The sequence below is a fragment of the Lytechinus pictus genome, chromosome 14 (genome assembly GCF_037042905.1).
Source record: "Lytechinus pictus isolate F3 Inbred chromosome 14, Lp3.0, whole genome shotgun sequence".
NCBI lineage: Eukaryota > Metazoa > Echinodermata > Echinoidea > Temnopleuroida > Toxopneustidae > Lytechinus > Lytechinus pictus.
Window position 1 is genome coordinate 5965788 of NC_087258.1, and position 68498 is coordinate 6034285.

The window sequence follows — 68498 nt, forward strand, 5'->3', positions numbered from 1 at the left end:
TTCGCAGGCATACGTAGATCCACAGCGGGTATTTTGAAAATCTCACAATTTAGTTGAGGATGAAATCTACGTGAGCATCCGCAAAAGATACGTTATCCATTCGTAAAATACGTAACTCATATGTAAGATACGTAACTGATCCGCACATTTAATCATCATCTATAAATATTGAAATTTTAATATGTTCAAATGGGCCTCATAACATTTATTTTTTTTTTACAAATCTGTGGCCTTTCGACACTTTCTTGGGGGCGAAGCCTTGTATTCATTTAAACCATCTGAAACCAACCTTTTTATATCCAATATTAAAATGAAAATAACGATAGGTTTTTTTGGTTTGTTTTGTTTTTCCCATAATTGTAAGGCGATTTAATACGGAAATATCACCATGGCACTGTATCACATATAGACATACATGTATTTACATATTTCACATTTCTGAAATATTTTATACTAAACACTTTCTTTGAAAAAAATGTTTCACATTAATGAAACTACCGAAACAGATATTCATTGCATTTTTCTTGGCTATATCTGTCATATCTGCTACACCTGTCGAATGGAATTTTTTTGCAAAGAAAAATGTTAAAAAATATCAATTACCAAGACGAAACTAGCATGAACAAGATAACAAAAGAATGTAAATCTATTTATAAAATATGTGTTGAAAAAATCTTGTTAAACTCCTATTTCACAAAACAAATGGAGGAATATTGTTTCAAAAGCACTTGGGACAAAATTAATATGATTCCTTTTGAATACTTACAGAATATAACTCTTCATAATAACCTTGGTATTGACAAGCATCTGAAAACTGTTAGTATATTAAATTCTGTTTTATGTTCTTTTTGTTCAAAACACTCTGAAAGCATTTCCCATTTATTTCGGGAATGCCACTTCACTCGTCGATGTATGGATGATTTTGATAAATACACTCAATAGTGAAATAATGTTATTTTAATGAAATATGGCATACCAGGTAGAAATTATACTTCATTTAATTTTGATATTTCATATTCTGTATTTTCTACTAGGTGTTTATCTATCAAAATATCAGCATGAGATAGAACGTGCTATGAACACGCAACAAAAAAGGTTTATTGTATATTTTGATGGGTCGAGGCACATGAAGCTTATTTAAATCTTGTTTTTCTACTTTGTGTTGTCTATACATGTATAATATTGTTTGCAATATATGATATGCATTTTGCATAAGATTACATGATTTGTGGAGAAAATTTAATAAAGACTTTCTTTGAAGAAAAAAAAACAACCTCTATATCTGCAAACGGGCTGTAAATATATCAAAGCACATTATGGTATACATTAATAAAAACAAAGTATTCTAGCTCTCAGACTTGATGAAATGCGACTGAAGTAAGTTCAGATCCGCGTGGGTTAATATGCGGATGGTGCGTTTCCCTGAGGACGCCGACGCTAAGCGCAGACACGAGCGTAACTTATCTGTGTCGTCTGTAACTCATCCGTATCGTCCGTAAATCAGCTATAAAATCCTTTAGTCATCCGTAAGTCTTCCGTAGGTCATCTGTGACATGTGTCAGCGGGTTGGCAGGTTTTCCCCGCAACTAATCCGTATAGTCCACAGATAATGGGTAACTCTTGCTCAAATTTCCGTTATTGGTGGTATAAATTACGCGGGTTTTTTTTTCATTATCCAAATATACACAGGGATCTGCAGGTCCGTAACATGGCCGTGTGACCTAAGCACTACACACAACTGGTGATCCTTTCTTGTGGTGAATGATGTATCCCAAATTTTAATTGGTGTTGAATTAGCTAAAAATAAATGGTCACCAGTCGCGCGTAACCGTTCGTAATGGGATAACTTACTATGCTTAGGAAGAGCTTTATGAAACATCCCCTGGAAGGTGTTTCATATTGACTTTACGAAGGACTGGTGATTCTTTCTTAGGTGCTAAATCAACATCAATGAAAATTTGATATATAAGATTTATGATAAGAGAGGGTCACAAGCCATTCTTAAAGTCGCTTGTAACAACTTTTTAAAAACAAGATGTAATCATTTTCAAGTTACGAGACACCTTGGATGGAATGTAAATTTCCTAACGATTTAAACGGTATCTCCTTATTTCAGTATCTCTATGGAAAGAAAACAGCTGTTGATGCTTAGGCAAATTCAAGAGTATTCCCTTTAAAGAAAATTATGAAATAAAATAGAAGAGGACATATACCGTGTTTACACAGTGACTCGGCTCGGGGGTTCGACACGCGAGCCGTCCTCAACAGGACAATGTGATCGCGTTTATACTGAAACCAAAAAAAAAAAGACGAGTTCGACACGGCCCGCGGGTTGACATCTACGATTTTGGCGGATCAAAAAGCCGTGTTCGCGGATCCCACTGATCGCGTTTACACAACATAAAATTGCCGTGTTGAGCACGACTCGCGTGTCGAACCCCGAGCCGAGTCACTGTGTAAACACGGTGAAATAGACCTACGAGGCATCAAACATGTCAAAAGCACGATATAAATCAACGATACACATGAGAATTATGGATGAAATACAACCACTCCCAGAGGTGCGTTGACACTTAAATTTTCTTTAACTTAGTGATGGGAGTAGGAGCCATACATAATGCCAGACACCATCTGCCAATTATTAACATGAACGAAACACTTTGCTCAATTGAGCTCAAGGTGCAGTCATTAAATAATACATCGTCATTGATCTGGGGTTCCTGAAGAACTGTGACATAACTAAAGAGTACTGTGCATTTTAATTGCCCTTTTTGTGAGTTAGAATAACTCAACCATATAGTGTTTAAATGTCACATAAATAGTTTAGGTATCGCAACATTCAGGTAATTGTAACTTAACTTGCATGCTTCAAAGCATTACATTTTTTTAAATAGCTTTGAGTCTATCGATATTTAAGAGTATAACAATCTGAGACAGACATAAGGGACTTTGCTCAGACATGACATACAATATACATTTTAAAGTGAATCAAGAGGTATATATTCGAACCCTAGAATTTATAGAGGTCTTCATGGATGGTGATGTACGATTCAAGGAAGACATTGTAACACTTAAAAACCAGCAGCGCCATAAATAGAGACATTATTTTGATTACACATTCTCTGGTGGACTTTTACAGAAGGATGTCATGATTTGTGTTAAAGGGGGGAAGATGGCGGAGTGAAATTAGAGCATGCGAAAAAGAACACGCTGACTACCTATTATTCCTTTTGAAAGTCGTTATTTGGGAGGGTGGAATCTACATCCTGTCAACAGCGATTAAGTTTTTGAAAGCACTACATAGACGCCTTCTGGAACGCTGAAAATCTATTGTCAAAAGCCCGTCATGAGAAATCTTTGTCAAAGATCGGTGAATCAAAACAGCAGTGTTGTCTTGGACTATGGACAGACGATTTTTTTTTTTAATTTAGAATTTAACGACGATCAGCTGTCCCGGTACACCAATTTTCGACAAAGACATCTCAGATGCTCATTATGATTTGAATGGCATTTTCAATAGATTTACTTTGTCGCTAATGATTTCCTAGCAAATGCAGAACAAAAAAACCCACATTCGTACGGGGTATATACAGCTGCAGGGGTACCGCTTTGTTCGATAACTATTGAATAGTTGAAATCCGGGCGCTGCTGTAGAATGAATTTGATCATAGGGTCTATTTGACTTTTCAATCGAAATAATTGGAAAATTTGAAATAAAAAATGTATCGCAGTTTCCAAGCGAAGTAGAATTACACAAACCCAACGATATGGCACAACTTAAAATATTTCCATTTATATAGCGCAGTTACAATGTGCATATACTCAACTGCGCTTTGGTATCACTTATTACCCCGGCTGTAGCTGAGCCGCCATATTAATAGGCGCTAAAGCGTTCAAGGAATAAATCTTACCGGGTAACCATTCACCCCACCTCGGTCGAGTGTGGCACAATGTGGATAAATTTCTTGCCGAAGAAATTTACGCCATGGCTGGGATTCGAACCCACGACCCTCTGTTTCAAAGTCCGGAGACTAATCCACTGGGTCACAATGCTCCATACATTCTACGTGTATGATAACCCTCTAAATCAATATCTGTTCTCCGTTTTTCTTCTTTTCTCTTTAGATAACCACAGTAATGTTGTCGATTGAATTGAAGGACGTTTGCTATCACAAACCAATCTACTGTGGACATAAATGATTTACATGTATATACATTAGCTTTACTTTAAACAAACAAAAAGAAACGTTTAAACACTAAACAATGCAGTTCGTCACATAAGTTATGATCTTTAGCATTTTGAATATTAAGAGGGTTCGTCCCGGTATTTAATTGCACTCCTATAAAAACAAAAGTAGAGAAGAGGTTCAATTTCGGCAGAAAGGCATCCTTCAATAATGATTGCATGACAATATGGCAACGTTTCGTCTGTCCCCACTACTAAAACATTTCTCTTTTAGACAGAGGCGTCGATCCTGGGGGGCAGGGGGGGGGGGCGATCGCCCCACCAATGAAAATATTGGGGGGCAAACATATCGTTTTGCCCCCCCCCCCCAATAATTCCGGATGTGCAAAAATAAAATAAAATTGTAATGTTCAGCAGTCGAGATTGAGATACACAAATCGTTCTTTATTTCAAATCGTGCTCAAAATGTCCGCTTTTCATATTGGAATATAAAAATGTTCAGCTCGCGCTTCGCGCTCGCATCATTTCTGTAGCAAAAACCCATACTTTTCAAGATTAAATAGCTGAATAGAATGTCCCGTTTTCAGTTATAAACCTCAAAAGAACTCCTGCTTCGATTTGCAATAATCTTTTGTTGCATATATATCTTGTGTTTTTTTTTATAAAAAAATGTCCATTAAACTGTCATTTTTTTTCAGATCGAAAATATCAAAATTTTCAGCTCGCGCTTCGCGCTCGCATCTATTGTCATTTTAGATGCCAATCTTAATCAATGGTACCAAAAATGCTTAGAATATCAAGCTTTCAGGTCAGAATATAAAGAAATTTCAGCTCGCTCTCGGCACTCGCATTATCTGTTTAGTGAGATATGTATCCTCCTCATGAGTTATTACAAACAGGTACGCTTTTCCTGTTCTAAGGTCAGTATACTAAAAAATTAATTTGTTGGTGAGATACGTGTCTGTATATCATGAGTCATATATATATAATAATAATAATAATATAGGGTATTTATATTGCGCACATATCCACCTTGTTAGGTGCTCAAGGCGCTCCTATATTACCCGGCTAAGCTAGGCGTTCATAGCGCACACATCTTTTTAAGGAATTACTTCCTACCGGTACCCATTTACCTCACCTGGGTTGAGTGCATATACATATATATATATATATATATACATATATATATATATATATATATATATATGTGTGTGTGGGTTGGTGTGTGTGCGGGTGCTTTGTACGATCGAGCACCTTTGGAACGTTGATTCATGATTTGCCCCCCCCCCCCAATCTGAAAAATGGATCGACGCCCCTGCTTTTAGATCAAGCAAACAATCAATGGTTATGACAACAAGTGGAGCGCCTCTGGCAATTTCGCCTGCATTACGCGATTCAATACAGCAGCAGTGCTGAGTTTGAAAACGACTATAGAATAATCATTCACAAAAAACACCATTCATACGATGATAAAATAATATGTTCACTGATCCTAAATGACATTTGACCTTGATCTTGTGATCAAAGGCCTGTGCAAAACGATCAGTGATACTTGATTACCCTTATTTCCACAGTTCATGAACTAGATCCATAACATTTCAAAGTTATGATGGCAGTTCAACAAACACCCCCCACACACACCCCAAAGTTCATTGACCTTGGTCATGTGACCTGAAAAGCAGGATTTTTGCTGATGCTTGAATACTCTTATGTCCAAGTTTCAGGAACCTGGGCCCGTATTCCATAAACGAGATACGGGCCCAGATCCATAAACTTTCAAAGTTATGATATTAAAAAAAAAACTTGACCTTGGTTAAGATTTTGTTTTGATTCCCCCAAAATAATCTAAGTTCATTGACCCTAAATGACCTTTGACCTTGGTTATGTGACCTGAAACTCAGGTAGAGTATTTAGTAATAATTGATTACTCCTATGTCCAAGTTTCAGGAACCAGATTCATAAACATTCAAAGTTATGATTTTATAAAAAAAAACTTAACCTTGGTTAAGTTTTTTTTGTTTTGATTCCCCAACATAATGTAAGTTCATTGACCCTAAATGACCTTTGACCTTGATTATGTGACCTGAAACTCAGGTAGAGTATTTAGTAATAATTGATTACTCCTATGTCCAAGTTTCAGGAACCAGATTCATAAACATTCAAAGTTATGATTTTATAAAAAAAAACTTAACCTTGGTTAAGCTTTCGTTTTGATTCCCCCTCAATAATCTAAGTTCATTGACCTTAAATGACCTTTGCCATGTGCCCTGAAACTCAGGCAGGGTGTTCAGTAATACTTGTTGACTTGGTTACCCTTATGTCCAAGTTTTATGAACTAGGCCCATATAATTTCTAAGTTATGATGACATTTCAAAAACTTAACCTTCGGTTAAGATTATGATATTGATTCCTCCAACATGATCTAAGTTCATTGTCCCTAAACATTCTAAATGGCCTTTAACCTTGGTCGTGTTATACCCAAATCTGGCAAAATTTTAGTAATATTGATAACCATTATGTTAAAGTTTTATGAACTAGACCCATATACGTGTAGGCATACTTTTTAAGTATGATGACATTTCAAAAACTTAACCTTCGGTTAAGATTTTATGTTGACGACGCCGCCGTCGTAACCGCCGCTGTCAGAAAAGCGGCGCCTATCATAATAGACCTGCTATCATGGCTATGCAGGCGAGACAAAAATGTGTGTTTATTTGTGGGCGTGTAAATGATGAGCGTCGTTATATGAAAATATACCGGGTTTATTGCAATCACAATACCACTGAATAGATTGTACAGTTATAATATTGATTTAATAATATCGAAATTCATATCATGATACATATCGATTACATTCCTGACATTTTGAAACCTTCCCCAACTGTTGTCTGCCGTTGTCGTGAATATTGAATTTCTTTCTTTTTTCAAGGGGCTGAATTTCACTTAACATTTATAATCATGGAACTGATATCTTAGCATTTCAAAATTACTAAATAAAAAAAATATATATATATTTGCCAATATTATAATAAAATAATATATCATAATACAAAGCCAATTTCTAACATGACTAGTTTTTTTTTTTCTCCCACTGGTGCCTGTACGGAAAATAAGCTATTTAAAATTGGCTCTCTCTCTCTCTCTCTCTCTCTCTCTATCTCTCACACTGAAGTTAAAAGCAAGTCTGGTTTTAACAAATTTTTTTAATAAAACCAGTAAACTGTTTGAAAAAAAAATCCCTTTTCATTATACATGAATTTGAATTAAAAGACAAGATGCTATAGAAATACTATAATATTGGTAATAGAAATAAACAAAGGGAATCCGCAAGAAATTTATCCACATTGTGCTGCACTCAACCCAGGTTGGGTGAATGGGTACCAGGTAGGAAGAAATTATTTGAATGCTTGACCGCCTAGGTAGCCCAGCTAAAGCCGGGGTGATAATTATAGCAGGGCTCAATGGGAAAACAGTTTTCAGAACTGAAGTTGCTTCCCTGGGTAAATATACCTATATTATCATCATTATTATTAATATGTAAATTTTATTCATGGTACAATTATTTTCAAATGATAGAATTAATTCACATTCAAATCATGACATTTATAATCTAACATCATACTCGGGTTGTTTACAATACACATCCACAATTTAAAGTATGTGTTAGCATTTACGACAGATACAAATAAAGTTCGTGATGACTACAAATTTAAATTTCGATCGGAAGTTAACAATTTTCTTTTTGTTTTAATCAACAGTAATATTGACGGAAAATTGACCTGTTTCTCTTCAAGTAAAGTAAAGTTCAGCATTTCATAAACCGTTATTTTCAGTGATTTCCATTGACAAGTCTGCTGGTCTCAGCGACTCAGCCAATCAGATGCAATGATTGTGGTATTAAGAATCACTGACAATGTACCTCGTGAAAAGCCCACAAGGGTGGAATTCCCCCAAGACACAAACAAGAATAAGACCGCGATAAAGTCTCTTCAAAAGAAATGTCAACATCGACTGGTCCGTTGTCTTAAGGTATAATGATGTTAATCACTGATACTGGGAAACTCTAAAGACGTATCACAATTACCTCCTCGATAAAATCGATCAATCAATCTTGATTTATTTACCAACCAACTTTGCCCCCTTTCCCGAAATCAGATTATAATTTGTCAGCGAAGCCACATAATTATGAACATTCCCTGGAATTTTTTTTTGAACATGTTGAATAGTATCGTTCATGTAACATATGTGAGGGGTCAAAAGTGTTAAGGGGATCAAAGCAAGTTGCTGAAAATAATTTGTTGTCGACCTGTACAATTTAATTGCATATATTTGTGTGCTAAACAGTTGGTACATGTGCCTCTACATTATATACCTCCTGAAACACAGGGGCACTATTAAAGGGGAAGTTCACTTGAATGATAAAGGTGTTCTGATAAAAAGTAGAAAATATACAGAAAAAATTGGGAAAGTTTTGACAACCACCAATCAAGGAATAAGAAAGTTGAGATTTTGTGACGCGTTGTGCGAGCAGGGATCCAATGTCATTCGCTTGTACTATGTTTTCAAGTAATGTCAAACTCAGTTCTTACATACAGTTATTCTGTGAGGAGCTCGTGTTCATATATATCACTAAATCTATAAAGCCCAATATATTTTATATTTCAAACTAAAAAAAAAAAAAAAAAATTGTTTGTGTATCACATTATCGGTTCCCACATTTCAATCATGCCCAGGTTGTTTTCCATAACGTCGATGACGTGTATTGAACATGTTCAATATAATTGTCTGTGAAAATTTTCAAATGCCATAACTTCCTTTATTTTACATCAAATTTTGAGGAAATTGTCTGCTAAATCTAAATTCGTGTACTATTGCACCACACAAAAAAATGTCCAAATCTATTCAAACCATGATGGTTTGAGAACACCAAATTGCAAGGCAAGTGCCGCTTTAGAAATGCCCATGATATACGGGAAGGGGGGCGAACGTAAACTTGGTCAATATCTCATGCAATTACTCATTTGGTGATGAAAGAAATAGATGTGTTTGGGGGAACGCTCTGCGATTTACCCAACGTGCCCTCACATAATTGTCATCCGTAGCGGCGCGCCGCGGCGGCAGAAGACCCCAGAATTTTTTTAAACTGACATATTTTTACTGAAAATTTTCACAATATTTACCAATAATGTGCACAAAATCATTAAAAAGTATGCCAATCTAATGTGAATAATGTGTTTATTGATGATTTTAAAAAAATATAGATAAATATATATATATATTTTAAATCACTTTGGGAAATGTAAAAGCGCCCCAATGACAAGCTCGGTCGCTTCGATCCCTCGCTTTTTCTTCGAAAGTCTGAACGTGTCCTTCCCACCGGAAATATTCTGCATACGACCATGCCTTTCAAATTTAATATAATGTTGATATTCCGGGTGCTCCTGAACTCTGAAAATCTCGGACCATGCAGTCGATCGCGATCATCCCTGGGGCAAGTTGCAAAAAGAGTTGCAAAAACGCAATTCAATGAATCAAGTGCAAGTCCCTAATGCGCGCATTTCATTGGTTGAAAGTCAAGTTCCATTCGAATTTTGGAGTTGCCTTTAATCATGTTAATCGCAATTCTGCAAAGGGATCCTGAACTCCTTGAATCTGATTGACATTCATGATGGTATGTTCTCTGTGATACAGTCACACCAACGAAATAGTATCCAGACCGATCAAAGCTATTACGTTATATTGAATGGCATATCATCGGTCGGTTTGGCGATTGCTCTGTTCGTGTGACTAGAATAGGCATTATCATAATATGATAACTTATTAGATTCATATAGGCCAACATTAACTGCTGATTGATTTTTTTATTTGTTCTTTGCACTAATCAAACCATCACTATCAGTCCTTCAGTCGTGAGTAATTAAGATAATTTCGATATACTAATTGAATCCGGCATTGAATCATGAGAGTGAGAGCACATTTGAATACAATAACTATAAAAGTCTATAATACAAATATCGAATGTATTAATCTAATTAAAGACCGAAATTCACAACTGGGCGTTGTGGCGTGCGCCTGTAATCCAAGCTGTGGGGAGGTAACAAATTGATACAGAGGTTTGAGGTTCGAGCCCTGGTCACGTCTTTTGGGTGGTAACGTTAAAGGTCGGTCCCAGACGTAAATATTCATATCTGATTGACACACGTCTGACAAAACTCAAATACACACACACACATTTGGATGTTACTACGTGTATAGGGTTTAATACATCTGGAAACTTCGGGTAAAAGTACATGTAACGTGTATCTGTAAATATTGTGATTATGTTGGTGATTGTAAAGCAACAGTCTACTATATGGACACATGCAAAATAAACAAATACTCGTAATCATTATTGTCTGTCTCTTCATTGTAGGCCTACGATAAAAACCAAAGCCATTTGCGGCTTTAGTATCGAGCTAAAGAACGCCTGATACCCAGAGAATAAGGAAATCCCATGTATCTTTGGGAATACTAAAGATGAAACATTATTATAGTATAACCCTGGCTTGCTCCTCAACCGGTTTTCACATTACAAGAAAAAAAAATCTTGCTCATTTTGCCTCATTGCAAACACCCCAACCACCATATTCTCCATTTCATTCTTACAAATGTGAAGGCTGAATGAGCTTCCGATGGAAGCCGAGATAGTACTACATGTACGTGTACTTCATGCCAATTGGAGATATTATCTTATATCATACCATTCTACTCAACCTTCCAACATTGTTTAAAGAGCAAATGTTTGTTGGATACGTTGACAATTTTCGATCAATAAAACATGAACCAAAATCCTGTTTGAAAAGGGCGCCTTACAAGATGGGGAGAAATACTTTTGCGGAGAGGAATCTCAAATACACCTTTGTAGAATATAAATAGATATTACAACGAAATAATTTATCATATTAACATTGATTTTCTGTCGGGTCGTGTACAATACAAAGGGAATATTCTAGGTGCAATATTTCTCCCCAGCCGTCGCATGTGGGTTTAAATGCGTCATCTGCCCCACCCCCCTTCCCCCTCTTGTTCCCTTCCCACTCATACTCCCTGGTCCCCCGATAAGTTTATGATTTATAGGGTTCAGCTCTCGGCATCCTTTTTTTGTATAAATCATAATTTATTCGGCAAGGCATCCCCGTTTTCCTCCAAATAAACTCAAAGCAAGTAATTTACCCAGCTTGTAGCAGTATTTACTTACAATAAGCAGTGTTTGCCCCTCCAATTTTGCTCATGCGTATGCAGTTTTATATTTCACACGCTTCAATCACCTCCCCTCCCCCCCCCCCCCCCCATCACCGTTGTTTTCGTATAGTTGACTTTATAGCTATTATATATATCCCATATTGCATTTTCCACCTTTTTTCTTTAAAATGAAAGTAGAAAACCAAAATGAACATGTGATTTGGCAAGAGATTCATCCAAAAATAACTGAGTTAGAGAATTTGGAAAGGTTTATTTCTGACGTCAGATGCGAGCAGCTTCCCCATAATATGTCGTGAATTCTTAAAAGAATGCCATTGACTTCACACATTCCCACATTTGATAATTCACAACTCTCTTATTCCTCCATGGATATACATTAAACCTATTTTTTTGTATGCTTTATTGAAACTAACTTCCCCTCAGGCTAATTTATTATTCACCAGTTGAAGAAAAAACAAGATATACCTTTAATTTCTGTTCATTTCATGTGAGGCTTATCATCGTTTTTTTTTTATTACATCAATCTGTATTGTAGTAAACACAGTTGGAAAATGGAAAATCAAAGTAATTAAGCGGCAACCAGGCACGTAGCCAAGGGGAGGTGGGGATGGTCGCCCCCCCCCCCCCAAAAAAAAAAAAAAAAAAAAAAAAAAACGCCCCAAAAAAGAAAAAAGACGGGGAAAGGGAGGGAGAAAAGCGAAGGGAAAAAGGGAAAGAAGGGTATAGCTTTATTGTTTTTTTTTTGTCAAACATATCAAAAGAATAAAAACCTAAATGAGATGTTCTTTTCTCTCTTCATACAAATTTTGTTTCCGCACTCCGCGCGGGAAAAAATAGCAGAATTGCCTTTCCCCTTTGTTTCCCACACCTTTTTTCCTACTCCGTTCTTTCCGCTTTCGGGTCATGAGAATCGCATTCTTGCCAGAAATTATAAAGTATACATGGGTGGTATGAAAAGTATTTTTTTTCATTGCACTGACACAAAATTTCGGCTCTTCTGTTCAGAGCGGGTAAACTTTTATACCGTCACTCCCACGAGTCCTCAAAATGCTATTTCTTCCGCTTTTCAGCAAGCAATTTGTTGGCAAAGTATCTGCTCAAAGGGAGAAGCATTAAATTCGTGCCGTGCTATATGCAAAAGCAGAGTACGATGAAACTTAATTCTATATCGCTGCACATCCATCTCCGGTCCTGTTTTGGTTTTGCGCCATTGATTCAAAATTTTGAATATCACTGAAGTTTCTTAATCCTACATAAGGAAGCGCTTACTATTGTGAGCAATATTACACAATTTTTTTTCGTCCAGAATAAGTCACAGAAGATTCCGTGCTTCGCGTGCATGGGAAAGGAAAAGTCCCTCTTCTAGCTTTCATCATCCATTTCACATTTTGAGCTATATTTTTCTTCGTATTATATACGAAATATCAAAATTAGAGCAGGTTAAAGTTACAGAAAATTTATAAAATTCAGAGCTTGCCATTCGCGGGAAGAAATATTTCCTCCCTGCATATACCAGCTTTCTACTCTGTTTTGCGAGTTAAAGAAATTTAATGTGGCTAAAGTTTTTACAATCAAATCTGATGTGGCTAAGGTAGGCATTTTATATCACTTCTGTTCTCATTTTTTTTAACATAAAACGTCTTAGCTTTCGCGCTTCGCGCGGTAAGAGGAATTATTTTGAATTCCTCAATCTTTTTCCCAATTTTGATAAGGGTATTACAGACGCAAGAGACGTCTTCTTTTGATTGAAATTTTATGAGCTTTGTAACTGGCTCTTTTTACCTTCTTTCTCTATGTAATTGTTATATTTGTAATTTCACTCATTTCTACATATATTTATATTGTTCCATGACTTTCTACTAGTTTTCATTAGGGGAAATGTGACATTTCAGCAGAGACCGGCTGAATGTCACTTTCTCTTTCTAGATTAGAATTTTTTTTTCTTCGCCAAGGATACACCACTTATTTCTCGCATCCCTCAAATTCTCGTATTCATCTAAATGTATCTAACCAATTAACTTCAACCTGTTGATTGCTTCAATAGGAGCACAAAAAAGTCTTCTTAGCACTCTGCTTCGTTTCTTACTGCTCTAGACATGCTAGAGCAAACATTCAGAAAATGCCTAATGCTGCCTTTCATTTTGCTTTTATCATGAACGTGCTCTTCTGTTTGAAATAAAAATCATTGATACTATTTACACGTATATTAACATATATAAGCTGACGTAAAGATATATGACAAACTAGTTTCTTATGATAAGAATGCCTCTTATTATCCCCTTCCCTCTCTCTCCCCCTCCCTCTTTCTTTCGCCCCCCCCCCCCTCTCTATCTCTCTCTCTCTCTCTCACTCTGTGAATCTGGGTGCAACTCAGATGAAATTGGGCTGAGAAAAGCTGTATTATTAGTAATAAATCATTCATCGTGATTATCACCATCATTACTACATTATCATAATCAATTTTAAAGAAATATACCACCATTATTATACCATCGTTATTTTTACTACTTTTATCATCATCATTATTACAATCACCACCATCAACATTATTAAGGAATACAGTTATTTTAGATATTTAAGATGATTGTAGTGTTACAGTGAGTTCAGAATTCCAGCATTTAACTTTAACCACTATTTCGTTTTCTAAAATAAATATTTATTTGGGATCTCCTCTTGTTTTAATGGTCATCTCAAAGATGGGCTGGAGAGTTCCATGACATTTGCTATATATTTAGCACTATTCTGCTTAAAGAAAGCGGACAGTTTTCACGAGCACGAACTTCAAATACATACTTCATCATTCGGATGTATTTGTTGTAATAAGCATCCACTACTTTCCACCGCTTATCTTATATTCTACGACGCAAATTGGAGGGGGTGCGACACCCATACATGGAATATTCATATTTTTTACTGTAAGCAATATTGATCTTTATAGCAACGGCGTATAAAGTATTTGAATATCCGATGGAAAAATATGACTTTCATCTTGTCGATTTCGACAATTATGATCCACCGTGAAAGTGTGAAACAACCAAATAATTTCTTCAACGAAACGATGAACCTCTTCCACATCATCAAGAGAGAGAGGTGTATACACACACACACATAATACGTATATATATATATATATATATATATATATATATATATATATATATATACATACACATGTATATTTGCGCTTGTAGCAAGTAAATATCATGGCCTATTGGGTTCGTCGATGCAATTATCGAAATGTGATTTTTGCCAAATTCTGGAAGGTTAACTGAATTGATTATAACATAAACTAATTATATTTCATAGAACCTGTTTCCTGAATACTTAACAAAATTGTTTTTCCCTTCCCACTTTGACCATTAACATAAATTGGTCCTGTTCACATTGCATTTTTTGTGTGATTTCCTTCTCTCCATTTTTCTTCTACCTTTCTCCTTTTTCTTGGTCATGGAACTCATGAAGTTGCCATTACCCCAGTCCACCCCTCCTAACCACATCTATAAACCAGCGAGTTGTAGATAATGTAACCGAGATTTCTGCCAAAGTTAATTCTAAGAGAACTCCAAACTTAACTTTAAGTCAAAATATCTCACTCAATGCATTAATATCGGCATGGCTCATGAGATTCGCATTTCATGGATGAAACTCGATATACATGGGGGAGAGAGAGAGGTCGGGATTGATTAAAGTAACTGTCATTTATACCACTTGGGAATAAAGCTAATACATGTATAGATTAATTGAATTTCATATGCCTTGATGATGACTTTCATTTTCGTTCTACCCGTTTATTCATGTTAATATGTCAATATCGCATCTCCCTCTTCCAGTCATTCAGTCATTGCCATTCAAACATACACCAACACGCCCACCCTCACGTAAGGCACGCGCATGCGCATTCTACCAAAAGAAACAGTTTGATTTCTATTCTTGGCACATATTTTATTTATGAAAACAGATACTTGGGTGCTCATTTTATTGGGTCCTATACAAACTCATTTGAAATCGCTACCATAATTATATAGCATTTATCTTCAAACTATTCATAACTTTTTGGGAATAATATCTAATTAGTTTTCTTCTATAGTACAGAGTATACAAAGGAAACATAATCATAACGTATTTTTTTTATTCGGCTTCCCGTTATTTTAGCAGAGAGATTGACTATGGTCCAAGCTAGACTGGACGTCAGAATACAGGCCATTTGGTCCACTGTCAACGATGGTCTAATTAACGTTTGGTCTACACTAATACCAACTAAGTTTGATACACATTTAAAATGAAATACATCCCACCTCAAGTGTTCTCAAATGGTGTTAGTCGAAGTAAATAATAGACGAAATTGGTTTAGCTTAACTAAAAATTACATAAATTGCAAATGGGCAACATGAAAAATTAGACCAAATGTAAATTAGACAAAGGAGATGTAGACCAAGTGGCAATTCAGATGAAATTGTTAGTCAAAGGGGGATATTGTTAGCGACCTGGTTAGAAGAAGCAAATTACATTATAATTGTTTCCTTTGTTTACTCTGTACTGTTGAAGAAAACTATTTTAGTTATCTTTATAGATGGCAGTATGACAATCCATTAGAATTATTTACAATGCCAACTCAATCTCACCTTGGTTTATTTTTTTTTTTCGTCCTTTTCTCTTTTTTAGGGAGGGGGGTCATGCTTTATTGAATAAGTCGACTGAAATGAAGTTTGCAGGCACAGACATTTGGTTTTGGTTTAGTGTATAATGCAGAGTCTGAAGAAGTGAGACTAGATTAACTCATAAAATGTCGCTGCTGGTTCCATTTGACACACACACACACAGAAAGGGTTAGGGGTCTAGTCTACACGATAGGCATGTTATTTGTGTAAGTGTTAAAATTTCAGTCTGTGCTTGTAGACTAATTAAACCCCTTCATGAGTTTATTTCATCAAAGGCACCACCCTCTGATCTGATACATCGAAATATCCAAATGTGAAGGAAGCAAATGTCTCTATAACGAAGCTACAGTGTGCATTAATCTTTATTATTTACAGCTAAGAAAAAAAAATAGTTTTCGCTTCAAATATAAAATTCTAATTTGTATTCTTAGTATATTCTTAGACATGTGAAGCGAAAGCTCAGTCGGTAGAGGAGGGTTTCGGATTCCAGTGGCCCAGGTTCCATTCCCACTTGGTGCCCTTTGGTAAGGCATTTGTTCTAATACCAGGTCCCTCGGAGAAGACTTTAAGCCGTCACACAGTGGGCCAGGAGAGAGCAAAAGTGCGCCAAAACTGGTTTTTGGTCATGAAACAAATTTCGTTTTTTTCATGTTCTAAGCAAAGATTGTAGAATGCCTCCATACAATATTTCTCCATTAAATTGATTATTAGTTGCACATTTGTATTCAATATTACCGGGAAATGACTCTTTACGGCTACCGCATGTGTAAATGACACGTTTTAGATATTTCACTGTTTTAACAAAACGGAATGCTTAATCTATTTCTTATTCACGGTGCTCTTTGATGAATGATTGTTTTAAGTGATCAAAGATTTTCAAGATAAAATAATAATCCCTTCAGAGGCAATTTTGGACGAAACCATTTGACAATGGGGGGTTTTAGCAAAAAAAAAATTCATGAGCATTTCTTTTACAAATTGCTGTCGATTGCTGCGCTGTAAATACCATGACAGTCTTTGTTATAGTTTATGCTTTACATTGATACCAAATTTAGCTGCATATACGTGCATTTTCTGGAGATATGACCAATTTTCCAGCCACATGTTCGCCGTATTTATCACAAAAATCGTTCCAAGTTAGTGTCCCATTATGCGCGTGCCGAACGTTGCGGGTGACATTAAACAAACTCCCCGTCGCGTGCTGGGAGAGAGAGAGGGGGGGGGGATGTCTGGCTCAAGTGTCTGGCTCTTGTGACTGGTGTCTGCCTTTAAAATATTTTCGTTAAACATACGTAAAGGCAAGCTTTCATTTCCAATTCCACTAACTATATAATAATACATGTAACACAACTTCATTTTGATGCCAAACTGTTCCATCCCGTGTTCCATATCTGATATGCTGTCATCCTGAGAAGATTAATTCTTAAGGTAAGATTTCCGGGTAAGATTATATATTTGTTTTGTTGTTCATAAACCAAGTAGGGGCTACTGTATATCGCTATACACACATGACTAGGGATGTTTTCTGACAAAATATGAAAATGTGTATAGGACAGAGATGGGATATACGTGGGCTCTATTACATGTATAAGTTGCGTTATCATTATTGGTATTTATCCCCCCAAAAAGGGTTTGTAACTTCACATACACGTATGAATTCGTTTATCTCTTGGCTCATTCTAAATTTGCTTTTTTTTTTTTTAAAGGATGTTTTATTGTATTCTCTCAAATCAAAATAAACATTCACATTCCATAAGCAGGTTGTACAAACTATTTGAAACATGATTATAAATTATACAATAAATCCATAACAAATATAATTATACAAACTATACATCAAACTTCAAAGATACTAGAAATTAATACTAATGCGTTTCAGCAATTACAAAATGAAATATTAACAAGATGTATGAATGATAAGAGAGAAAAAAAAAGATAAAAAGTGTTGTTCTACCTCCCAACCCCCCCCCCCCCCCCCGTCCCTAGGTTAGGAGCACCCTCCCCTTTTTATGCCTATACTCTACATGGAAGGGACTACAATTCTCCGTATTTATTTATTTTTGTATTTTTTGTGTGGTTTTGTCTCTCGTTGTATATATACCTTTGCCTCACTCTCTCTATATATTCTTTTAATTCAGATTTTCCCATTTCCTTAAATGTAGAGACATCTTACCTCTACCTAGCGCCAGCCTTCTTTTTTCTCATTCTTCTTCTTTAAATTTCCTTTTAATTTCATCCATGGTTATAAGTGCACCCTTTTCCCTCCCTTTGAAAATTAAAAATTTAACAAAGATTAGAAAATGATTGACTAAACGTTCCTTTCCTTCGTCCTTTAATTCTACACCTACAAGAATTTCCTCCCAGCTTAAATTGCCCGTCGAAATAAAACCAAATATCTTCTTACAATTATCCCAAACCAGACAAGCATATTCACATTCCAAAAATAGATGGCGATATGTTTCTTCCTCTTTTTTACAATAACAACAAAGATTATTCTGTGAGATTTTAAAACGGAACAAGTGATGATTTGTATAAGCAATGCCGTGTAACATTTTAAACTGAAACTCTCTTAATCTACTGTTCAGAGTACATTGTCTTGGTCTCATAAAAATGTGTTCAATCTTTTCATAAGAAAAACTATATTTGTTTTTTAACCTTTCGAAAACATCAGGTATTGTGAAGTTACATTTCATAAAATTTGCATAAACGTTTTTAGATACTAACTCCTCTATTGACAAAATTCTTTTTCCAGATATAAATGATATTTCTTCCCTAAGAGAAGCCTCTTTGCTATCTATTTTCATATTTCGTTTCCAGCTGACTGGAAAAGTTTTATAAATTGACTCTATCAAATGAAAATCATTTATGTTTAAACCCTGTCTTTGGAAGTACGAAAATGACCTTAAGTTTTCATCACAATCCATAATATGTTTCAGTCTGTAAATATTTTTTTCATATAATTTTTGGTTAAATATGCATTTCCCTTCAATTCGTACAAATTTATTGTTAAAAAATATCTCATTTCCTTTATATGTTTCAGATTTTAATCGAAAATCCTTCGTCTCTATCCATACTTCTAGCAAATCTATATAAAATTGCGGCAATACTATCTCCAACACTCCAAGCAAATAATCGCATGAAAATATAAAATTTCCTCCTAGATGTTTTGTGGCATAATTGAAATATTGTTTCCATTTCATTGCATTATTTTCTTTTAGTCGTTTAATCCACATAACTCTCTGTGCCTTTATTAACCATTGAAAATTCATCATTTTCAAGCCGCCTTGATGGTAATCTAAATATATCGTTCTTTTGTTGATCTTATTTCTGCCAACCCACAAAAAAGTAAAAGCCAACTGATCAAGTTCAACATAAACCCATCCTGGGATTGGTGTGAGAGATGCCACATATATGAATTTTGAAAAGATAAATTGCTTTAATAATTGTATTTTGCCCATCAAAGTTAAATCTCTTTGCTTCCACCAGTTTAACAGCTTCTTTATTTTACTTAATATTTCTTTATAATTCAATCTTTCTTTTACTTCTACATTTAAAGAAAAAAATACACCGAGAATCTTTATAAAATCCACCTTTTGGCCAAAAGATAAATCATATGATTTTCCTTGAGAGGAACCTAGTAATAAAACCTTCGTCTTATCGCTATTAACTCTAAGTCCTGATACTTTTCTGAATTTTTCTAAAATTTCTATTACTTTTTTGACTGAATCTAGATCTCGGACAAAAATAGACATATCATCTGCATACAAAATCTGTTTTACTTCTTCCTTTCCAAAGGAAATTCCTTTAACATCATTATTATATCTTATATTATGCGCTAATACTTCTATGCATAAAATGAAAAGATATGGTGAAAGCGGATCTCCCTGCCTTACCCCTCTTTCCACATGAAAATAGCTTGTAGAATCTCCTCCATTAAAAATACAACTTTGGCTATTTGTATACAATACTTTGACCCATTTGCGAAATTGCTGGCCAAAACCGAATGAACCTAATGTGTGATGTAAACATTTGTGGGATATCGAATCAAAGGCTTTTTCTAATTCAATTGCTATCATATACCCAGGGATATTATTATATAACGTATGAAAAAGCATATCATCAATTAATCTGATAGCTTCTCCTATATTCCTGTTTTTAATAAATCCTATTTGATCTGCTAATACAACGCTTTGCAAAACCTCTTTAATTCGTTTTGCTAAAACTTTGGATATGATCTTATAATCTGTATTCAATAACGAAATGGGTCTATAATTCTTTACGTAATGTGGGTCTTTCCCTTCTTTAGCTAATAAAATAATAATTGCTTGTTTTTGTGATGCAGAAAGTTCTCCAAGAGCAAAAGCTTCATTGAATGCCCCAATCAATACATCCTTTATTTCAGCCCAAAATGTACAATAAAATTCAACTGTTAACCCATCGTTTCCAGGGGATTTATTTTGCTTCATTTCTTTCAGTACCGAAATACACTCCTCTTCTAATATATCCCCTTCACAGCTTTCGGAATCTTCAGATGTTAACGTTGGTACATTTTTAAAGAAATCCCTAAAATCTTCCGTGTATTCCCTAGCATAAAGATGGGTATAAAATGATTTAATTTCATTTAAAACTTCTTTCTCGTTTTCAGTAATTTCTTCGTTAACCTTAACTAATTTTGTAATAATACTTTTCTTCTTGTTAGATTGTAATAGTTGACTAAAGTACCTTGTATCCCTTTCTCCACTTTCGTACCATGTTTCACGAGACCGAATTTTAATACCTTCATTAATATACTCGTAACTGTCTGCAAGTTCTTTCCTTTTCTTTTCTATCTTTTTAATCAATTCTGCATCTACTGAATTTACGCAACTACCTTCTAAACATTCCAATTCCTTTTCGAGAGATTCTTTTTTATTTTTTTTTCCTTAGCCAGTTTTTTCGAAAAAGTTATTGTGAAAGACATTATTTTCATTTTCAAATAATCCCATACAACTCTTCTATCTTTAACTTCTGTCTTTATTTTCTCCTTCAATGTAAGTATTTCTATTTTCATCTTTTTCACATATTCTACATTACCACAAAGGCTATTATTAAATTTCCAATAAGAACCATTCTTTTTACGCATTTCCTTATCAGTTTTATCATACAAGAACAAAAATATAGCTGAATGGTCAGGAGCTATAGATGGTAAAATTTTGCACCTAATAACAACATTTACCAATTCATCTGATATTAGCCAATGATCTAATCTGCTTTGCATAAACGGATTATTTTTAGTGAAGGTAAATTGTCTTTTCAATGGATTTCTCTCCCTCCATATGTCTATCAATTGTAGTTCCTCCATAAAATTTTCTATTTCTTTACTAACCTTGTCATGTAATTTTTGTTTCACTGTTCCATTATAATCTAATTCAGAATTCATAATAATATTAAAATCTCCTCCCATTAAAACAGGTTTGTTACAACTATTTATTTTGTTTAATTTTATAAGCATATCCTTTAAAAATTTTATTTGATGATTTTCTTTATCCCTCGTAGGTAAGTATACATTACAAAGGACCATTCTATGTCCTTGGATTTCATAATCAATGAGTATTTATCGCCCTTCGTTATCGTGTTTTATATTTATAAGTTTAAAGTCTAGCGAGGTTTTGATAAGAATGAGTACTCCTCTGCTGTGATTTGATCCATGACTATAGTAACATGACCCATGCCACCCAGAACTCCATCTATCCTCTACATCTTTTGTACTATACGTCTCCTGTAAAACAATTACATCCCCTTTTTCTTTGCACCATGAAAATATTCGTCCCCTTTTCGCGCATTCTCTTATTCCTCTAACATTTAAGGAAACAAAATTTAAACATCTATTCATAAAGAAAATCTAAAAAGATCATTCCAACATTTTTTTTGTATAAAAACTTTAAGATTTTCACTACGTTATTTATAGGGAGAGTGAGGATTAGACATACCAACATATTTCCTAGTGTAACTGCAGTACATAATCCAATGATAAACTCTAATTTATTGCGCCATTGTTCAAAACCAAAATGAATGTCGATCAATTCAAATATTGCTATCCCTTCCATGTAGAACATTATCTCTAAGAATCCTGAATAAGGTGCTCGTAAATCCTGCAGGTAAAAAAAGAAGGGAAAGAATCCCATCTATACGACCCTCTCCAAAGCAGCACTCCCTCACAGCTCACCCTTCTTTACAGGTTGCTGTAGTATTTCCAATAATAATAATCTACCCCTAATTCTTGTCTTTTTTCTTTGTTTGAACCTTATTGAATTTAAACGAAATAGCTGTAAATAAAATTAATAATGAAAAAAGAAGAAGAAAAGCTGACATTCAATTAGCATATTCCGCATTAATAAGTTAAATTTTAAACTTACACATATTAAGCAAGTATATATGTTTTTCTGTTAATAAGAACCTATCCCCAACAAAACAATACAAGTAAAATAATGGTACATGTTTGAAACACAGCCAATCAAAGTCCCAAAGCATTCCTAATCCCCTTGTTTCTATAATTAAAAAAAAAAAAAAACTTTCAAACAGTCCTGAGATTCACCTTTTGGTAACAAAACACCTAATCCCTATATAACAATATACCAAAGTCATGATATTGGATTCCATATAAGCATATTAAAGGTGCTACACTTTAAAGAAAAAAAAAATCACACTATTTCCATCATTAAAGGAGAATGAAACTCTTGGAGCAAGTTAGCTTTTGTGAAAGCAGAAAAATCTAAGAATAAGATCAACAAAACTTTGAGTAAAATAGGACTAGCAATAAAAGAGTTATGAGCATTTGAATGTCGAGATCACTAATGCTATGGAGATCCTCCCATTGACAATGCGACCAAGATCTGTGATGTCACACACGTACAACTCTCCCATTTGGACACTGAAAATATACCCCAAAACATCTCTTTTTGCTCATTCTAATCATATGACAAACGATTCATCAATGATATAATGTTGTGAAACCTCTGTACTTGTCATCTCATAAAGAGAACACCTCACCTTGTGATAGACTCTATAAAAGTGAGAATATAAGTGAAATAAGTACTAAAGTAATGAGGGAGTTGTACGTGTGTGATATCACAGATCTTGGTCGCATTGCCGTTGGGAGGATCTACATGGCACTAGTGATCTCAATATTCGAATGCTCATAACTTTCTTATTATTCATTCAATCTTCCTCAAACTTTCAACAATATGTTTCTTTGATTTTTCTCTTTGATATGGATTCAGCTGGTTTCAAGGGTTTCATTCTCCTTTAATGCCAGGAATACAGAACGAAATACTTATGTGACAATAAATTCCACTGCAGGTAATGCATACCTAATCATTGGTTCAAAACAACAAAACTTGCATTTTTGGGACATTGTATTGAGGATAACTTCCTTTTGAATATTTAGTTCTATCTTGCACAAAAGGAACACCTGGAATTCTTTTTTTTTCTTAAAATCTAAGCAAACAAACACTTGGAGCATACATGCGCCAAAAAATATATAAAAAAAGCCAAAGTGTGACTTGTTTGTTTGAATTCACATTGGTTTCCCCAATCAATGCAAGAATGAACAAGAGATGCGATCATGCGCAACTCACTAACGCAAGTCACCATATACCCCAATCGATGCCTCATGTTCCAAAATAATAATAAACAAAAAACTTCATCGTGTCTCTCCTTTGGTATTTGTGCAACATTCCTCAAGCCTGTGGGCATACTGATGGTCTTGTTCTTTTCTCTAATTCTATAGGCCTAATTTGCGTAATGAATAAAGAAAAAAAAAAAAAATAAAATAAAATGCTTGCATAGCAAGCAGTGCAATACTTTGTGTTCCTAATCAATGCTTCAAGACAATAAACTTGTATTTCTTAATACATTTCAGGCTACCCTTTTATTTCAAATTCATCCTTGCATTAATTGGGAAAGAAGAAAAGGAAACACTTTGTTATTTCTTTTTTATATCCAAACAAATAGACACTTAAGCATACGCACTTCTGCTATTCAAGTATCTAACACATTACAACAGGAAAGTTTCCCATCTTAAGGATTTGCACTCCTTTTCAAAATTATCCCTTTTTTTAATTCCACTGTACCATAGTACAAGAATGACCAGATTGCATTATTCTGGCTTTGTGTTCCTAATCAATGCTTCAAGACAATAAACTTGCATTTCTTAATACATTTCAGGCTACCCTTTTATTTCAAATTCATCCTTGCATTAATTGGGAAAGAAGAAAAGGAAACACTTTGTTATTTCTTTTTGATATCCAAACAAATAGACACTTAAGCATACATACTCCTGCTATTCAAGTATCTAACACATTACAACAGGAAAGTTTCCCATCTTAAGGATTTGCACTCCTTTTCAAAATTATCCCCTTTTTTTAATTCCACTGTACCATAGTACAAGAATGACCAGATTGCATTATTCTGGCTTTGCTTCTTTTTTGTAAGATACTCTCAAGAGTTATTTCTTTTCATCTACTGAATGTAATAAAGCAGTGAAAATTCAAGGTGTTATTTGTTTATATAGATTCACTTTAGTTAACTTAATTCATAGAGGATGAAAACGAGAAGCGATCATGCGCAACTCACCATAACGTTAATGCTACGTTTTGTACACCAATCAATGCCTCGAACACTCCGAATTCCATCTTATGATTCTAATTATAAACAAAAACTTCATATTATCCCTCCTTGAATATGAGCCACATTCCCCGAGCCGAGCAAGCAATATTAATAATGTTGCACCTGTATAAATAGGCACTCCAATTCTATAGGCCTTAATTAAGTAATGTATGAAGAAAGAAATGCTTGTCTAACATTAAATACTTGTAACAATCAATACGATGTTTTACGTTCCTAATAATCAGTTCTTTAAACAATAAACTTTGCACTTCTTGGGTAAGATATTTCGGGGTGTCCCCCATTCAAATGTTCCAGATTCATCCTTGCATTGATTGGGGAAAAAAGAAAAGGATACACTTGTTATTCCTTTTGATTTTGTAATCTAACCAAATAGGCACTTGCAACTATTTTAACAAACATAATAGGTTTACATTTACAACAAGGAAATTTGCCCTTCTTAAGGATTAGCAACATTTTTCAAACTTCTCTCTCCTCTCTCTTATTTTCACTACCACTGTATGCCTGATACAAAATGGCCGAATTGTGTAATTTCTATTTACCAATACTCTCAAGAAATATGTCCTTCTATTCTACTGGCTTTGAAAATAAGCATAAAAAAGTCAAAAGAGTTGCTCATTTGTATAAATTTACTATACTCTACTCAATCAATGCAAGGATGAAAAAGATGTGCAATCATGAGCCACTCCCCTTCGCAAGTCACTCTAATGCATGCGATGTTTAATCAATACCTATAATTGTTAGTATCGATCAAGAAGGAAGTGTATTATTATCATTTCAAGGATTGTTTGGTTTATGACTCTCATTGACTTTATATGTATTCCACAGACTAATGGTAACAGGTGACATTGTGATTAGTAGTAAGTTTTTAAGAGTACAACAATCACAGCCTCTTCCCCCTGATGTTCAAAGTATGCTAACAGATCCTCTCACCAAAGACATAATAGTTGGTGAGATAGTAGAGAGAGACTCTGATTCGGAATAACTTTGTATACGCCGTTCTTGGTGAAATAGGTATATAGGCCTTGTAGGACCTTGTACTGATTAACCTGCAGAGGACCCGGCCTCTATTATTTATCACTGGAATCATTATTTTAAAGATTTCACTGTCCACTTCTGGTATCAATCCATTTTAATTCATGTAGGTTTGGTTAATCATTGTACCCAGGGAATAAAAATACTCCTTTTCATTTTTTTTTTTACAATTTCACTTTGAATTTTACAATTCCAGATTCATGGTAGGGCGCCCTCTTTAAGCGATACTCAAGTCACCAATTGAATTATTTGTACCCCGAGCACAGACTTTTTTTGTTTGTTTGTGTGTTTGCTGTTTGCTAATATGCTTAATTATTGCTGAAATTTCTCTAAAAGTAGTTTCTGAAAATTTGAAACTTATTGTAGAATTAGGAACATGTAATTTCTTCTCAAATGTTAACAGCCAATCAGAAAACAGTATTTTAACGACGTCATCAATATTTGAAAATACTTTTATTGAATTCTACGGGTGAAATTACCCCTATCTCCCAAATTTAATCGTACAAATGTGTGAATAATGGGTTTTGGCGCACTTTGGGTTCATTCTGGCCCACTGTGCGTCGGTCCTCGGGTTGCTTGCTTGCGAGCATTCATGCTTTCTTAGCAATCAGGTAAAAAAAATCACCACCATAAAGCATTTTGATAAAAGTAGTGATAGTCTATACACAATGTAAATACAGAAGATTATACACTATACAACACAAAGTAATTATATATATTTTTCCAACACATCATGGCCAATGAATGCATCATAAGCATGATTAAAAGAAGAATAATTATAATAAGAGCAAATAGTTTTTAAAAACTTAGAACTCATTGGGATCTAACAGCAGAGGTATGTAAACAAACTTCGCGAACCCACACTCACCCCCCCCCCCCAAAAAAAAACGCACACACTGCTCATATCCCTAACGGAGTATCTATTACTATCTTGCCGATTTTACTTTTTAGACAACAAATCAACCACAAATTAATTCAGGCTAGCTTGCTTAAATGTATATATATATATTTTTAATAGTGAACTGTACCCAAATCTAAGGCCCCTGAAAATATTGCTTCATTCCGCCTCTTTTTGGCATTAAACTGGATAAACATGATAAAAGTTGTCAGATAGCATGCTGATAATATTGGCTTGTTGCAGCCGGCAGGTGGCAGCAGTATTTAATTCATATCCAGAGAGAATGATTGCACCGCATAATAATATGAATGTGTCCCTTTCACTGGCGTAAATCCCGGGGGGGGGCGGGATGGCCTGTACAAACACCCCCCCCCCCCCCACTTTTTACGAAATAAATGAAAAAAAAAATCACAAGAGATAATTGTTTTATTGGTGAAAATTCTTCCTAAAATACCGCTTAACAAATGAAACAATATTATTGAATCATAAAATGCAAATAAAGAGCCAGTTCACCATTTCCAAACGAAATACTTATGTCCTTATTATAACATTAAAGAGAAACCCCCGTTTCTCTCATTCATCAATGTTGGGGTCTTTGGGAAGGGAATAAGATGGAATGTCAAAAAAATGTGAATGTAATCTCTAATAAAACCATTAAACCATCGTGGGGTAAAAAAAAAAATAATATTGGAGGGGTATTTGCCATATGGACATACAGTGGCGTAATTACGGGGGGCATGGGGGGCACATCCCCCCCCCCCCCCCATTGGCTGACCAAAAAAAAAACGGGGAAAGGGGCAAAAGGAGAAAAGAGGGAGAAAGGAAGAGAAACGTAGTGGGAAAGAAGAAAATATTATTCATTATAATGTTATATTATAATTATGTTATGTTACATTACATAAGAAACATTTTTATCATATCTTTATGAAACATAATTTGCCCAGGGCCTACGTCTTCATTGTTCCTGGTGCTCGCATTGTCTACTTAACGAGATATATAATCATGTTGTACTAAAACATCCCGTTTTCAATTCAATACAAACCAAATATATTTCCTAGCACTTGAGTTATCATTATTTTATGTAGTGACATATGCTTCTTTTTCATGACTCAAAAAGTGATTGCCCCATGTTAAGGTCTTCGTATATATGAAAAATTTCCTGTCCGTGATTACGTTCGCATTAGTGGATTGGTGAGATATGTCTGCTCTTCATGAATTCCTCAAATCAGTCCTTAAAATGTCCCCTCCTCTGATCTGAATATTAAAAATGTTCAGCTCGCGCTTCGCGCTCACATTGTTTAGCGAGACAGGTACCTATCATGATTACACAAATTTGATTATAAATAATGTCACTTTTTAGGTGTGAATATTAAAAAAATTCAGCTCGCGCTTCGCACTCGCATTATTTGATCAGTGAGATACATATCCGTTTAATGACATTGTCCTTAAAATGTCTCTATTAGGTCAGTATAACTGGCAACTGAGCGCTCTTCGCGCGCTCACTAGAGCACTCACTCAGTGATTCAAAATTTTGCTGGTGCCCCCCCCCCCCCAATACCGTGACCCACGGTACGCCACTATGGACATATCAATGACAATTCCTTGCATATCTAAAAACATGATTGCCAAAAAAATGCCATAATATTTCAGTCATCCCCCCACCCATCAACACGGATTTACGCCAGTGGTCCCTTTTGATTTCACTTCTGAAGATTTCGTTGATCTAAAATGCTTGAAATGAGACGTTACATAATGAGAGCAGACAAGGAAGAAAAAAATTATTCCATTATATGTATGAAAAAATGGCATTGCAGAGAATACTGACTTGTGATCATCATACTATTCATGTGCATACTGGAAGGGTGTAATTGAATATTGGCATGATTTTTTTTTCAGTTTTGTCTTGATTAGTATTTTAGACAAAAAATATCCAAATACAACCTATCCTCCCCGTCCGAAAAATAAAAATTACATAAATAAACAAATGATACAAACGCAGATAACATAATGAAGAAAAAGAGTGAGGAAAAGAAAGATTTCAAAAACGAAAAATAATGTAAAAAGCAAATTTTACCAAATCTGAAGTATACATTGCCATGTTTGCAAATTGCAAAGGTAAAACTTGCTTTTGCTTTTTCATACAGACAAGTGTGAGTTGAAAATTGAAATATTTACTATTTTGAGGAATGGATTCATATGATCTAGACCCTTAATAAAAGCACGCTTCTCTTCTGTTATACCATATTAAAAATATGTACATATTAATTTTATTATGATTATTTCATTATTATGTATTTGTTTGGCGTAACCTGTGACTGGAAGACGAAAAGCGAACTGAATCCCCATGACCAGCAGGTCTCTCCTCCCACTTATTGGGGGAGTGCAGGTGGATCACTTTAGTCATCCGCCAGGGGTGGACTCGGACCCACAACCTTTGGTTCGACAGGCAAACGCCTTATTACCAACTAAGCCAACTTCGCTCTTTTACTAAGTGAGTTGTCACTAAATGAAAAATAAATGTTTTGGCTATGAAAGTATGAAAGTGAATAGTCAAAAGCATAAAAACGCATTCAGTAGACTTTTTCAACACAGAATTGGGAATGACATAAACCCATGCTTGATTTAATATGCCAAGATATCTCTCGAGTACGCTACCTGATAGATTTCTAAGAATATGCGATCGTGACGGTGCCCTGGGAATGATTTTTTAACAGGTGGTGCTGGTTGGTAAAAAAAATAATAAAAAGATTGACAAGCAAAAAAACACACAAAAGAATTAGCACACCAACCTGATTTCAAGGGGTGCTGCTTATGGTGTATAGCACATGTCAGAACCCTTGCTTCCCAGAGCCATGGATCGACATAGATTTTGACATTATATACAGAAAATGATTTCACATTTCGCCCATTTACCTTTTTTTCTCCTTTTTTTCTTCTTTGTCATGTAAATTAATGGGTCCATGCTCCCCTATTGTATTCACAATCGCGCTATGTGATTAGTCAAAAAATGGAATGATAAGCTCCTTTTATTTTTCCTATCAGTTACTTTCCTTTTTTCCCCCTTTTTCTTTTTTTTTCTTGGTCATTGCATTGTTGGGATTCATTCACACCCTCCCATTTTATTCGTCATTGCTCAAGTTCAAGTTTGTTCAATTTTTCAAACAGGAAATGCCTTACAAAGTTTGTCAAAAAGAAATTTAACATAGTTATGACCTAGTTTTGGGACCCCATAATAGCAGAGCATGTGAAAGGGGGTGCCTAAAAGGAACGAAACAAAACGAAGTAAGTAATATGGAATATTGTTACAAGAATGTTATTGATGAACAAATACATACATGTATTTACAATGATAAACTAGAGAGTAAATATGGAAGGAAATAAAAACAATCCGTTCACAATCTCATAAACGCACACACCCTTCCTCACACCCAAACGCACCCTCACTCACACAAGCATACACACACCGTCTCTATAACACGCCCTCCTACCAACAAACTTTTTAAACAACACTCCATACGCTCCACACACACCCACACACACACAGCCAGGCCCTGCTTACTCTAACATGCACTGCTCATGAGCACAAGTTGCATACACTGAAAAAAACTATGTCAATGTACGGAGCCCCTGCGATGATACGACTTTTGATATAAGTCGAGGGGACGAGTGATAAGACGTGAAAACAAGTTAGGTTTAAAAAAAAACATGTCATGTTACCTTTAAATTCTGGATAGATAAATAGATGGTAAATTGCTAATTCGTCCACTCACCACATGGTCTACCTTCATTTAGTCTAATGCCATTCCGTCCATTAACATTTTGTCTAACAACCATTTAGTCCAATCATCACTTCGTCTAATTGCCAGTTCGTCTATTACCATTTCGTCTAATAACCAGTAGGTCTAATACCCACTTTCTTTTAATTCATTTTGCACAATTAACACTTTAGTCTGATAAGACCAAATGGTATATGGACTAAATGGCTATTGGGCCGATTGGTTATTAAACGGAATGGCATTAGACTAAATGAAAGTAGACCATGTGGTGAGTGGACGAACTGATGGTAGACCAAATGATAGTAGAGGTTCACTTTCAAGTGAGAACCCATAATATGGTATACCGCAAGGGTCAATTATCGGGCCTCAGTTGTTTACGTACTATACATCGGTTATATTGGGAACATCATCAGTCGGCACTCAATTCTGTATTGTGTTTATGCCGAAGACATTCAGATGTTCAACATTTTTTATGCTAGCAAGCGTGGAGATACAGCCTGTAATGAAAATGACTGAACATGTAACATACTTGTGTCGTACTCTAAACTGGCAAATATACAATCTCAACCGCATCAGAAGTTTATGGGATATAATGTTGTTAGGGCACGTGTGCTCTCTAGGCTTGACTATGGTGGGTGCTTGCTTGGGGTATCAGTATAGATCTAGGTATACTTCAACGTCTTCAGAACAAACATGCACGACCCACAATACAAATAACTCGTAATAATCTTCAGTTAAGTACATCGATATGAAAAATAGGCAGACCTGGGGGCCGTTTCATAAAGCTGTTCGTAAGTTAAGAGCGACTCTAAGAACGACTGGTGATCCTTTCTTTAGGTAAATGGTATACATGGTATACACCATAGGCGATGGTTTAGCGCATAAGAAAGGATTCTACTTTCATCTCCGAGATAGGCTGCAGAGCCCTTTGAAGATTATAGCAGATGATGATGATGATGGCTAGTAATTGCTAATGACAAAGATAATGTTCATAATTACGACAATGATTTTCATCCCCAATATGCTAACATCTTGCCAGAATGTGAAAGAAGCAATTGCCCCCCACACCGATATATTGCAACCCTCACCTTTACTCTACAATCGTTATCTTTTGTGACTTAATAATTAACTGATAATGTGGGTATAGATTATCATCAGAACATTGTTATCAAATTAAAAATGTAGTCATAATCACTGACGACAAAGAAAAGTTAACGGCAACTTCCGAATGCTAAATGGACTGGTGCTTGGTATCAGGCAGGCATATTGTCATCTGGATTAAAAAGATGCTTCTTTTTTCGTATTCGGTATTCTCTCATTCAAGAACATCATTGTCAGATTAGCTAGGGAATACATTGTTAAATCAATGATATATTATAATTGAACTCTCTCCTGAACATGAAGCTTTGAAAGACTAGACTATTCAACGAAACGCATATCATTTTCAGAGTGATTCGCGGAATTACCAGGATAACCTCCAAATCTGTGGAATTAAGGATATACCTGGCAAGATCCTAGTGTAATCGATCGACGCTTATTCTGACAATGGGATTAATGAGAGAACAGTTTACTTTCACATTGTTATTCATATTATTTGCTATTGGATGTATCACGCATAATGTAAACGGTGGTAAGTTGTGAGATTGTTACATGTTATATCCCCCACAACCAACAATCTACTAATGATACAATTTAGGAGGGTTAAAGAAAGAAAAGAATAAAAAGGCGGAATGATTTCGGTGTATCAATAAAATCCTTTATGTTTGGAAAAAACAACTACTTTTCAAAATATCGAGGAGATTCGCCATATATTTTTCGATGTTCTAAAGTCTTATCTACCAGATGACACCGAAATGTTTTGGGGTTTTTTTCATGCATTACTGGACACTGACCTCTTGTACAGGGGGTCGAAAAATGGCTTTCGTGAAACTGAAGGAAATGGGCATAGTGATAATCGGTCCATTTTAGGGTTATCTCAATCGATTGACTTGGGCTTTAATCATGCAGGACCATAGAAACAATAGGAACAATGATGGTATGTAATTATGTAACTTAAAGATTAAGTCCAACCCAACAAAAAAAGGTGACTTGAATAAAATCAGAAAAATACAGCAAGCACAACACCGAAAATTTCATCAAAGTCGGATATAAAATAAGAAAGGTAGTATATTTTAAAGTTTCGATTATTTTTCACAAAATAGTTATAATCACATCTCAGTGATCTGCAATACGAGAGTCTTTCCCTCTCTATCTCCCCATCATTAAACCTCGAGGCCAAGGCATTGGAACCCACGACAAGGAAAAAGCGGAAAAACTTCAAAGCCAAAACATTATTTTTAAACGGTGTATGGCTCAGTTGGTAGAGCGTGCGTCTAAAAACCGGGAGGTCGGGAGTTCAAACCCTTGCCGCGTCAGACCAAAAGACGTTAAAGATGGGAGTTGCTGCAACCCTGTTTGGCGTCCAACAATTTAAGCGAAGAGCTATGTCGATCTGGCGCTGCAAAGTGGCTGCCGGGCCCACGATCATTTAGGCAAATAGAATTTTCAGAGTATTTCTATTTTCAGATTTGATTTCGAACAATAACATATTAATTTTCATTTTAATTTTTCATTATACAAGAAATTAGAAGCACTGCGCAACTGATGCACAAATCACAGAATTTAACATTCATTGTGATGTATATTCTTAAGTCAAAGAAGAGTACAATCTTTGTCATTTCTGTGTGCTAATGTTAATAGTTAAACTTAGCTATTGGAACAAACAAAATAGTATGAAAAGGAGTATGTAAGTGAATGGCAGCTTTTTCGTTTTCGCCTGTGAAGCTTAGCACTTAAGCCAATACCATTAACCATCCAAAATAAGCTAAATATCAGAAATAATGCCAAGAAGAATATGAATATGCGCTGGAAATGTGCTGGATTTTTAAGGCTTTCAATTCTGAAGGCCAAAGCACAAACATCCAAGGCCAGTACATAGTCAAGATGCGCCTCAATGCCAAGCCATAAGATAAAGGCACTACAATACTGATTGATCGAATTTGAATTTTATCGCATAATACAATTTGCATATACTTCCAATTAATTGAAATAAAAACATAACGTGAAAAAAGGTATTCAAATATAACATGATGTGAGCAAACACAATACAATATAATGAAACATTGATATGTTTATCTACTTATCAAACAAAATCTGAAATTTTCTCTATTGTATAGACGAAGACGTGTAGGAATAAAATGAAATTAAATGAAAGTATCATGTCCTTTATACGGATCCTTTAAAATGCCATCAACTTGACGAGATGGCGAGATACCATATATTGCCATGTCGACTTAATAGCCTGATTATGTCAAAATGGCGAGATACATTACACTGCCGGGTATCCATTCACCTCACCTGGGTTGAGTGCAGCACAATGTGGATGAATTTCTTGCTGAAGGAAATTACGCCATGGCTGGGATTCGAACCCACGACCCTTTCAAAGTCAGAAGACTAATCCACTGGGCCACAACGCTCCACATTATTCACAACTTATCAATCCTGTATGAATTGCCGTCGTGGAATTATACTTTCTGCATGATAATCTAGACCAAATTCCAAACTGTCTTTTATATTGTCGGTAGCTAATTTGAGCGAGAGCTTGTATTTCATTTTATATATTTTTGCAAATAAATAAACGTTAAATATCTGGAGCCGGTCAAGTCAGGAAGCATACGCAGTTCTTCCCATGAAAGTATATCAAAAAATATACGGAGCTGAAAGAAAACTACTGTCGCTATTTGCAACGATGTGTTTTCCTATTGAAATTATACTTTGACACATGATCACGAATTGACCAATCGTTTATCTAGAATACTCATGAATATTCATATAGAGGGTTATAAAACGTTTTATAAGTCGAATTGGCAAGATATATCTGGGCATGTCAACATGCAAGTTCGCCATGTCGACTTGCCAAGATAACGTATCTCGCGATGTCGAAATACTTAGGCTGTTCAGTCGACATGTTAAGACAAAGCATAACGCCATGTCGCCTGGCACTTTAAAGGCTCCGTACTTTTTTTTCGAGATTTACAAGCCATAGGGCCTACTTAATAGTTTATTCATATTTGATCACAGCTTGAATGGGAGGTGTTTTAATTAATTAAAAAGTCACCTTGTAATGATGCTTATCTCAAATTTCGATCGAATATAAGTATTTTATACCAAAGTACTTTTTGAACGTTCATATTGTAGTAAAAAGCACGATTCACTTCAGTTGGTGAATAATGGTGTAAATCATTCATTCATGTTTCTACTTTGGTATTGCAGAGCATTATGGCTTCTTATAAACCTACATACAAAGACTTGACCTTCATCCAGGGGTGTGAGTGGTCACAAATAAAAAGATCTAAAAAAAGCTGAAGAGTGTTGAAAAAGTCTGAAATAGAAAGAGCTCCCATACTTTTTGTACAGAGGAAGGCCAAAAATAAGCTGAAATTAAGCTGGGAAAAAAAATCTGAAATCAGATAAAAATCTGAACTCTCACGCCCCTGCCTTCATCTGAACGTTGCTTAAACTCGAACGTATAAAATATCAAATATGTACGCTTCTTTTACTTGTCTATAGTAAAATGCTGTTTCCATCCAACATCTCTATTAGTTTGCTACAGACCAGTTTTCACCAACCCCTACGCAATCGCAGTAGAACCCGACAAAGATGTATATGCGGATTTCGACCGAGTTGAGCTCGGCTGCGAGGAAGGACACACGCCATATGGTCTCCCTGACAACGTATATTGCTCTTCCAGAACTGGCTGGGACCCAGACCCTTCGACGGGTCTATGCTTTGGTAAGCTTCATTTATAGAACAATATAATTTTTGTAGTTTTTTCTTCTTTATTTTTTTTATTGAATTGAACTGAATTATATAGTTTTTTCTTCTTTATCTTTTTATATTGAATTGAACTGAATTGAATGTATTTAAACCAGTAAAAACAAAAGAGTGCAAAGTACAAACAAATGGTTACATAATAAAAAAAACTGAAAATGACAGGGACCCCAAAGATAAGCACAGCTTGTAATCAGGGGCCCCTATATATGATATTTTACTTGAACATGAGTAAAAGTGAGAAAAAAACTATTTACAAGGTATTTATAGAAAGATCATAACAGAAACATTACCCACACGCAAGCACGCTCACACTCACCCTGACAAACACACGCACACATTCACACTCCAAACATGTCACCCCCAGGTGCAAATTAACAAATGGTCTTAAATTTATCAAATAGGTATCTATGACATAATCACTTAAACCGAGACAGGGTACTGCTACTTCTTATATCAGCAGGACACATATTCATTCATCAACGCAAATTGTTCTGAAGGATTTCAACGTAGCATTTATTCTAGTAAAGGGTTGGTGAATAAGATGTTTCTGACGTGTGTTAGAATTATGAGTCTTAGAATTACCACAAAAGTTTCTTGTAAAAAAAGAACAATGCAGGGATTGATATTTATACATGAAAATAACATAATCATTGAGACCATTCATTTTTATGGTAACATATTCAACTGGAGAAATCGGAGCCAGATAATTTGAATTTGTTACGTATCAAATAACTTTCCTTTGAAGAACTTGTAGTTTACGAACATGGGTCCTATATCTACGCCTCCAAGCAATATTTTATATATTTATTTATTCATTTATTTATTGATATATTCATATTACACAAATTCTCAAAGTACATTTCATAGTAAATAATTTTTACAATGAAAAGATGCATCAACTGCATAACACATGCAGGGTTGAAACGTACCAATGATATGAAAACAGTGGAGGGGCCTACTGAAAAGCAAATCTTGTAAGATGTAGACCCCCTATCAAAATGTTATACAAGGGTTATATGATATAAGTAGAGTAAAAGTAATCAGCAAATTTCTATAAATTTATGTAGATATAAACACTGTAACACAAATGTATATACACTATATACAAAATTATATATTGACTTTAAGATAATCAACGCTACCGTGGATAAGTATGAAGTTCACAAATATATGATTGAATCAATAAGAATTCAGAAGAATTTTGTTATGAGTAATTTAAATCGGTTCAGATTAGCTGCCTCTTGTATTACTCTGTCCAGAGAATTCCAGCATTTTGGTCCTGTGAAAAAATACGGTTTTTATAGAAAATAGTGTTCTACTTTTAGATAAGTGATAGTCATTTGACTGTCTCGTATTATATGAATGCAGAGTATTGTTTCTCATAAATTTCTTTTGTAGGACATTAGGCACACTATTTCTATCTAGCTGATACATGAATTGGAATAACTGTAAGCGGTACAGGTCACTGACTTTAATGATACGTTTCTGACGAAACAATTCATCCATATGAGCTCTAAAGGACATATTGCATATTATTCTCAGTACTTTTTTTTCTGAAGTAGCAAGACTGTTGAATCTCGTCTGAGAGGCATTTCCCCATGACAGAATTCCATAATTAAGATATGGTAGAATTAGTGCACAATCTTCTTTGGAACCTGGCCAAGCTGTAATGATAAATAAAATATATGAAGCAGAGGATCAGCAAGAGAATGTATAATGTTTTTCACAACTCTATTTGTAATGCCATCATAACCAAATTAAATACAATCTCAAGTCATTTTTGTCTATGAAATGGAGTAAGAAATATTGAAGTATCATTTTGTTTATCCAAAATGTCCTCAAACGAAATATCTACAGGCATAAAATTTCCAGCTAACTTTGGTCCAATTTGAGACAAATATGTATTAAATTCAATTGCTATAGAATGAGTATCTTCAACCATATTTCCATCTACACATAATTTATTAACAACACTAGATTTGTTAATTTTGTTTAGAGCCCCATTTATTGTTTTCCATGTATTTTTAAGGTCGTTTTAATATGATTGTAAGTTTTCTAAATGAAACCGCTTTTTTGCTATTCGTAGAGTAGTTGTTAAGGTAATTTTATAAGACGTGTATTTTTTTCCGTGAAATATCATTTGGATTTGATATATACGAAGCATACAGATTATTTTCCGATTGAAAGACCTTAATATCAATTTTGAAACCCATGGGAGTTTTAGAATACGTGTATAGTCGTAATTTCTATATTTCCTTAAAGGAACACATCTAAGCAGCCATTGAAATATTTCAAAAATATGTCAAATGAGTCATCGACATTTTCTTTCGAGTTATAAACATCAGACCAATCAATAGAGCTTAAATCTTCTTGGAGGCGTTCAATATGTTTATCACTAAAGTTGCGACAGATCCTATATTTCTCTGCCATTTTTCCGAGTGATTGCATTGTTTGGATATGGGTAAAAATAAGAAAATGATCTGATGTCTGTCGTTACAATGCCAGCTTTCGGAAGAGGCTGAGAGTTACAAAATACATTACCTATTGTCAAGAGAGTAATATTGAAATCACCTTTGATGATACAATTGTTATTCATCAATTCTCCGTTTTGCAAAAGTTCATTAGTGGAGTGGAGCGTTGTGGCCCAGTGGATTAGTCTCCGGACTTTGAAACAGAGGGTCGTGGGTTCGAATCCCAGCCATGGCGTAATTTCCTTCAGCAAGAAACTGATCCACAATGTGCTGCACTCAACCCAGGTGAGGTAAATGGGTACCGGTAGGAAGTAATTCCTTAAAAAGCTGTGTGCGCTATATGAACGCTCAACTTAGCCGGGTAATATAGGAGCGCCTTGGGCACCTAACAAGGTGGATATGTGCGCAATATAAATACACTATGTTATTATTATTATTATTATTAGTAGCAAGTAAAAAAAATTCTTTACAAGAAGTTTGAGGATGACATTTCTTAGAGTTTTCTTATCTTTTTGAATTTTTACTTCTACAAATAAGGATTCGATGATATCATGCATATATTCAAATTCATGTCTAATTGCATAATCAAATGAGGACGGAATATATAATGCTAGTCCAGCTCCAAATTTATTTTTTCTATTGTTTATAACAATATCATAATTATATATAAGGCATTCGGTGTTTCCGTGAACCAGGTTTCAGTGAGAGCAATGATTGGGGGATTGGCTAACTGCGTATTTCTTATAATAATCGAAATTTCTCGAAGTTTTGGTTAGCGCTTCTTATATTCAAATGCAAATAAAAAAATCATATTCTCCAATTACTTTAGCATAGTATTTGAATAAATTTTCTGTATAATATGGAGAAGGGGTAGATTGTATGCTTTATCATGAATATCGAATTCAACTTGAAGTTCATTAAAATTATTTTTAAGAATATCAGTATAATATCTATCAAACGGAGTATGATGATTTGAGATAATATTGCTTTTATCTTATTGATTTAGTAATAAGAAATTATCATTATTCAGATGATAAAAGGGAAAAACACGCATATCCTCCACCATTATGAAACATAATATATTGCCATTTTAAAACAATATCTTTTTAAGCTAAGAATATAAAGCATCTTTTAGATTTGATACCATCATGACCCAAAATTCGAGTTTGGAAATTACTGCAGATGTAATAGTTCACAAAATGAAGATTATTTAATACAATTATTAATGGTCAATGCAGAATATTTGCACACAAAAATAAGTAAAATTACCTCCATAAAATGTCTGGCATTGAAACACTATTGAAAGGGCAGTGAAAGAATGCAAAATATACCACGGAAAATAACACAGATATTGATCGATGTGAAAATTTTTGTGACAAGAATTTCAAAATAATGAAAAGAACACTGAAAAATCAAATAACATGGAATGGATGAAGATGAAGGATACTACAGCTTGGAAAAGTCCTCTCTGTAATGAATGATGAGGGGCTGGCAATTCTCATCCTTCCTTACATAGATTCGACCATTCTGGGTCCACATGAACTTGTATCCACCATCTCGGCGGGCAATACATTAAATGTGGCACAATTAGAGCATTATAAAAAGAAACTACTATTCGCTGCATGAGGTAAGAAATGTCGTACTTTTGATATCACTCCAACATTACGAGATATTTTAGAACATACATTATTAAGGTGAAAATGCCATGACAAATAGTCATGAACTGTGACACAAAGAAATTGCACACTCGAACTGAATTCAATTTGACGACCATCGACTAGTATTGGGTGTATATTATTATTGATCCTCTTCCCCTTTGTTCTAAATAAAACACTTGTTTTACTTGTATTCAGTACCAGCTTATTACAACAAAACCGGGCAAAAACATGACAAATTTCAGTTTTTACCTCCCGAATAAGACTTTGCCAGTTCTTATGAGAAAGTAATGAACAGGTGTCAACAGCATATAAAGAATATGTAAGCAATTTGGAAGAATTCAAAAAATCGTTAATATAGATAAGGAAAAGCAACGGACCAAGAACCGATCCTTGCGATACTCCATATGTAATATTTCTATATTCTTAGCTGACACCGTTTTTGACCAAGTTTAATACACACCCATGCTAGTAGAGCAATTTTTCCTGAAGCTAAATAAAATATCTTTGAGAAGATAGGCAACAAGGAAATTGGTTTATAATTTTCAATGCATTTACGATCACTTTTTTGCAGACAGGAACAATTTTAGCGATTTTTTACTTAATGGGAAGAATACCTTCAGACATTGACTTACTAAATACATGACACAGTGGTTCAGCAATGATATAAATGCATCCTTTGATAATTTTAGGAGGAATGTCATCTGAACCACTTGATTAAGAATCCTTGAATGAGGTCACCAGCCTTGGGATTTCATAAACTGATGTTGGTCTGAGAAATAGAAATGATGCGTAATTTTGCCTTGGCATGTAATCTTTGAAAGATGTTTGGGCTTCTGGAATTTCTTTACTGACTCTTTCAGGCAAATTAATGAAAATATTTATAAAAGTAATCAACTTTTTGCAGATCTGTAGGGAGTAAATTTTCACCATGATACATTTCTTCTGGTATAAGACCCCTTTTCCCTCTTCCAAGCTGCTCATTTATGTGAGTCCAAGTCTTCCTGATATCCTTCTGTGTATTTTTGAAAACATTGTCATAATAATCCTTTTCGCTTTTCCGAACTAGAATTGTCTACGCATTCTTACAAGCAAAATAGTTCTTTTTATTCCTCTCATTCTTACATTTAATGTACGTACAGTATAATTTATATTTATGATGAATATATATTAAAAGACTCTGAGTAATTCATGGTTGCATTTCTTATTCAGTTCAACAATGGGGAAATGAATATCATACATCCGAGAAAAGATAGACAAAACAATAATAACAAGACTCGTCTGCATTGGTCAAAGTGTAAAGAAAGGACCAATAAAAAACAATCAGATCTTGTATAAAACTTTATATCTTTATATCTGTAATCAAACGATTGTACACCACACTACTCGTTTTGACAGAGATAACAGCCGACTCTTTATTGATGCTGGATATTGACACATGATCACACAAGTCTGAGCAGAAAATACCACTTTCAAAAGCATCTTGCACACAATTTGTGAATATATCATCTATGAGTGTTGAAGAAGAAGAATTAATACGAGTAGGTTTTGTAAGAGGACTAAATTGAAATAAGCCAAATGATGTAAAGAGATCAACAAAGTCTTTTACTCGATCATCAGAGTCATAATGCAACAGATTAGTATTAAAATCGCCCATAATATAAATATTGTTATTATCACTAAGAACTTGCAAGTCCTGTTCAAAGTCAAAAGCAAATGACCTCACATCATTGTCAGGTGCTCGATATACACATCCAACAACAGTCTTAACATTATTCACAACAAATTCTATATATATAGATTCGTAGCCCAGAGTTACTTTTGACAGATCATCACGAATTCTATATTCACGACCCTCTCTAATATCAAGAGCAACACCACAACCTATTTTATTTTGTCAACAAACTTGAACAAGATAATATTCAGGGATATGAAATAAAGTCACATCTGTAGATGGTTTGAACCCGGTCTCTGAAATCCCAATAGTAGAGTAACTGTGTTTCACACTGGATGAGAAAACGACCTGATCTTCAAAGTTTTTAAAAATACGTGAATTTACATGAAGGATTGCTACTATTTCTTATAAAGAAAATCATTACAACTGATAGCCTGAGCTGATTAATGTAATACGCTGGCAGTGTAGGTCACAGGGTAAGAATTGCAGCACTGAGATAAGTGGATTCCTCAAAGAGCATTTGTCCTGTACGATATTCTATAACAGTTCTGGTAAAGTGGAATGCTGCAATTCATGCACTTCCAGTCACAATGTCAAAGATGGAGGATGTCGAGGAAGAGGCTTTGAGCGTTGTTTAGAACAGGATGGTGAAGACCGCGAGGAAGAGAATGTTCCTTTTTTACTCAAAGGCTGTACAAATATATGATTTCGTGACAGATGTTCGACAAATTGTAAAGAGAAAGTGTTTACCACTGCTTGGACCTTTCCAAAGAGGTGCTATTAGTCTCCGAAAAGTAGTTTCAGAAAAAAAATTTCGAGCTAGGGCCTTTCCGCCATCGGACTATACATTTTAGGCCACTTACTTTGAAGCAGACCATATATTGATAAAAAAGAAAAACTTGCAGAAATTAATTCTGCCCACCACCTAAACCCCTAATTATAAGCTGTTACAATTTATGATACTCTGGGCTTAGTGATTCAAAATCAGAAATTTTCAATATGACATCTAGTGGCCATCTTGAATTAGACCTGAGGCTGATCCTATATTCTAAAATTAATAACATAAATGGGATATACACACCCCCAAAACCCCTGAACAAAGGTATTGATCAGATCATTCAGCATGTTCAGGGGCAATGGGTTCAAAAGTTAATTTCTCAAGATGGCGTCGGCCTGGCGTCCATCTTCGATTTAACCTGAAGATGACCTTATATTGCAAAACAGATAGCAAAAATTGATTCTACACGCCCTAAAACACCTACAATGAGGTATTACTCATGATTCTGGGGAAAGGGGTTCAAATTTAATTTTTCAAGATGGCGTCTGGTGACCATCTTCGATTTAGCCTGATGATCACCTCATATGGCAAGAATGATGACAGAAATGGATTCTACGCGCCCAAGAACCCCTAAAAAGAGGTAGATCTAGCTTTATTCCTCATCATTTTGTGGCAAGGGATTAAACAGTTACGTTTTTAAGATGGTATAATGCGGCCATTTTGGATTTATGCAAATTAGCAAAGTTGTCGCTTGGGCAACCAAGCTGAATTTGTTCTAGGACCCCATGTAAGTATCAAGAAAAAAAACTTCAAAAGAAAGAAGATTTCTAGGTTCGAAAAAAGTCAAATCGAAAAGAATGGTTTAGCATTCAGTCTAAAATTAAGGGTAAGAAATCTTCAATGTATTATATATATATATATATACACCTATCGTTTCATAATCATTTAACTGCTTACGTTAAGTTATACCTTGCGACATACATTGTATAATTATTAGCTCTATCAAGTGTATCTAGGATTGATACTTTGCGTGTGTGTGCGTGAATAGGTGTGAGTGTGTGTGCGTATATAATTATGAGTGTGTGCGATCGCGAGATTGTTTGCCTGCATACAAAGTGTGCGTGCTTATTACTATACCTAATAGAAACCAAGAACCTATTGTGTTGTAAATCATAATAGTATTTATCCTACATAAAAATTCGTCCATATTTTCAAACGACGTCTGTTAGTGTTATACATGTAGCCCTAAATATCTGCCGTAACTTACTTCGATAACAATGAATTAATCAAGATTCAATAATATAGTAACTTTTATGCATTTGGTAATATTTGTTTGTACGTTATATAAAGCACTTTTTTCTGTTATATATCTCGAGATACCCGAAGAAGGACCAATGGCCGAAAGCTTGTAATAAAATCTGATAAAACCCAGGACAAGCGACGTCTCCAGCTTTCATGCTTTATTGACATCCTCTCAAATATAAACCCTCAGCCCTCTCATCGATTTCATTTTCTCCATCTTATGGCAGCTCAATGCAACATCACTCAGCTAATCGAAGACGATGATATCAAGGCTATTGATGACAATAACAAGCAGCAAACGATTTTCAATCACGGAGAAATAGCTTACTTCGAATGTACTGACAAAGGCCAATTCGCAGGATCAGATCAAGGAACGTGTGACAACGGCACCATAATTGTGATTACCAGTGATCCAACATGCTTAGGTAAGTTAATCATGACGGTATTTCCTTTATAGTGTGGCCGGTATACTTTTTCGATAAAGTTTATTGTCAGTGCAATGTAAGTACTCCTCTCGCTACAGTCGTACGAAGCAGATCAGTTTAGTATTCAGTTTAGTCATTAACGGAACCATCTGTGATAATGTAAGGGGACAATATGACACTCTAATTTATTAACTTACAATTCTGGATGTTTTCATGCAGGTGAGGCGGTAACAGTGTAAAAATAATTTTGTTGAAATTACTTTTTTTTAAATGAGGGGGAACTGCCTCATTTTTCTTTTTAAATATTCTTAACTCATTTTCTGTGTCGCCATTTTACTCAAGGATAAAAAAATAGATTTTAAATCAAATTATTTCACTTTTACCTATTCAAGTTTACTGTCCAGTGCTTGTTGATGAAGATGGCATGATTGGCGACGGGCTGTACTACGAAACTGTCGACGCACCAGTTATCAATGAGACCTCTATTATCTACTATAGGGACGATGACGAAATTACTTATAAGTGCCTAGATGGGTACGTCGGCCCACAAAACTGCTCAACTTCTGACTGCAGGAGTACATGTGAAGATGGATCGTGGATTCCCGATCCACCTGATATCCCGGTATGCGCCGGTAAGTGGTGGTTTGAAATACATCTAATCAATAGATCATAGGTGGATCCAGGGGTCAAACTGAAATTCGGTAATGACGAAATACTCTATCGGAGTGGAGTCGGTTTCTTTAGTATGACGGTACCATATATTATAGCATAATAAAAACACAGGAGAGGCAACAATTCTACTAAGTACGGGTTTGGGAAATAGTGTATCATCTTTCTTTTTAATAAATAATCAGTTTCGCAGGTCACAGGCTAAAGATCACAGGAATACATCTACCTTGTATAGCTTATTGAGGTATATTATATTTATGTATGCTTACTAGAGTGACAATGATGTGGTTAATTTGGGAGAACAGAGATCTTTGGTCGCAGAGGGCGTACATGTTGAAATACAGTGTGTTTCTTTATAAAGGGTAGCCGATGTTCTAAGGTCAGCTCCATCAAAAAATATATTCTTGTGATTTGTATTCTGCATATATGCGTCATTTCAGATGCGTCCACAACCACTTCAGATGCGTCCACTGCTGCCTCAGATCCGATCGTTATCACTTCAGACACAACAACATTCAGGCACATCGCAACCACTGCCACTTCACTTATCCCCACAGCCCAAGACACAACAGTCTCTCCTACAACAGTTTCAGAGACGACTACTTTCACAACAGCGTTACCTGAGACGACAGAGATCGACCCTGATCCTACGACAACACCCGAAGCAAAGGAGCCGACTTCATTGCCAACAACTAAACATAATACACCCCTGGGAACAGAGGAACCGGGTTCTACGCCATGTAAGCCATGTTCTTACATTATATTGCAATGATATAGTTATGAAAATACTTACCATGATTTTCTTATTTACGAGATAACTGGATATACTCATTTGATTTGCTAGTTCATTACGATTAACTTGCACGCCGAATAAAAGTACACAATTTTTCCTGCGCGCGCGCAGCATCTCCCTACGCACGCACTATCCCAAGATCATCACGCAAAAAGGCGTCCATTTCCTCTCATGAGCCTGAACGCAAGACATGTTGCCACGCAAGGCGAGGGGTCGGTGGGAGGGTTCAAATGAGTATATCCAGTTATCTCGTAAATAAGAAAATCATGGTAAGTATTTTCATAATTTACATCAATAACTGGGATATACTCATTTGATTTGCTAGACCAACACGGATTCAACGTGAAGGGAGGCATGTCTAGACTAAGAAAGTGCGTACAAAAATAGAGAGATGAAGACACGAAAGGCCGCTGCCTTAAGGACAGAGGAGGTAAATAAGGCCTCATGTGAAGAAAGGTCCTTAAGGACAAGGAATTAGAAGAGCGCCAAAAAGGCGGTCCTCAAGATGTCGTATACGACGATTCCATAGAAAGAGCCCAAGAAGAATGATACTATAATATCATGGGCCCTCGGCCTAGTGTCAGAAGGAGAACATCATCACCAACTGACTTGATCGTTTCAACAATCCAGCGTGAGAAGATGTCTCGAGAAGCTGTCGCAAACGGCTCGTGCGACAAAACAACCAACTGCACAGAGTTGGGAATTGTCTGAAGAATGGCAAACAAAGACGAGGGTTAGAAGTAACACCTAATCTAAGCCTATCCCGGCAACGGTCCGGGAGCAATGCATAAGTATGCAAAGCTTTGTACTGTAAATGGTTATATATAAACAGATACAGGAGGGATCTCGACTGATAGACAGACAAAAGATACCCTGAAAACCGACCCAAGAGGGAGTTAGTCAAGCGTCAAGAACGACCGACAGGTGCCATGACGGACTAAGCCATACAAGCTCAACGTTTGAGAAAAACTTAAGAGGTTGTAAGATTCGGATTGAAGGTATTAATCATCCGTAACCGGAGGGATGATAATTGCCGATGATCAAAAAACGATCCGATTTTGTTGAAAATTTCGACAAGAATCGTGATCGGAAGACTGAAACTTGTACGGTTCAGTAAGTGATCCATCAATCAATCTGAGAAGGCGACAGCGGGGCTAATAAAAGCCACGGTCAAGTCACCGGCTTAATAATTTAAGCCAAGCCGCAACCATGCAAACGTAAGGAATGCAAGATAACTCAGAAGCCCCCGCGTGGGAGAAGGCGCCCAGAATTCGATATCTGTCTCAAATGCGTGAGGGCAGAACATCTGCAGAATTCTGATAGAGAGCTGTGGCAGGACGTTTCCAGCGGTCCGAAAAGGACATGGAACGACAGAGAGTAAGGTTGAAGTAAACCACTCGTAAGGCAGTCAATGTGTCGAGAAAGGCGACTGAGTGCCATTCTGTTAATAAGAAAATGCCACGGACCTGCTGTCTATGTAGAATAGAACAGTCTTGTCAAATCAGCTCAAACGGGCGTGTCGGAGAAAAACGCGGCACGCATCACGACATAATAAGTGTGATAGACAGCGGATCCCTTTTGTCCCGTACTAAATAAAACACCCGCCCGAGGGTGCAGTGCCCGCGGCGGGAGAGGTGGGCGGTGGTTTGGCTGAAGGCACCATCGCCGAGAGGGTCCGTAAGACTAGGCTACGATGGATGTCCGCTGAGCGGAGTAATCCCTAGTCGCAGCAAGCGTACGCCAGAGATGAGCTGGCGAACAATGTCTCTGTCATGATCTTACGTGTAAACGATGATCAAGAGATGTCGGTCAAGATGTTCTGAACCAACAGACAACGCCAGACATGATACCTCAACAGTTACGTTCCCGACGGAATCGAGTGAGGTAACAACGGCCCTGTCCTATCAAGGTTAGGGACGGAAACTGGCTAAGAGTGTCTAAGTCCTCGCTTGACGAAACAAGCGGAGGAGAAAGGCGACTTGAGGAAAATAATCACCAATATTTCCCTCAGTCTGCGATGAGAACCAGTTGTTTACGAAAACAGCCACAAGGCCTGGTTTCTCTGGTGATCGCAAGGGCAAGCACCGCCGGCGCCGGTTGCAACAGCATGGAACAGACCGATATCGGTAAGATAAGGAGTTGCGAGAAACTGCGGGGGGCGGCAAAAATGACGCCCTAAGCAGCGGGGGATGAGAATCTATGCTTCTAAAAAGAAGAACTCCAGTGAAGTAAATCACTTTCATGGAGGGACTCATCCACAGTCGGCCCGAGAGAAAGCGGGTCGTGGTGATCGTGGTTAGACAGGCATAAGTATGCATACACACACGTATACATTTTAAACATAAATGTATATCCACCACGATTACATCATCCTCGGTCACGCAGTGACCATGGTCACATACATAGCATGGAAGGAGGATGAAAGCAGCCTGCGAGGCGACTCAAGTGTGCCGATTGAAAAAGCTTCTAAATAGAAGAAAACTCGACACACGGGCACGGTAAATGCATCGACCGTAGCCCACTCCACACGAGGAAGCGGCGGAGACGCCCGCAAGCTTGACCCACATAGAGGGCAGTCTATCGGATAGACTGTTTGAGCTCGACCGATGGCCTGGTGGCGGACAGTTTGGTGTGAACTCGCCGACCCGGCACGGTGGGTGCGTCCAGGAAGTAGGCATAGAAATGCCGACAGAAAAAAACCTGGGGCTTGAAACAAGCCTGAACGCACGCACACAGCCGACAATCTAAAGAGATATATGGCTGTTTCTTTCCACCGAGATGATGCTTACCCGACCGGGAAAGACTCGGGGAACAAGTTGTGAATGTCAACAGGAGGGGTATCTGGCGTATAAATAGCCGATTCCCTCCGGGCGTTCGGTGCGGGTGCTGCCGGCGGGGTCCGGGGGGACGACCGATGATGGCAGCTCGGGCAGGGCTCGCACGAGCCGCCCGAATACGAGACAAATAGGTTACAAAATAACCATAATGCACCGGGTGGTGAAGGCATAGCGATTATTAAGTATAGGAGAACTATTAATCGCCGTGACATTCAGATGCGATATTTATGCTCATAAGCTCGGCAGAGCTACGAGATAGTGAGACATACCGCTGAGCGGTGATGGTGCTAATATCGGAGTCGCCCTCACTACAGCGGCGATCGCTGGAGGACGGGTGTCTGTACTAGCCCTGACTCTAACCTTGCAAGGAAGAGAAGGAGTTAAAAGTAAAGACAGGGCACCCTTACTTTCGTATAGAAAGTGAGGTTCAGGCCAAAAGCTGACGGTCCCGTCGCCTGGGCGGACGGTCCGCGGGCGTGATAGGTTGCCCTCTCAAAAACAGCCAAACATTCTCATGAGAGAAGGAAGGCATGCGGTATGTTAGAAAATCTTACCTCCAATCTACAGGCCCGCCTAGGGGGTAGAATGGAGCGAGTTACCGCTGAAAGAGCCGTTGCCAAAAGCGATGCCCGGTCAAACTGTGAGGCTTGACGTAGAGGGCGAATTCGGGAGTACCTGCATATTAATGGGGGATACCCATGCAGGTGAACTCGCCGACGGCTCCCCGGAGTGCGGGCTGGCGGGAGAAACTCAATCCGCTCAATGCCCGTCACCGGCAATAAGACCGACAGAAAACAGTCAAGCGGCTGCAGCGACCAACCAGCGACATACGAGGGCTTGCCGACTTGCTGGGTGAGACCCATACGTCAGCAGCACCTGTGCATATCATGAAAACACCCGTGCGGGTGAAAAGGGCCGGCAATTTCAAAGAAAAGGGCCGGTGGCTGGTGCGAGGCTGTTGATAAGCCCAGCCGTCGCGTAGCGGCGGTCTGTAATGACGGAGAACACGAGGGTAAGAACCCGTAATGCTCGGGACGTGTTGATGCAACCTGTAAGGATGCAACGTCCAGCCGTCGGTTATCGAGAGCTTGCCGACATGTTGGCTTGAAAGCCGTATGTTGGAAGCACCTGCATGGAAACGGGGTCACCGTGTAGGTGAACAGCGTTTCAATAAAAGCCCGGCGTGAGAGGGCAGGTGACTGCTTGAACCGCACGGTGCTTAGCACGGCGGCTAAAGCTGACATGAAGCGGGAGTCTGGTGACATAATGGGGACGATGCCCGTATGTCGATAACACCTGTGTATTAGCGGGAATTTCCCTTGCAGGTGCGTGAGCCGGCGAATCATGAAATTGCCGGTGACTCTCCGAGGTATGAGATGGCGAATGTCTGCTTGGCCTGCCCGGTGCTTGACACGGCGGCTGAAGCTGACATGAAGCGTGGGGGAATTTACCCGCACTGCTCGTGGGCGTGTGAAGCAACATGAGAGTTGCGACGCGTGACCCACAATTATCGGGAGTCTGGTGACATAATGGGGGGCGATGCCCGTATGTCGATAACACCTGTGTATTAGCGGGAATTTCCCTTGCAGGTGCGTGCGCCGGCGAATCATGAAATTGCCGGTGACTCTCCGAGGTGTGAGATGGCGAATGTCTGCTTGACCTGCCTGGTGTTTGACACGGCGGTTTTAGCTGACAGAGAGCATGAGGATAAAAATCCGTGATGCTCGAGGGCGTTCTGTTGTAACATGAAGTTACGACGCCTGACAATCGGCACAAGAATTAGAAAGAAAGGGTCTGCCCGCGAAGCGGGGTTAGCAACCTAGAATTTCTTCTTCTTCCTCTTCTATGCGGCCCCCGCCGGGGGGCAGAATAGGGCACAAGAGACAGGGGGGACGTGATATCTCGCATGAGAAAAATCACCCAAATCTGATCAAGCCGTTTAGGCACATGAACGCTAATTCCACGGTTCCACCTTTAAGGGCACGTGGACGCGATTCCACAGTTCCACCCTGATCAGAAAATCGTGAGAATGACGGAGTCGAGCTCACGTGTCTCTAGCGACTAGGGGCTGGTAGCCCTTTGCTAATGCTCCCTGAAGGAGACTGACAAAGCATCGAGCCTAGTCTGTGCCGGGAAAAGAGTCCCATGTTCTTAACCCGGACTTGATGGACCCGATAGCCGGTGGGTAAAGCAGCCCTGGAGGAGTGAAGTTTTCTATACTAGTACCACACTCCCCAAAATAGGTTCAGGTCCCGTCGAGGGAGCCTTGGCTATCACCTTTCAGGCACGTGGCCGCTGCGCCACGGTTCCACCCTAAAACGCTCGGGTACGTGGGCGCGGTTCCACGGTTCCACCCTCTTGGGCACGTGGACGCAACTCCACGGTTCCACCCTCCTTTTTCCAAGGCACGTGGACGCAACTCCACGGTTCCACCCTTTATAGAGCCCATCGCAAAGGGTCTCACTATCTTGCCCTCATACTCACCGCCGCTGTTCACGGGAACAATAATACCATGTCTGGTTCTCTCCCAGCGGCAGGTTTGGAGTCATCAGGAGATGAGTCAAAAGAGCTCATCTACCTGGTAAGTTCTTAGCTGAAAGAACAAAAGGAGGGTCGAAAACAGAGAGGGGGCGGAGGGGTGGGTGGACAAGAAAGGTGACAAAGCAAGATCCTTATCAGAAATATTAATAATAAAATTAATAACTTCGGAAGAACAGGATCGACTTCTTAAACATGAGATCAAACAAAGTTAGGAAGCTGAAGTTTTGATCAATTACACGTAAACATGACGTTAATTAATTAAAAACAGAAACGTCTAAGTCCAAGGACGAAGAGCAGGATCAGCTAAGAAAAAAAAAAAACAAGTTTTTTTTTTTTTTTTTTTTTTTAACAAAGGTCAAAAGAAATAAGTAAAGGAGCTGATCTGAAAGGAAGAAGTAAAAACTTACTTCCCTTAAACTGGAAAGCCAAAAACTCATTAGCGAAAACTTTTTTAAAGGACGCTAATAGAAAACAGGGGGGCTTCCCAAAAAATTGTAAGAGAAATTTTTTTTTAAGACAATAAGTCTAAAAAAAAAAAATTTCAATACAAAAATAATTATTAAAATTAATTAATAATTAAACAATTAACCAATTGGTTAATTAACAATTAATAAATTCATTAATTAATCAATCAATCAATTAATCAAACAAAAACAAAAGATTGATTGAGACAATCAACCAACTCGCAAAGGAACAAGTTGAAAACAAGTTTGAGAACAAACAAGGACGACGCTCCTATCTGTCCCATAGCCTAAGCTGTGGGGAGGAAATAAAATCAATTCAATTCAAGACGAGGCAAAGGTGCAAGTCAAGAATAATAAAGAATTAAAAAGATTTGGCGTCGTATCAATGCCTGCGGCACGCAGGAATAGTGCGCGGAGCTACGGGTAAGGGAAGCGGAAGCAACCCGTCTGTGAGAAAACGAAACTGACGTTCGGAACTCACAAGTTTATTTAAAGAAAAACGTGAATAATAACACGAATGCTCCATGCACTATGATATTTATATGAAATCAATCTATAGCCGAAAGGCAAAGGATTGAAATAGGCTGTAAATACATAGATAAATATGTAAACAACGGACACTTTTTATAGAAAAGTGGGAGTGTACTTAGCTAACGTCTGCTCACGGCGGCAGGCGAAAGTAAAAGAGGAAATGGACGCCTTTTTGCGTGATGATCTTGGGATAGTGCGTGCGTAGGGAGATGCTGCGCACGCGCAGGAAAATTGTGTACTTTTGTTCGGCGTGCAAGTTAATCGTAATGAACTAGCAAATCAAATGAGTATATCCCAGTTATTGATATAAATGATAATGTTTCTGCTTTTGTAGCGCTCAGTGCTTACTTTTAATATCAGAAGTCTTTAAAAATGCTATACTATAAATATAATTATACAAATATGTTGTGAAAGAAATGAATGAAGAGAACAATGCTTGGCGTAGCTTATTAAAATCAAGGTTCCCCAGAGATATCTGCCCTTTGGAAAAATTGGTGTTGCCGAAAAAATGTATCTGTGGAGAATCGAACCCGAACCCCCAGCTTGGAACGCCGGTGCCTTGACCACAGAGACGGGTTAGTGGTTAGGGCGGCCCCGATCAGATTGACCATCTGATAAACAGATTTCCGACACTACCAATTTTTTTTATTTCCTTTGTCGGGTGTAGGTGGGATTTGAACAATGCTAAGCAGAGACAATTTTTCGGCATTACCAATTTTCCAATGGGCAGATAGCTCTTGGGGACCTTGATTTAAGCTACGCCTACCATTGTTCTCGTCATTCATTTCTTTCACAACATATTTAAATACAAGAGTTGCCAAAGTTGTTGCACATGTATAATTTTTCACATTTGTACAGTTTCTCCCATACGTGTACTGTATCTAAGCAAAAGCTTTGATCCAGCTGGGGCGTGGCGGCTTGTCACTGTTCAAAACTCACCTACACCCAACAAAGGAAATTAAAAATTGGTTTAGTGTCGAAAATCTTTCTATCTGACGGTCAATCTGATCGGGGTCGCCCTAGCCACTAACCCGTCTCTGTGGTCTAGTGGTGAAGACACCGGTGTTCCAAGTGGGGGGCCCAGGTTAGATTCCCGGCAGAAACATTTTTCGGCATCACCAATTTTTCCCAAGGGCAGATAGCTCTGGGGAACCTTGATTTAAGGTACGCCTACCAATGTTCTCTTCATTAATTTCTTTCACAACATAATAAATACAAGAGTTGCCAAAGCTGGTGTACATGTATAATATCTCACATTATAAATATATACATACATATATATATATATATATATATATATATATATATATATATATATATATATATATATGTATATATGTATATATATATATACATGTATATATATATATATACACACACACAACACTGGATTTAGCACAACTGCTATTTCTGCGTTTCAAGGAACAATTTCAAGCCAGGTCCTCTTTCACCTCGCCCAGATTGAGTGCAGCTTAATTTGAAACAAGATTTTATCAAAACAAATTGAAAATCTTCACCTCCTAACAACGAAAGTGGGAAATCAAAAGAATAAAAAAATAACAATTAAAATTAAAACCAAGAACAAAAATCTACCATTGTGAAATTTCATGACTACCGTGAAATGGCATAAAATAGGGCAAACTTTTTTAATTCATTTTGGTTTCTCACCACATACCTTCAAATATCAAATGGTGGCAAATAGAGCGTTCAGAGACGTCAAAATAGCCCAGTCTTTTCAGGGTTAAGACGATGATGTTTTTGAAGTACATGTATTTTCACAAGACTAGGTACTTTGACTGGACTAGAACGATAGTTCGAACGCGAGCTGATTTTTTTATATACTAACCCGAGAATTGGCCATTTACAATGATTCTTATAGGTTTCCTTGGTTCTGCCTCTTTCATTCCACATTTTCATCATAAACCTGAAAAAATAATGTTAAGAAAAAAATAAAGTTATATTCACAAGGATAGTAAAATAAAGGGCGCACATCCCATATTCCACCTGAATTAATACTCTTTTCTTTCCTAGCAGTGCCGTGTGGAGGGGAATGCGAGGCTTCTGAGGTGTGTAACGGAGAGAACATTTGCGAATGCAGGCCAGATTTTTACCCGGATGAAGACGATATATGCAGAGGTAAAGTAATGGGTCTATGGGATACTCACTAGAGTATATTTTGATAAAAGCGAGGAGTATAATTACTGTAAAATAAGATGTTATCTTCTAAAGTGGAGTGAAATCTTGTCTTCATTTTACATAATAATAATAATAATAATATAGGGTATTTATATTGCGCACATATCCACCTTGTTAGGTGCTCAAGGCGCTCCTATATTACCCGGCTAAGCTAGGCGTTCATAGCGCACACAGCTTTTTAAGGAATTACTTCCTACCGGTACCCATTTACCTCACCTGGGTTGAGTGCAGCACACTGTGGATCAGTTTCTTGCTGAAGGAAATTACGCCATGGCTGGGATTCGAACCCACGACCCTCTGTTTCAAAGTCCGAAGACTAATCCACTGGGCAACAACAAAAACAAAGGAAGTAAAGATTAAGGATCCAAAATCGGACTAAATGTATTTCTGCCCCCTCTTCCTGCCATTTGAAAAAGAAATCAAAAGTATATAAAAAAAATTATTACTGAATGCAGAGATAATAAAATTACTTGCTCGGTCGCAAAGCCCACTCGCGTACAAAGGTGCGTCAAAGACCCCACCACCTAATCGAGGTTAAATCTTGCCCTCTCGGTTGTGAAAAGATATATTCACCTGTAGGCGCCATCAATAAGAGTGGAGTAATATATTACCGGATATGTGCATTATTCGTTTGTCTTTGCTACAGTGTACCCAATTCATAATGATTACAATCAACTCAGTCCTGATGTAACATTGAAAATTTGTATCATGTAGTTTAAAATGCACAAATTACATTGATATTATTTTCATCATATTTACTTTGTACATTACACCAATCAAATTGTACGTGGCACTTAGGTCAAATTAACATCAATTGTTTTCAATAATAATTTGATTTCCATTGTAATTCATAAAAGTTTTTATAATATATTTTTCACTGCTAATCAATAGGTATCGTATCAACTTACGCTCATCTTTAGTTCATCAGTCTATGAAGTACCCGGTCACAATGTTGTTGTTTTTATCCTATTCAGTGGTGTATCTTGACATTTTGATACCGGGAATAAACACTAAAGTTGGACCAACCCCCTTCCCTCCCACATGCACTAACGTATCTCCTTTATGGAATAGACAAGGGCTGGATCAACCATGGTCCATGGATCAACTATAAGCATGGAAATTCAATTCAATTTTCCATCCATTAACATAAAATGCATTCTTCTGTACGTTGTACCCATGAAACAAAGAAGAGTGATCTTTTTCTACACGCGAGTACTTTCCCCTCATTGCATATTTTTATTCCGTTGTAATTGATTATACCCCCGGGAGGGCCAGTCAAATGTATTTCTGTACACACGCGTGACCAAAAAAACGCGTTTAAAGGGGTGTGTTTTTTCAGTTTTGGACGCGGGCCGCGCGTGCACTCGTTAAGGGTATCAAAAACACCGATTTTAAAAAAAGGGGTAGTTTTGAAAGACTGGTCAATGGTCAATTGCAGGGTCATACGTATTTAGGGTATTTTTCCAATTTTTTTTTAGACTAGTCAAACGTGTTTAGGGCCGGGTATTTTTTTTTCCTCCAAGCTTTTTCTCCGGGGTCATATTCTGGCGAAAACTTGTTTAGGGGCCAAAATGTGTAAATAAAACCCGCGAAAAACTTGTTTATGGGGTTATTTTGCACACAGAGAAAAACTCGTTTAGGGGGTGTTTGGAAATAATTTGGCCACGCGTGTGTACAGCAATACATTTGACTGGTCCCCCGGGTTATACCCATTATTCTTATCACCAGTATCCTTGAGCTTCGACGTCAACATAACAATCACGGAAATAAATGGTGCTGAGGCAAATTACACGGAAGACTTAAATAATGACACAACAAAAGAATTCAAGCAGCTTGAAGAGGGTGTATGCCAACCGGTAACTATAACTTTATTGTATCATCTATTGTTCATTGCTTCCTCACTCTTTCAATAATATTGCCTATTAACACCGTGTTCAGATTATCCCCTGGAATACTCGTAAAAAAACTTCGCCACGCAAGGCGGCTGTCAGCCACGACTCGTCCTCTTGAGATATCAGGGGGCGTGTTGACGCTCCGTCCTAAAAAAAAATTTTAAAAGAGAGAACTAACCATCCCCGTAATCAGGGGACGGTATGTATCCCAGGTAAGTTACTAACATGGGATTCACCCCACCCCCTCCCCTCCCGGGCGCACCTTTTCTGTATACAAGCTACTCCAGAAAATTATTTGGAGACTTTGAATCAGACCACAAATACTGGGCTTGTATTTTTATTTCAGTCTTGACTAAGTTTTTAATTTAAAACAGTAACTTCGAAAATCGTTTCCGACAAGACTCGAACCTTTGCTAAATATCTTACCTGCAGTTACATGTAACTCACTATATCGTTTTACCGATCGCATCACACCAGTTGAGCTGATCGAAGCTCTGTGTCTATGAATATTCATGGTGCGTAGTTTGACTAAATAAACCTTATTACATGGATGTCGTCCGTCATTCCGTTAGACTTTGGGCTCACTAAACAAGTGGAATGCCTCTGGCAGTCTCGCCTGCATTACGCAATTTGATATAGCAGCAGAGCTTCCTTTGAAAAGCAGGTAATGAATAATTATTCACAGAAGCGAACACTAATATGATAATAAAATATGATCATGTGACCTAAGACATGTGCAAAACAATCATTCATAATTGATTACCCTTATGTCGATGTTTCATGAGCAAGTACCATAAACGTCATAAGTTATAATGCCAATTCAACACATTATACATACTCCCAACACGGTCAGAGTTCATTGACCTTTAAATGACCTTTGATCTTGGCCATGTTCCTGAAACACACACAGGGTATTCAGGAATACATTGCTGCTATTATGTCCAAGTTTCATGAACTAAATCCATAGACTTTTAAAGTTATGATGACAATTCCACAAATACCCCCAACATTACCAAAGTTTGCTGACCCTAAATGACCTTTGACCTTGATCATGTGACCTGAATCTAGCACAAGATGTTCAAGGATACTGGATTGCTCTTACGTCCAAGTTGCATGAACTAGATCCATAACATTTCAAAGTTATGATGACAATTCCTCAAATACCCCAAATATGGCCAAAGTTCATTGACCCTAAGTGATCTTTGACCTTAGTCATGTGACCTGAAACTCGTGCATGATATTCAGGAATACATGGTTGCTCTTATGTCCAATTTTTATGAACTAGATCCCTAAACTTTTAAAGTTATGATGACAATTCCTCAAATAACCCCAACATGGCCAAAGTTTGTTGACCCTAAGTGACCTTAATCATGTGACGTGAAACTCAGGCAGAATATTCAGTGATACACTATTACCCTTATGTCTAAGTTTTATGTACTAGGTCCATATACATTTGAAGTTATGACAACATTTCAAAAACTTAACCTTGGTTAAGATCTCGATATTGATTCCCCCAACATGGTCTAAGTTCATTGACCCTAAATGACCTTTGACCTTGGTCATGTGACCTGAAACTCAGGCAGGATGTTCAGTAATACTTGTTTACCCTTATGTCCAAGTTTCATTAACTAGGTCCATATCCTTTCTAAGTTATGTTGACATTTCAAAAACTTAACCTTGGTTAAGATGTCAATGTTGACAACGTCGCCGTCGCCGCCGTCGAAAAAGCGGCGCCTATAGTCTCGCTCTGCTGTGCAGGCGAGACAAAAATGTGCCTCGGAGCTCACGGACATGCATGTCGAAGCACTTCATTGTCTCCACATTTCGCGCATGCGCACTGATGACAAAACAACTGCGCCCCATGGAATGTCGCACTGATTGGGTATTGGTCAGTGAAATGTTTCCGGGGAATCTCCCGCTTAACTTGCGGGATATCCCCCGGAGATGTCCCGATTATCGGGGGATAATCTGAACAGTAAATGCTGTCATAAGCATCCTATTCAAACTGTAAAGAGCTCCAAAACCCCTTCTTATTTTTACTCTTCAAATTTTGAAAATTTTCTCATTCACTGTTTAACTCCCAACACTATTCTCTTGTGTCACTTGCATATAAAGTCTATATTGAATTGACTTATCTGACTATAAGTGTGTATATCATAGGTTTCAAACTGCTTTACAATGCTAGGTTTTACCCTAAAAAATAAAAAAAATTCTTGCTCTAGAAAACCGCTCCCTCGTAGACAAAAAACTGAGAAAATTTTGTTTAGCTACGGGTGCAACAAACTGTTATTTCCGGATTACCCGATTTTAAAACATTTTATGTATATCACCTTTCACCAAAGAAAAGGCGGTAACATTTTTGTAAAAGATACACCTTTTGTGAGTCAAGAAATAAACTTCTCTCTAATAATCATTCCTGTCCATGGAAAGTCCTTTTTAGTATGTTTGAAAAATGAAATATGAAAAGACAGATATTAAATAGGGATAATTTAATGCCGTTGTTTTATTCGTGGATCAAAGGCGCTCCGCTCCTCCCCTATTGGCGGCGCAAAAGATGAGAAGGAGTGGAAGAGGATAAAGGAAGAAAAGTAAGAAAAGTGAAGGAAATAAAGGAAGGGGAATGATAAGAAATTTGAAAATATTTAAAGTGAATTTATAAAAATCAAAATTTCACTCGCGCTCGCAGTGGCTGTTGAGTGAGATCGACAATTGATTGTTTAATTGGCTAAAATAGGACTTAAAAACCAGTGTGCAAGTCAATACGAGCAAATTATTCTTCTCCCGATTCAGTTTTCATTACTTGATTTAGCAAGATTCTGTTCCTAATTACAAAAAAAGTGTTGAATATCAAAAATTTCTATACATCTGGTTAAGAAATTCAAATAAGCAAGTATTTCGACTCATTTGATGGTGCTACCAAGCATCAGGCGTGGTGGCCCAGTGGTAGAGCGTCCAACTCATGAACGGGATGTCGTGGGTTCGATCCTTGGCCGAGTCATACCAAAGACTTATATATATATATAAAAAAAAAACGGGACCTCCTGCCTTCCTGCTAGGCGTTCAGCATTTAGATTGGAAAAGGGGTAATAATAACATCATTATATTACGTTATTCAGATTAACGAAGTATACGGCAACGATACGGAGTATGTTGGATGTCAAGTACTTGAATTCAGTGAAGGCAGCATCAAAGTCAACTACATTTTAAATTTTGTTGAAAACTCAACGCAGAATAGCACAACCGTCGATCAAACAATACAGGATGAACTCTCTAAATCCGATGGTGCATTCACTGGGAATTTCACATTCGATTCGTCATCACTTGCCGTTGAACGTAAGATATCTCTCTCCCTGTAAAGTAATATCCATCCACTGAAAAAATTGTTCGAAAATTGAAGTCTTGCATGTCTAGAAAAGGGTCCCGAGAAAAGATTATTCTCTAAGTTATATTGAATACTTCCCTTGGAAATATCAGATTTGATTACAAACAATTTAGCGACAGTGCATATCTTAACTCGCAAAACAGAGGAGAAGAAGGATATATGCCGGGAGGAAGATATTCCTCCCCGCGCAGAGCAATAAAACTCTGAAATTTGAAAGTGCGGACGTTTTATCAAATGCAGATATCTCTAATACCCGCATCGGCTCTAATTCAATTGATTGTCTAAGATTATTGAACTTCATAACAAGGAAAATAGTTCGCAAAATGTTGAAACTTCTGTGATTTATTGAAATTATATAAAATATACTGATACGCTTCACTTTGAATGATAAAGAAACTTAAGTGTCATTAAATTTCAAACTGAGGGCGCAAAACAGGACAGGAGATGAATGTGCAGGGAAATGACATGAAGTTTAATAGAATTTGATTAAAAAATATTGTACTTTTTTATTTAATACGACACGAAATTTAGACCTTCCTCTTTTTAAATTAGGAACCTGTTTGCCCCCAAATTATGGTTGTTTAGTAATGAGCTGAAAAGCGGGAGAAGTTGACTATATGGAGGTGACGGCAGAAATTGATATAAAGATTTTACCCGCCCGGAGCCGACCCGACCAGAAGTTGCGCAATTAATTTTAAAAAAAGATAACTTCATATACTTCTGCCTAACCTTACTCTTATTCCATGCCCTAATGTATACATTTAACTTTAACTGGCAAGAAACACATATAGCTGAGGTGGAAAAACAGGGTTAGAGAAAGGGTGAGGGAAACAAAGGAGAACTGCAATATTGTCATTTAACCGCGCGCAGCGCGGAAGCAAATTTCATATATATAAATTAAGAGCAAGAGTGAAGGAGTTTCTTTTTTGACAAAAAAATAAAGAATAAAAAGAAAAACCCACAAAGCTACCTTTCTTCCCTTTCCTCCCTTCGCTTTTCATTTTCTCCTCTCTTTTTGGGGACTTTTTTTGGGGGGACGACCGCACCCACCGCCCCCCCCCCCCCCCGGCTACGCGCCTGTCATTCAACATCGCTGGGTCATCTTGCTGTGGTCAAGTAGATATGAATCCAGGTCCTTCAGTGCAGAAATATCCATGTGCTACATGTATGTGTAGTAATGATGTTCAAGAAAATGACCATGCAATATTATGTGATATCTGCAATCACTGGTGTCATATTTCGTGTGTAGGTATCTCTTTGCAGTCATATCAACAGCTCGCAAATACATCAAAGAGCTTTGCCTGGAACTGTATTAAATGTGGTTCTACCAATGTTGCAGTAAACACATCACTGGATACATCTGAACTCTCCAATGAAAATGTCTTCTCTACGTTGCAGGATCTTGATGAAGATTTAGCTGATGCTACACGCCTATAGGAAGCCCTGCTGGGACTCTTCGCATTCCCACTGACCTGCACTCTCCAACGCAAAGACCTCTATATCCCAGAAAACGTCAGAAGGTCTTCAAAGTAATGGCTTTGAATTGTAATGGTATCAAGGGGAATTAAAAAGACATACTTCCAATCAGCTATTGCAGACCATACTCCAGATATCATCATGGGATGTGAATCAAAGCTAGACGAGAATTTATACTCCGTCTTCCCACATAATTATGTTGTTTTTCGAAAGGACAAAAATCATATGGAGGTGGTGTATTCATTGCAGTTAAGAATACACTCACAGTTAGTGACTGCTCTCAGTTTTCAAGTGACTGTGAACTGCAATGATGCTCTATAGAGATATCGGGTTCAAGTCCCTCCTTCTTTGGCTGTTACTACTGCCCACCAAACAAAAGGATGTTGAGTGTCTCAGGCCTCGAAGAGTCCCTGTCGAAATTCATGAGAAGTCGCCGGAGACAAACGAATGTTATCTTAGCTGTAGACTTCGAACATCCAGACATAAACTGGGAAACTCATTTAACGGCTAATCCTCCTACCACGGCCATGAACCAAAAGCTATTGGATGTATTTCTCAGCGGCTCCTTATTCCAGATGGTCAGAGATATTACACATCCTTCATCTGAAAATATTCTTGACCTGGTTGTTACATCTAATCCCGCGTTGGTGGAGAATGTTGAAGTGCATCCTGGAATCTCCGATCATTACATCTTGACATTCAACATTTCGTCCACCACAAATAGTCCAGTCAATCTAGCCAGAATAGGGGGGTAACCCACCACTAATTGCAACACGAGATATTCCACTGAAATGCTTTCCAGGAAGGTCCCCTAAACAACATACTAAAAGTCCCAAGAAATCCAAGCAGTTGAAATTTATGAAATTTGCATATTATGCAAATTAGCCATTTAAAAAATAGAAAATGAGGAAAATAATCCAAAGGTTACAATTTAAATGTCCACAGCAAGTAATTTCGAACAAAAGTTCATGATGAATAAATAAGTTCAATGTCTTTATTAAAAAAGCTAGCAAATCTGCCTCATTTGCATATTATGCAAATAAGTATCCTTATATGGAAAATGTCAAGAAATTTTGATTTTTATCACATTGACTGCAGTTAAAACATTTCAGTTTTTCAAATTAATGTGCTGCTATCACTACGCATTCAAATCTGTCCTAATATGATTTATATTCAACGAAAAATACTGGAAATATGTTCGTCGCTTCCTAAGCCGCGTTGTTAGTCTGACAAGATGATGGGATTAGCAAGAACAAAGCACAGTATTTGAACTGCTCTGTAGTTTGTTAGAGCTGACAATCCTTTCTTATATGGATGGGAATTACGACTTAGACTTTCTTGAAATTTCACCGTATAAACATGATAAAGGGAGGCCAGGAAAAGCAAACTTATGGCAGGTAAGATCTGATGAGTAGTCTCATTAAGAAGTGTAGCAGAGATTCCATCTGGCCTAGGAGCTACATAAAGGTTGTTTTCTTTAACAATTTCTTCAGTAGTCTGGCTACACCTGCTTGACTAACCAATATGTTATCTGGCATATCTGGGTCAGGACTGGGTCCCAGGACTTGTAGATCAGCGTCATCATCATCATGATCAGTGGTGAATACTAAGACTAAAAATATTTGCCTTCCAATATATTTGCTATTCCAATGTAGTCATAGCTCCATGGTCATAGCTATTGGTATTAAGGGCTCCCAACATGCTAATTGTTACAGCCTGGATCATTATCTATCCGGTCAACAAATTATGTATTATAGGCTTGTCTACAAACCCTCTTATGGTCCTCCTTAATGCACTGTAGCAATTCTGAGCTATACCCTACTGATGCTTTCGGAGCTCTAAAATGTGTAAGCCTTCCTAGCCTTTCTCTAAAACTCTTGACATCTTCCGACACAACTTATGTCCATTGTCTCATTGAGGCAACTTGTGTCGGAAGAAGACGTGGTTAACGGTGTGTTCTTGTTAAAGTCCTCTTGATTGGCATTCAGTCTCCTATGATCGACTTGTCGGATTTCAGTACAGAGAGTTGTATGATTGTCCAAAGTACACCTGCATGACGCTATTAAAGTCAGCATTCCTCCAGAAGAACATCCTTAGTCGTACCATAATTACGAAAAGGTTTATTCCTCTTGATAACCTCACAGTATACCCATGAGTACTACATTGTGGCAAATAAATCCTGGAAGTGGTACACACTGTCTAATCAATGTTGGATGGTATTTGATGGTGATGTTAAGGGTGTTCCATTATGTTGTGTCCTCTTGTTGGAAAGGCAATAATCTGGCTTAGTCCTCCATCTGGTTTGTTCATTGTCTCACTGAGGAATTTCTGCTTACCATAAATATCAGGAAATTAATATTATTATTTGCATACGACTTACTTAAAAACTATAGCTTCAATATTTGGAGATGGTTGCCATAAGAGATTCATCAAAGAGGAAAGAACAGAAAATGGATGCTTCATCATGAAGCAGCAACAGGATTCAGCAAGAATGTCTAATCACGAGTCCTGTATCTGAGAAAGATGCCTATAATGCTCTTTAAGCCTTCATCATGAATTTATGAATGGCTTTCATGTCGCTCGTACAGGCAAATGCCCATTGTTACTCTTTTAACCATGCCCAGAGATCTTGTGATCCAAGCAAGTACTCATATTCACCACCAAGACAAGTGATGATGATGATGATGGGTTCTTGTAAAGTGCCGGTATCCGCCTCAGCTTGGCGCCCATGGCGCTTGCTCAAAAATACGAAATATCTCACAAATTCCAAGGTCTTCAAACAGTGCTTAGGATCATCATTCAGTTCAAGTACTGTCCTAGTAATGCTACAATTGAGTTATTCTTGGGATAATGTTGGAGTGGGGAACAGAAAGGTCTTCAGGTAAGACTCAAAAGTTGATTTGGTCTCTGCTCTTCTGATAAATTGGGGAAGGCTATTCCACAGCTTTGGTCCAGAGATGTAGAAGGCTCTGTCACCCCAGGTTGTGTGGCTGAGAGATTCCCTCAGCAATGCTTGATCTGCTGATCTGAGACTGTGTGTTGGTCGACGCTGAGATAAGAGCTCTCATATGTAGGGTGGAGATTTATCGTTAAGCGCTTTTAATACAAGGACCCCAAGTTTATAAGCTAAGTGGTGTGCTACAAGGACCAAGTATTCAAAGCTAATGGGCTTTTATTTGTACGGGTGTGACATCTTGTGCTGATCACTTGGCAATCCAGGAGCTTGCTAGCGTGGACTATACTCGCAAGAAACGCAAAGTCTCTACAAAGTCAAGAAGAGAGCAAGACAAGAAGGATGCAAATAATGAAGCATTAAAGCAGTGGGATCCGTGTAGAATGGACTCATCATTGTACAATATGAGTGGGGTAACTGATCTTGAAAAAGTCAATATCAACCAAGCAAGAAGTGTAGGGAAGGTCATCATGGTTAATACACATAATCTACATGGAATTTTGCCATATTCCAATTTTAATAGATAATCTACTTGAACATTTTGAGGTTGTATCATCAGTGTGTGTGTTTTTTTAAATATTTATAACATGTTAGATACTTTTATGTGCATAATATGCAAATTACACTACAGGCACTTAGATGAATACAAATGTATTCAACGTCCTTAGTGATAGCAGCATGTAAATTTCAACATTAATGAATTTTCAAGCAGTTAATGAGAGAAAAATCACAATACCTTGATATTTTTCCATATAAGGATGCTCATTTGCATTTTATGCAAATGAGGCAGATTTCCTTGCACTTTTGACAAAAAACATTGAATACAGTTATTTATCATGAATTTTCGCTCAAATTAAATTGTTTCGGACACTCAATTTGTAATCTTTGGGCTATTTTCCTTATTTTTCTAACTTTTTATGGCTAATTTGCATAATATGCAAATTTCATAAATTTCCACGGCTTGGATTTCTTGGGACTTTTAGTATGTTGTTTAGGGGACCTTCCTTGAAAGCATTGCAGTGGAATATCTCGTGTTGCAATTAGTGGTGGGTCAAACCCTATATTGACTGGACTATCAACCGAAACCAAGAAGGATTAATCTCTCTGACAAAGCTGACATGCAGCAGCTCAAACAAGCTACTGTCGATTTTTCAACAAGCTTCTGATATTGAAAAGAGAGATATGGAAACAAACTGGGGGATGATCTATAACTTCCTAAACAGATGTTTGTCAGAGATTATTCCCTCAAAGATAAGCAAAGGAAAGCGACATCTTCCATGGATTACCACTGAAATTAAACGTGGAAAATGCGGAAAAGAGACAGGCTTTTTAAAAGAGCACGACAACAGCCTAGTACTGCTGCTTGGGAAACCTACCGAAGATTCAGGAATCAAGTAGCTAAGCTTCATTCTGACAACGTGAACAACATCATTGGAACCAGTCTTGTTAAAAACCCCAAAACGTTTTGGTCATACACCAAAAGCTGCCGCTCTGAATTCATTGGAATACCATCTACACGCACAACTACCAAGATGTGTGCTACAGCCAGAGAAAAGGCAGAGGCCCTTAATGACCACTTCCAGTCAACGTTCACTCTAGAAAGTAGTCAAGCTTTGCCATCTAAAGATAACTCTTAATACCCACCAATATGACACCTACATTTCCATTGGACTGGTGTGGAAAAGCAGTTGAGACAGCTGAATCCATCCAAAGAATGTGGTCCAGATTAAATCCCACCAAGACTCCTGAAACTTGTATCCCAGGAAATATATCATGCCCTCTCTTTCTTGTACCAGCAGAGCTACTACTCTGGTGTTACCCCATCACACTGGAGACAAGCGCATGTTGCCCCAGTACACAAGTCAGGTGACATAAGTGAACCTTCACAGTATCGCCCTATTTCACTCACATGTATATGCTGTAAAATCATGGAGCATGTTGTCCTTAGTCATGTCTCAAAGCACCTTGCATCTAGTAATATCCTGACAGATGCACAGCATGGATTCCGACAAGGACTCTCCACGGTCACCCAACTAATACGTCAGCAATTGATGACTGGACCTCTGTCATCCAGAAGCGAGGACAAGTTGATGCTGTCTTTTTGGATTTCCAGAAGGCTTTTGACAGAGTACCTCACCAACGGTTACACCCAAAGCTCCTGTATTATGGCATCACAGGTGATACGCTTAACTGGATCATGTCATTCCTTTCCAACAGACGACAAGCTGTGGTAGTTGATGGAACCAAGTCACAAAGGAAAAGTGTCACTTCTGGAGTGCCGCAAGGCTCTGTGATCGGTCCGACTGTCTTTCTATTATTCATAAATGACATCCACGATCAGATGAGGTCAGGTATGAGGCTATTTGCTGATGACTGTGTTATTTAAAGAGAGAGTTCCCAAAGTACGGACCATCACATTATTCAACAGGATCTCCAGCAACTATCCAAATGATCTTCATCTTCAACCTGGTTGATGAAATTTAATGTGAAGAAGTATGCAGTTCTATCAATAACTCGAAAACCTGTGTCTGGCTTCTATGATTACTCTCTCTGCAATGATTTCATACCAAGAGCAAGTGGATACAAATACCTATGTGTGACGATCACTGCTGATTTACGTTGGAATAAGCATTGCCAAAACATCAGATACAACTTTAGGACTTATCCGAAGGACCCGTCACCCTGTCACCATGTACCAAAGAGGTGAAAGCCAGAGCCTACACTGCATTGGTCTGTCCACAATTGGAATATGCATCAGAGGCATGGAACCCGCATTCAGCTACAATTGTTAGCTCAATTGAAAAAGTGCAAAGATCAGCTGCTCGCTTTGTACACGGTGACTACAGGACCTCAACATCTTCCTCAGTCCTTGTGTCTGAACTCGGATGGGATAGTCTCTATACACGCCGTCTTCTTGATAAGTGTACCCTCTTCTATAAAATTCATCATCATCTAGTTGCTGTACCTTTTCCTCCTTCCTGCCACATTATACTGGACGCCATGATCACAGCCTTAAAGGGGAATCCAACCCAAATAAAAACTTGTTTTTATAAAAAAAAGAAAAATCAGACAAGTTGACAGGTGAAAGATTGAATGATATTGCACAAACAAAAACAAGGTTATGATTTTTTAAAGTTGTAATCACTATACACATGGAGACTTCACATTGGCCGCATATGGGATGTCATAGTGATGTAAGGCAAGGACTACTCTTCCATGTACTCCATTACATATAATGGCTAAAATGTAATTTCCCAAAAAAGTTTTATTTCAAATTATATTTTTCTTTCATGAGCACATAAAACAATATACTACATGGGTTATATTTAGATTACTGGGAATGGGTATTAATTAAGTACATGGCCTATGGAAAAGGTTTCATTGTCCCTTGTCATAATTTACTAACCCAGTTGCCAATTTGAAATCTACATAGTATTAGTGATCTAAATTTTAAAGCAGTTATAATTTTCTTATTGCTTGTCCGATTTCTTTCAAAACTTTCACCATTCTGTTTAATTTATTTTTCTCCTTCCCAACACAACAATTTATGGCCAAGACTGGATTCCCCTTTAAATTTGACATCCCGAAAACAACCACTGATGCATTCAAGTTCTCTTTCTTCCCACGTACGGAATAAAATGTAATCATCTACCAGACCTGTTGTCATAAGAACAAACCCAGCTGTATTTAGAGAGGCAGCACTGCTATTCATCCGTGCGATGCAGCCTCCTGTTGGGTCTGTTATACTGTAAACCAAGAGGCAGTATTGACTTGCACGGTGCACATTCACTTTTAATGTATACAGTGCGTACACTTATCCTGTAAAATTATACATTTGTAATATCCTCATAATTTTTCCACATATTAACATTGGTGCAGATCCACTTAACCGAATGACGATATAACTGCCGAAAAATATTTCCGTTTGAGTGAGCACCACTTACTTTTGAAAAGTTAGTGAAAAATGATTTGCGCAGAACTTTGAAATAGTTATGCGAATAAAAGTAGACCTTAATCATGAAGAACACGTGGAATTTAGCTAGTAATATTGATTTGAAGATATCTTTTACCTTTTTTAACTTGTTTCCTTGTCCAAAACACTTCGAACAGTGCATTGCGCCCCACCCCACTCCCCCACAAACCGAGGCCATCGTGACGATATTTGCTTTACACTGAGCTGTGATTTACATGAAATGGCTTGGGCTTGATTTTGAATTTGTTAATCATTGTCAAGCTTGGAAAAAGTGTGGAGAAACAAGTATTAAATGAAAAATGAAATGTAAACCCACTTCCAGTGATAAAATTTGTAAAAAAATGCTGAAGATGTCTGATATAAACTTTTGTTCAGATTCAGTTATGTCCTCAGATCCAGCTGGCACAAAAAGGGTAAAGGCCGTGCTTACTAAGTGTTGAAATTTCAATTTTGGTGGCAAAATTGTTACAAAATGCTTGAATGTATCCGTTTTATTTCAATTGACTAAAAGTGCAAGGGAAATGTATGAGAAATGTTTCGCAGGGTAAGTTTGATTTTGCCCTTTTCCCTTGACACAGCATAAAAACGAGCAATTATGCGTAAACAGATTTCTGCAAGCTTTACCAAAATGGACAGTGCTCACTCAAGTGTAACATTTTGTCAAAACTTTTACTTTCATCAGATAGATGAGACCCAAACCCAAGGTTATATGTGAAAAAATTACCCACATTTTGTATATTTTTTAATTCCCAAGGCTTTTTAAAGTGTAAACTTTTTTTGATACGCACTGTATAAGTGAAATTTCAAATTACCTCACCATGGCACCTCGCACTGATACACAGAATGTTTTCATCCCGGGATAGCTTTGAAGCTGCTGAAAGGGATTACTCTTCAAGGTTCAAGGTCAATCCAATTGTTTTAGTTCTTGGTAGAAAAAAATTGAATAAACCTAATTTCATATAATGAAATACAAAAGTACAAGTGGGGATATGACATCATCAGCCCACCTAATGGATATTCATGAAGACATGCCTAGAACTGTTTCACCGGAATAATGCAATTCTTTAAAATTGAATAACTTCGATATTTGTTATCCGATTTTTATCAAATTTTCAGCATTTGCTCTGTGAATTTTACTCTATATTGAAATATAA

At 37.2% G+C, this 68498-nt stretch overlaps 1 protein-coding gene across 1 annotated transcript; it reads left to right on the plus strand.

The window, feature by feature from the left end:
* Positions 1 to 31629: 31629 nt before the first annotated feature.
* LOC135156714 (uncharacterized) lies at positions 31630 to 60379 on the plus strand. The gene is made up of 9 exons (XM_064109727.1): positions 31630 to 32089; positions 35101 to 35289; positions 43440 to 43637; positions 44030 to 44269; positions 44747 to 45046; positions 53507 to 53608; positions 55397 to 55524; positions 58677 to 58893; positions 60192 to 60379. Exons 1-9 carry the CDS (start codon positions 32005 to 32007, stop codon positions 60377 to 60379), a joined length of 1647 nt encoding a protein of 548 aa, XP_063965797.1. The 5' UTR covers positions 31630 to 32004.
* The last annotated feature ends 8119 nt before the right edge of the window (positions 60380 to 68498 follow it).

Bases quoted from the DNA above. Each gene is read 5' to 3' on its own strand.
- LOC135156714 (XM_064109727.1), top strand. From the start codon at position 32,005: ATGGGATTAATGAGAGAACAGTTTACTTTCACATTGTTATTCATATTA. The intron at 43,638-44,029 runs GTAAGTTAATCA...TACCTATTCAAG, and splicing joins CAGTGATCCAACATGCTTAG to TTTACTGTCCAGTGCTTGTT. The intron at 44,270-44,746 runs GTAAGTGGTGGT...GCGTCATTTCAG, and splicing joins TGATATCCCGGTATGCGCCG to ATGCGTCCACAACCACTTCA.